We start from the raw sequence: 71,577 nt of genomic DNA, 5'->3' as shown, positions 1-71,577 counted from the left end.
CAGCGGGCTGGAGGGGCAGCGCGACCCCTGACTCCGCATGTGCCACAGGCCTGGGCTCCCTGGGTCCCGGACCTCTTCCCTCCCTCGAGCCCTCATCCCCAGGGCCGCTGGCATTTCAGGAGGCCCAGCTAGGGCAGGGGACTCGGGCTGGTGATGTTGTCTGGGGGCGCAGGGGCTCCGGGGTGGGTTTGCACCAGGTGGGGAGGATGGGAAGGACCGGTCCGGTGGCTGGCGGCGATCGCCCTAGCGCTGGGCAAGAGGCGCTGAGAACCCAGCGGGACGGGCCAGGAAGGCAAGAGCGCCTGATGCACCAAGCTCGCTCCACCCACTTCTCAGTGAGCAGCCCAGCGAGGTGTGGTGCGGGGATGCGAGCTGCCTTGCGGTGCGGTTCAGGATGGAAGCGGAGGCGGGCGTGCGGCCAAGCCGGGAGCAGCCTGCAAGAGTCCCGGGATTGGAGAACGCTGAGGCTGGCGCCACAGCGCGTTGCCAGGATCCTCTCGCCGGGCCTCTGCCACCCGCCCTGGGCCAGGGGCCTTGGCCCGCGTCGGAGGGCGGCGGGAGGCAAGCAGGCAGGCTGGCAGGTAGGCAAGCAGGCAGGCTGGCAGGCAGGCAAGCAGGCAGGCTGACAGTCAGGCAAGCAGGCAGGCGCGTGTATGGGTGAAGCGCGGCACCCGCTTGGCTTGGGACGAGTGGAGCAGGCTCTTGGAGCGCCCAGCGGCAGCCACTGGCTTGTATGGCCATACCAGCCAAAAGGCGCCTGACCCCATATTATCTGGGAAGCTAAGCAGGCTCGGGCCTGGTTAGCACTTGGATGGGAGGCAGCCTGGGAATACCGGGTGCTGTAGGCTTTTGCCTTTTAAGCCTTTGGCCTCCTTCATGTCTCCTTTGGAGCCCGTCTTCCATCCCCCACTCCCTGCCTGCGTCCCTGTCTTCCCAGGGAGCACTGCTCCTGGGGCCAAACACACCTCAGCCACTTCCCCCTCAGCCCCTCCCGGGCCAGCAAGGCGTCCGTGCCTTTCCGGCCCACCCCGCCCCCCCCCCCCCCCCCCCCCGTCCCCGCACACCCCAGGCACTTCAAAGGGGACGCTCCCCACTCTCGAACCAGGACAAAACCCACTGCAGCCACGGGAAGCCAAAGCCCAGCTTTACACCTTTCCTTACACACCACCCAAACCCGCAAGCGCTCTGAGGGTCGGGGGGGGGGGGGGGTGGGGGGTGTGCTGTGTGGGCGGAACCTTAGGCTGGCGCCTAGGGGCTGGAGGGTGGGGGCTGAGTGGGTGGATACAAGAACCCAGCAGCGGGCTGGAGGGGCAGCGCGACCCCAGACTCCGCATGTGCCACAGGCCTGGGCTCCCTGGGTCCAGGACCTCTTCCCTCCCTCGAGCCCTCATCCCCGGGACCGCTGGCATTTCAGGAGGCCCAGTTACGGCAGGGTACTCGGGCTGGTGATGTTGTCTGGGGGCGCGGGGGCTCCGGGGTGGGTTTGCACCAGGTGGGGAGAATGGGAAGGACCGGCCCGGTAGCTGGCTGCGCTCGCCCTAGCGCTGGGGAAGAGGCGCTGAGAACCCAGCGGGGCGGGCCCTGAAGGCAAGAGCGGCGTGATGCCCCAAGCTCGCTCCACCCACTTCCCAGTGAGCAGCCCAGCGCGGTGTGTTGCGGGGCTGTGAGGTGCCTTGTAGTGCGGTTCAGGATGGAAGCGGGGGCGGGCGTGCGGCCAAGCCGGGAGCAGCCTGCAAGAGTCCCAGGATTGGAGAACGCCGGGGCTGGCGCCACAGCGCGTTGCCAAGGTCCTCTTGCGGGGCCTCTGCCACCCGCCCGGGGCCCGAGACCTTGGCCCGCGTCGGAGGGCGGCGGCAGGCAAGCAGGCAGGCTGGCAGGCAGGCAAGTAGGCAGGCGCGTGCAGGGGTGAAGCGCGACACCCGCTTCCTTGGGACGTGTGGAGCAGGCTCGTGCAGAGCCCAGCGACAGCCGCTGGCCTGTATGGCCATACCAGCCAGAACGCGCCCGACCCCGTCTCCTCTGGGAAGCTAAGCAGGGTCGGGCCTGGTTAGCACTTGGATGGGAGACAGCCTGGGAATACCGGGTGCTGTAGGCTTTTACCTTTTAAGCCTTTGGCCTCCTTCACGTCTCCTTTGGAGCCCGCCGCCCATTACCCCCCTACCTGCCTGCGTCCCTGTCTCCCCAGGGAGCACGACCGCTGGGGCCAAACACACCCCAGCCACTGCCCCCTCAGCCCCTCCCGGGCCGGCAAGGCGGCCTTGCCTGGATGGCCCGCCCCGCCTCGCCCACCCCACCCCCCCGTCCCCGCACACCCCAGGGCACTTCAAAGGGGCACGCTCCCCACTCTCGGAACTAAGCCAAAACCCACTGCAGCCACGGGAAGCCAAAGCCCAGCTTTGCACCTTTCCTTACACACCACCCAAACACGCACGCGCTCCGAGGTTGGGGGGGGTGCGGTGTGGGTGGAACCTTAGGCTTGCGCCTAAGGGCTGGAGGGTGGGGGCTGGGTGGGTGGATACAAGAACCCAGCAGTGGGCTGGAGGGGCAGCGCGACCCCAGACTCCGCATGTGCCACAGGCCTGGGCTCCCTGGGTCCCGGACTTCTTCCCTCCCTCGAGCCCTCATCCCCAGGGCCCCTGGCATTTCAGGAGGCCCAGCTAGGGCAGCGGACTCGGGCTGCTGATGTTGTCTGGGGGCGCTGGGGGCTCCGGGGTGGGTTTGCACCAGGTGGAGTAGACGGGCAGGACCGGCCCGGTAGCTGGCTGCGCTCGCCCTAGCGCTGGGGAAGAGGCGCTGAGAACCCAGCGGGGCGGGCCCGGAAGGCAGGAGCGGCCTGATGCCCCAAGCTCGCTCCACCCACTTTTCAGTGAGCAGCCCAGCGCGGTGTGGTGCGGGGCTGTGAGGTGCCTTGCAGTGCGGTTCAGGATGGAAGCGGGGGCGGGCGTGCGGCCAAGCCGGGAGCAGCCTGCAAGAGTCCCGGGATTGGAGAACGCCGGGGCGGGCGCCACAGCGCGTTGCCAAGGTCCTCTCGCGTGGCCTCTGCCACCCGCCCTGGGCCAGGGGCCTTGGCCCGCGTCGGAGGGCGGCGGGAGGCAAGCAGGCAGGCTGGCAGGTAGGCAAGCAGGCAGGCTGGCAGGCAGGCAAGCAGGCAGGCGCGTGCAGGGGTGAAGCGCGGCACCCGCTTGGCTTGGGGCGTGTGGAGCAGGCTCTTGGAGCGCCCAGCGGCAGCCACTGGCCTGTATGGCCATACCAACCAGAACGCGCCCAGTAAGTTGTCCTGCCCTGCTCCGGCCTTGTCAGGCGTGGCTGGCACATCCCACCGCTAGTCAGATGGGGCATGATCCCTGGTACCCTCTCCCCTTATCAGGCCAAATCTTTCTGTTCTGGCTGGACACCACTCCCCAGCTTTGCAATTTCCCTGCACACAACCCACAGGTGCAGGGTGGAGGAAGAGAGGGCGGGGCTGGGGTCTGGGTAGGGGTTCGGATGTTGGAGGTTTGGGTTCAGGCGCGTTTATACAGGGACCCAGGAGGGGTGGGAGGCGCAGGGAGATCTCAGATATGGACTATGCCCCAGTGCTGGGCTCCCTGGGTCCTCTACCTCTGCCCTGCCTCTCAGCCCTCATCCCCAGAGCCCCTGGCAATTCACAAGGCCCATCTAAGGTATTGGGCTTGGGCTGGTGAGGTTCTCTGGGGACGCTCGGGGCTTCCGTTTGGCTTTGAGCCAGGTGGGGCAGACAGGAGAGAATGGCCAGTGTTTGGTTTGAGCTAGCCCTCTTGGTGGGGAGGAGGGGCTGAGAATCTGCTGGGTTGCAAGGCAAGGCTGGTCTTAAGCCCCTTCTTCAGCGCTCTGGTTCCAAATTAGCAGCCTTCTTTTTTTTTATGGGTTTGACAGAGGTGTGTTTCCTTCCTGGGGCAGCCAGTAAGATATGTACTTTTCAGCCCAGTGATAGAGTGTAAAGTTTCAACTTGTAATGGTTTGTTGAAACTATCGATTATTGGACTAAGTGAATTATGTCAGTCAGAAATATACAAGTACCATGTAATATTGTAATCATTCATGGGTTAGAAGTAAAGAATCACCGGAAATAAGAGAGCGAGGTCGTGAGGAAGAGACAAAGTGAGAGTGAGAGCGAGTAGAGTATCAAGTAACAGACCCTACTATGGTAATAGTTTGATAGTACTAGAGGGAAGGTGGTTGCTGGGGTAGTTTTCGCACCACGTGAAGGAGATTGAAATGTGTACCTGCAAAAATGCACACTGGGTAATATTTGGACCCTGAAACTACTTAACTCTTTGTATTAACCTTTTGAAATCAAAGAGACTACAAAACATGCAATTTGAAAAAGAAACAAAATGAAATGAGTACCTGTCCAATCGTTTAGTAGGTGAATTACATGAGATTGTAGTTATGACACCCTTGCCAGGACTGCTGTGGCTTCGGAACTACGTTGGGGGGGGGGGGCACATGGGTGGCTCAGTGAGTTGAGTGTCCGACTTGGGCTCAGATCATGATCTCGCTTTCTGTGAGTTCGAGCCCTTTGTCAGGCCTTGTGCTGATAGCTCAGAGCCTGTGTCTCCCTCTCTCTCTGCCACTTCCCTACTCATGCTGTGTCTTTCTCTGTCTCTCAAAGATGAATGAACATGAAAAACCATTTTAAAAAAAGAACTACCTTAGAAGAAGTTACAATGTCCTCTAAGTCACATTGCGTAGAGACTCCTCTCTTTCCCGTGCAGAAATAGCAGTAGTTGTGCAGGTATTGAAGAAGAATGAGGATGACAATGTCTTACAGATAGACAAAGGCAGCTTACCAACGGAAGGTTAGTGGGAAATACTCCGTGCGTGCCATCCTGGGCCTGTAGTTTTGACGCTCATGACGCAAGTCAAAAACAGGTTCATTTTGTATGAATTCCTTTAAAGGCCACCCATCCTTCCTCTGTGTCCAGCACTATATCTTCATTAGTGACCGGGACAAAATGTGATCTGTGCCCATGTGGAGATCACTGCCAATGAGGAAGACAGAGGTGAAAAGGGGGTCCATGTGGTTAGTAGGGATGGGAGACAACAGCATGGGTCATTGAGAGCAGAGATCTGCACTTCAAAGGAAACTTCCTCCGAAAGGAAAACTTGGCAGGAAGGTCTTGGAAAGGAATGAATTAGAGCTTTTGGAAAAGTGTGTTTTTATATTGAATAAAAGATGTGTTATCATCTCACCTGTGTATTTATTCCTAGAACGTAGGTTTAAAGTGGAGGGGATCGGGTATCTCTCTGGGAATTTGTCTCACCAAATTATAGCATTGTGGCAGAAATCTGCTAGGCCTCTTTAGTTTTTCCAAGGACTTCTCTATTCCTGTGACAATCAAGTCATTCTCTTTGGAAACCTCCATTGGGTCCTCTTCCTTATTGACTTTCCTTAGATTTTGAAGCAGCTTAACCAAACCAGGTTACATTTGCCGGTAGCTTTCTGTGTTCTTTGCATAGACAAAATAAGGCTGATGAAGGAAATAAGAATCCTGGCATTCAAGGGCAATCACAGCCTACACTGTTTTTCTACCTTAAGCATTATCTTCAGAGAGTGGAATCACAATGTGAGTTTGGCTTTTTTGTTGGGCAAACTGTTTTGTTTCTGTTTTTATTCTTATTTTCATTTCATCTGGGTAAACCCTACTTCGTATCTTTAAATATCCATTTTCATTGGTTTTCAATTTTTTGTTACCCTACTCCTCATAGGGAAAAAGCTTCACCTGCTGCCAGTGCCCTTAACGGTACACATCAATGGGAACAACAAGTAGCCATAGAAGGGGGAGCGCTTATTGACGTTGCTTCTTTAAAAAGTCATAACAGGGGCGCCTGGGTGGCGCGGTCGGTTAAGCGTCCGACTTCAGCCAGGTCACGATCTCGCGGTCCGTGAGTTCGAGCCCCGCGTCGGGCTCTGGGCTGACGGCTCAGAGCCTGGAGCCTGCTTCCGATTCTGTGTCTCCCTCTCTCTCTGCCCCTCCCCCGTTCATGCTCTGTCTCTCTCTGTCCCCAAAATAAATAAACGTTGAAAAAAAAATTTAAAAAGTCATAACAGGGCGGCTGCACCAGTTTGTATTGCGACCAGCAGTGCAAGAGTGTTCCCCTTTCTCCAAATCTCACCGACAACGGTTCTTTCTTGTGTGGTTCATTTTAGCCATTCTAGCAGGTGTGAGGTGGTCTCTCATCATGGTTTTGCTTTGCATTCCTTAATGCACAGTGATGTTGAGCATCTTTCCATATGTCTGTTAGCCATCTGGAAGTCTTCTTTGGGAAAGTGTCTATTCATGCCTTCTGCCCAGTTCATAACTGGGCTGTTTGGTTTTGGGTGCTGAGTTTGATAAGTTGTTTCTAGATTTTGATCCTAACCCTTTATCAGATATGTGTCTTGCAAATATCTTCTCCCATGCTGTGGGCTGCTTTTAGTTTTGTTCATTGTTTCCTCCACTGTGCAGAAGGTTTTGTCTTGATGAGAATATTACTCAGCCATCAAAAAGCGTGGAGTCTTGCCATTTGAAACTATGTGGATGGAACTAGAACGTATTGTGCTAAGCTAAATGAGTCCCTCTGAGAAAGACAAAGATACAATTTCACTAGTATGTGGAATTTAACATATGAGAAGGTGAGGACGAGAAGAGAGATAGACTTAAAAAAATTTTTTTTAATGTTTATTTATTTCTGAGACAGAGAGAGACAGAGCATGAGCGGGGGAGGGGCAGAGAGAGAGGGAGACACAGAATCCGAAGCAGGCTCCAGGCTCTGAGCTGTCAGCACAGAGCCTGACGCGGGGCTCAAACTCACAGATTGAGATCATGACCTGAGCCGAAGTCAGACACTCAACCGACTGAGCCACCCAGGTGGACCTAGAAAAGAGGTAGACTTTTAATGATAAAGAACAAACTGAGAGTTGATGGAGGGATGTGGGTGAGAGATGGGCTAGATGGGTGGTGGGTACTAAGGAGGGCACTTGTGATGAGCACTGGGTGTTGTACGTAACTGATGAATCACTGAATTCGACTTCTGAAACCTGTATGTTAACTAACTAAAATTTAAATTAAAATAAGAAGCAGAAATCTAAACAGCCCACTCCCTCGGTCATGGTCCACTAAATGGTCTTGACAACAGTGTGTGACATTCTCTCTGGCACCATCATTCTAGATGCTGTATCATGGTCCTGTAGCCAGAGGAATCGGATCCTCTCTGTCTGAGAAGGAGGTGTCCCATTCAGGGCTCTTAGAGAAAAAGCAGAGATGACACATGCCTACGTGAAAGTCTGTGCAAATCCCTAGTCACTGTCTTTGCTCTCCAGAATCAGACCCCTCCCCACCGGAATCAAAGGTGATGGCAACTGAAATCATGGCAGCAATCACCCTCCAGTAAGAGAGTCGAGGCCCCTCTCGCTACTGAAAAATGAGTGCCCTGATCTCTAATGCACAACAAGGGGTCTAGTTTCAGGAGTGTGAGGAGTTATTTTTGCTCGTTTTGTGGATGAGAAATTACACCAAACTCCTCGTCCTATGTTCACTTTTCTAATGACGAGTGAGGCTGGATGTTTACCACTTCCTGCCATTTCCAAAATGTAGCCACTGTTCTCAGTTCTGGGTGAGCCTGCTGAACACACTCTCCTGGACATCCCCCGGGGACACAGAGAGTGATCTGTGTCCAGTCAGGAAACGTCACTCCTTGTGAAACCACTAAGCTGTTAGTGAGGGGAGGTCAGTTTCCAGATTTCAGGACAGAAATTCTGTCACTTCTTACTTGCTTTGTCCCGTGTTTGTTCCATCTCTCTCTGTCTGTCTACTCCTCTTTCTTTCTCTCTCTGTATCTCTCTCTCTCTCTCTCTCTCTCTCTCTCCCTCCCCTTCCCTTTTCCCTCTCTCTCTCTGCTCTCTGTCCTCATTTGCTCCCTCTGTCCCTCTGCTAACCCTGGAAATGGGGAATCAAACACTTCAGTTAGGGAATACCATATGAGAACATGATATAGGAGAGTAAGAAGCAAGTTTCCAAGTCAAAAGATTGAAATAGGCTCTCAGTTGCAACTGAGTTCTGACACTGTCTGTGTGAGTGAGCTTGGAAGGAAAGTATCACCCTTTTGAGTCTCCGTTGAGACCACAACCCTGGCTTCATAGAGATTTACTTTGAGGCAGGGTCACACAGCTCTGCTGTGACTGGATTCCTCTCCTACAAAAATTGTGAGCTATTCAATATTTGTAGTTTTAAGGTTCTAAATATCTAGACAATTCTGTCAGAGAGGAATGGAAAGATAATAGTCTACCAGGTCCCAGCATCTGGTCTATGCTCTGGCTCCTCTCTGCCTCTCCCCTCCCAGGATCCCACAGCCACATTAGCCACCTTTCTGATGTGTCTGGACAAACTCGATTCTGTCTCCTATTCTTGGCCACAGCAATATCTTCTCCTGACACGTTGCAGACATGGGCAGGGTGGTTCCCTTTTGTTATTCTGGTCCCAGCAGATGTCAGTGACTCCCAGTGACTCCCCAGATGCCAGTGACTCCCCAGGCTGTCCTCACAGCACACTTGTTTTTTTCACTATTACAGTCCTTGAACCCCTTCCCTTTTGATTGGGACAAATCTTGTCTTTCATACCTTCGTTCATCTCCCCACCAGACTGTGGAGACCTGGCAGGCGGGGACCGCTTTGTCTTTGCCAGCCTTTCAGTTAGGCCCACCAGATCCCCTAGCACAAAGTGCGTGCTTGGAGCAGTTACTGAATGAAGAAATTGAAGGACTGTGGAGCCCTCTGTCTAGATTTAATGGGCTTGCTCTGTGGAGATAACTGCTACTCATGGGAGATTCCTGTTGTATCTGAGGCAGGGGGATTCCAGAATGGCCTCTGCACGAACTTTCCCTTGTTCTGTTCCTCCAGCAAGTCTCAGTGTGCACCACGGACACAGGAGGCTGCCTGTTCCCTGGTGCCCGGTGCTAGCACTGCAGCCACAGGCATGAAGACCACCAAACAGAATCAGCGCCCTGACCCCAGCTTAACCTAATCGGACCTAAACCTAAGCTAATGTGGCCCTCGAAGGTCCCTGAGTAAAGCTCATAAGCTACGCGCCCAAGAGCTGTGCTATGGATCTCAGGTTTCTGTCATTCCCCTTTGTCCATCCCCAGTGTATACTCGTGACTCGTGAGGCAACCTTCCTTCGGCCAGCAAAATGAACCCCCTGTTTCCCAATGAAGAGCCTGGGGACCCCGGACTGTTACTGGACTTGGGCTCTGGAGTCAGTGTACAGGGCTCTGACACGTCCTTCCCTATCCCCACCCCTTACCGCCCCAAGTCCCCAAACCTCTCTAGGCTCTAAAGGCTTCAGCAAGTATCAAGTCCTTCTCTAGTCTCTCCGAACACAGTGAGGCATTGATCGAGAACCAAGGCCAGTTGACACTTTATGATTTTACGGAACTCAGGAGAAACCCACTGGCAACACAACTGATTATGGGAGAACACCGAGGCCTTTTCTTCTTTAGCTATTGTGAAAATACTGGGAGTTAGTTCATCATAATTCCAGGTGCCCAGAGAGGCAGACTGTAGGACCCTAGTCCTTTCCTCTGGAGGCTGGGTCAAGGATGGTCCTGGGTGCAGCAGAAACCTACAAACATGAAGAATCTCTTGCCCATTTGGGGCGCCTGGGTGGTGCAGTCGGTTAAGCGTCCGACTTCAGCCAGGTCACGATCTCGCGGTCCGTGAGTTCGAGCCCCGTGTCAGGCTCTGGGCTGATGGCTCGGAGCCTGGAGCCTGTTTCCGATTCTGTGTCTCCCTCTCTCTCTGCCCCTCCCCCGTTCATGCTCTGTCTCTCTCTGTCCCAAAAATAAATAAAAACGTTGAAAAAAAATTTGTGACAAAAGAATCTCTTGCCCATCTTTGGGCCTTTGTGCATGCAGCTGTGACAATGGATGCTGCTGCCCCATGGCAGAGCTCTCTCTCACCTGTTTCTTCCTTCTGTCTTGTTATTGCCCAGTGTCCAGTCTCTCTTGAACACACCGTTCAGTGTGTGTGTGTGTGTGTGTGTGTGTGTGCCAGTGCATATGTGCGAATTAGGATAGCAAGGTGAACTCAAATGGACAGGAAATGCTGACATGATTTCTCCTAGAATATTTGTCTCTCATTTTTAGAGCAAACGTGATGGGAGAGCTTTAAGCTATTGCCAGTTGCACCAAAGATACTTTGTCAGTTACATAGAAATTACCCTAGCGGAGAGGTATAAAATCTGTACTCTGAAATCTCATGAACGAAATGCAAGAGGACACAAAGAAATGGGAAACCTCTCCATGCCCATGGTTTGGAGTACAAAATGGTTAAAAGGTCTATACTACCCCAAGCAATCGACACGTTAGCGCAATCCGTATCAAAATACCACCACCATCTTTCACAGAACAAAAGATCCTAAAATTTGTATGGAATGATAAAAGTCCCCCAATAAGCAAAGCGATGCTAAAAACCAAAGCAAAACTGGAGGCATCATTGTGGACATATTACAAAGAGGGCTGAAAACAAACAAAAGAAATAAAAACAAAACAAACAAAAAGCCTAATGATTTATTGTGACTGACTCACTTATTCCAAGAATATTTCTATTTAGGTTCTCTTTATGCTTCTACCTCAGCAGTAGTCGAATAAAATCTAATGTTTGCCACTCAGATATTTAGAATAAATGAAGGAAAATAGGACAGAAGAATGTGCTGTCATGAAGATTCAACGTTTCTTTATGTCATTTTCTACTCACGGGTGTTTCTAAATATGCGACCTCCTCATTTCTAGGTGATAGGAGAACGTGACCACATGCAGGAACCACAACTGACAGACTGTCTTTCAAGTGAATTGAGATATTTCTATATTTCTGTCAGATATCACTTTCCTGTTTGGCAATCCCACAGACGTACTCACAGCTCAACCATTGGGAGACTTTGCACTTTAGCAACATAGGTTATTGTAAAGTCTATGTGGCCGGAGACATAAAAACACACAGTGATGTGTCCCTGTGTGATGAATGCAGTCCAGAAACAGGTGTCATGCTGCAAAGCAATCAGGTTAGATGTTAAATAGAATAGAGAATATAAGACGCTAATGCAATTCAAAGCAGGTGGTGCTGGAAAGAGCCCACCTCACGTCAGGGTCAAGAAGAGACTGGGATCAGGGGCCAGATTCAGGAGCAACTGGTCTGTCCTCAGACAGTGACAAGAAGCTCTAGGCGAGCTCCCACTCGGTGGTGTGCTACCCCACAGCAATTCGTTTGACATGTTGGGGAAGAAAGAAAGGTTGTCCTTGCATTCCTAAGAAGTCAGGGCCAGGCGGGATTGTGTTGGCTCAGATGGTTACTTCCTGCTCCCTCCCAACCTCCTGGAATGCCTGTGCTTCCTAAGTTCTGAGATGCTAATGGTTTGTCCAAGCAAAGTGCATACCTTGCCTAAGGAGGTAGAAACAAGAATCTCCATAAGTAAAGATCAGAGACCATCTCCAGGGACTTGGGGGGTCAGCCAGGAGCCAGATAAGATCCTTCAAATCACCACTGCTCTATCGCTGAAGGAAAGGAATGGAAGAAAGTGATAGCCCTTTTACATACAGGGCTCCTAAGTGTAGCTACCGGAGGTTCCCCTGAGGCCTGGCCCACTGAGGTTAGTGCTGACACCAACCTGGCCCAGGAAAAAGTGCTAGTGACTTCATTGGAAGCTTTATACCATTTTCTTCAGTGAGGAAAACATCTGGCCTTCAGTGCATCCCTTCAGATTCCCTTGCTCTTTCATTAATGAGGATATCCTTATGGGACATTCACAGACATCATCTAGGAGCATTTTCTGACGGTAATCATGGAGTTGTGACCAGTTGCCAGGAATCTAGGACGGCCTGGGCAATAGGAATCCATGGGCCTCCTCTGCAAGACCTACCTTGGCCAAAGATGTCATCGGGGATCAGAACTGTTCAGCCCAAGAGGCTTGCTTTGTGCACAGGGGCAGAGGAGGTTCGGAAGGATCTGATCTCCTTTCTGGATCAAGGGCCTAGGGCCATGTTGAGGAGCTACAGGGCTGTCAGTCAGACAGTGCCCAGTCCTTCCCGGGGAGCCTGCACTCACACCGTGTGTCATCACATAGCACTTAATTTCTGATATCGAAAAGGAAAGGTTGACCTCCTGCCAGTAAGAACTCTGTGTCTGGCTGGTTTCTGTTGCCATGGGACCATTGCCCTGCTCTCTACCCACCCCTTTCAGGAAAGCCTGAGCTACCTACCCCCTGAGACACTCAGGGACCGTGCGTGTAAAGTTCATTCACCGAGCAGGTTGGGGCACAACAATACTCCAAGACTAAAATACCAGAGCCTGAATCTGAAGACTTGCCAGGAGCAAGAGCCTACCTTGTGAGGCACAAGGGCCTCTCTATCCACAGATGGGAATGGCTTGAAACCTGGCCAGAGCTTGACACTTTGCTGACCATATTGCCGTTGGGGTGCATGACGCTGCTCACGGGACTCCCTGGTACAGCTAGTGGGTGTTCCATTTCTCTTCAGGCCACAGGTCTTTTTCACTCCTTGGAACCCACACTTGCCCAGGGAGTTGTGCTAGTAACATCAGCTCCAGCTTCTTTTTGTTTTCACCTGAGATGAAGAACCTTAGCCCTCAGTGTATCTTTTCAATTTTCTTACACTTATCCTCACTGTGTGTTCATTGGGAGACATTCCGTGCTGGAGTCGGGCAGCCTTTGTCTCCAATTTTATTGGTGGAGTCTTGCCAAGTTCCCATCAGTTTGGAATTGCTTGAGGCACTGATGCTCTTCTGGTGTCTTCCAGATGTATCTTGGGAACAGGAGGTACTGGGGACATGAATGTGTGAAGCACAAGAGGCTTGCTTGTGGGTAGTGGCAGGTGATATTGGGAGACAGTTGGCCTCACTGCTGTGGCAAAATTTGATAGAGATGTGTCCTTTAGGGCCACAGTCAGAAGGAAAAAAAAACAATCACATAGATATGGCTAGCTAGTCTTCTTTTTTTTCATACTTTACTGATAAATTAGCTTCCATACAACACCCAGTGCTTATCCCAACAAGTGCCCTCCTCAATGCCCATCACCCATTTTCCCTCTCCCCCACCACCCATCCACCCTCCATTTGTTCTCTGTATTTAAGGGTATCTTATGGTTTGCCTCCAACCCTCTCTGTTTGTAACTATTTTTTTCCCCTTCCCTTCCCCTCGGTCTTCTCTTAAGCTTCTCAAGAAGCACATGTGAGTGAAAACATATGATATGTATCCTTCTCTGACTGACTTATGTCGCTCAGCATACAACCTTCCCGTTGCATCCACGTTGCTGCCAATGACATGCTTTCACTCTTTCTCATTGCAGATAGGGCCGATTAACTCCCAGTGAGCACACATGAAGGTTGTTTTCAACCCCCCGAACAACTAATTTCTGATATCAACGAAAACATGTTGTCCTCCTCAAACCGTAGGGCGTTGAAGTCTCTTGTTTGTGCAGTGACTATTACTGTGCTCTTTGCCCCCGCCATAGACTGCCTCAACATCCTGCTTTTGGAGACTTTCAGGGATCCTGCATGCCCAGTCGTTGCGCCAGCAGGTGATCGTCAAAGAAACGACTCAGAAAGAACTAAACAGAATCAGAACCCAGTCCTACACACTTGGGCATCAGCTCGTATGGAGACTCTGCCCTCCAGATCACCACTGCTTTTACCCACGGACAGGAAAAGCTGCAAAGCTGGCAAGTGCCCCAACCCCCCTACACTGTTTGATGTCAGATGTTGGGTTTCTTTTGCTACATTCAAGCTCCCAGGTGTAACTAAAATAGGTTCTATTTCTCTATAACCCACAGGTTTTCCATAGTCATAGGACACGAAGCTTCCCTGGGGAATTGTGCCGGTCACTTCCTTCACAGATTTATTTTATTATCATCTGGGACAGAGAGTCGGGACCCAACTGTATCCCTTCTGATTCCCTTGATCTCTTCCTAATCCGGTTTTCCAGTGAGGGACTTTGTTTCCTAGCCTGGAACTATGTCTCTCTGATTTTAATTGTGGAGTCCTGCTACGTTGCCCTAGATCCAGGGGAACATGGACAGTGGGTTCTCCATGGGCTCACCTGTGACACCTCTCTTGGCAAGAGAAGGCAAAAAGTCTTCTGGATTGGGGCAAGTGTTATTGGGAGGGAGCCATCTTCCCTTGTGTGCAAGGGGAGTTGGAGATCAGAGGTCGAGTCAGGAACCACGTAACTGTTACTCAGAGAGTGCCCAGCATTCACAAGCAGCTAACACATGGCGATTCCCAAGGACACATTGCCCTCCCTTACTGAGACCTGTGTGCTTGTTAGCCTGAGGGCTGTTGGTGACCCTGTTCCACGGGTCGCTGTGAGGTAACCACATGGTGAGAAGTCCAGTGTTGGAGCATGAGCATTGTTCTTCCCCAGGTGGTCAGGGCAGACAGTCCATGCAAAGACTCGGGGACCAGAGCCCAATTCCACAGACATGGCTGCCAGCCAGCACAGAGAAGCCAACACTGAGATAGATCACGAGGGCCTCTGCCCACTGGTTGTAAGTGGAAGGCAAGAGCCAGAAGCCTTCCTGCCCTACGTAGCTCAGGATGCAGTGTGCTTGTGATCGGTGCTTCCTTTCATGCCAACCCCACAGACGTTTCCTTCTTACTCTCAGGACACCTAGCTTGCCTGGAAAATAGTGCTCATGTCCGCAGTCCCATTTTAATTCCATTTTCATCTGAGCTGAACAACTTATGTCCCCAGTGTGTTTCTTCTCACTTGTTATTCTTATTTTGATTATGATGATCATCATACTCATCATTGTTATTTATTGACCAGTTCCTCCCTGTGGGGCTTTGGTGGAAGCAGTCTGGAAGGCTCCCTTCTGATTTTTCATTGTCAACTCCTTTAAAGCAGGATCCCTGGATGTGGGACAGCTTGGAAAATTAGTGCCTCATGGGCTTCCCTGGCAAACAAACACTGGCAACAGGAAGCAGGTACCCCAGTGCGTTGGAAAGCATTGAGCACAAGAGGTTTGCCTGTGGACAAAAGGCCGGGTGGAAAGCAGGCTGCCTTCCTTCTAGGGCAAAGGAAATACATCAGCAGGAAGGAGTCAGGAGCAACGCAGCTGCCACCCAGACAGCAATCTCTGGCAGCTTCTCTGACTAATTTCACTTAGCATAATATCCTCCAGTTCCATCCACCTAGTCGCAAATGGCAAGATGTCATTCATTTTGATAAGGCACAGACCTTTCTTCTGGCGGAAGGTGAGAGGCTGCTCACAGGTCTCTCTCTGAAACCCAGCGATCCACTGAGGAAATCCCAGGCATCTGGAGGCATCCGTGTGTAACACGATGAAGAGTAAAAACGTCAGGAGGACGTCTGCCGCCAGGGCAAGTCATCAGGCGTGCAGACCTTTTCAGGACTCCAGGACATCCTCCCACACTTCACACGGCTTTGTGAAGAAATCCGAAGGAGGGAAGGAGGAAGTGCATTTGACTAACCAAATAGCTCAACCGGTTTTCAGACACATTGAGAAAAAACAGAAAATGACACATTTCCAAAGATTTGTAGCTGCATAAAATTTGCTCTTCGTGCCAACAGAAATCACTGCTGCAACCTGCCAGCATACATCTCCTCATGGCCTCCAGTGTTTGTTCCTTGTAAATGATGACTTTGCTACAAGTAATAAATTCTATTACTGTGAGTTAAACACGTACTCACACATGCAAACACAACACACAAAAGAGCCACCAGGGTGGCCCACTAGGTCAAGCGTCCAACTTTCAACTCAGGTCATGATCTCGAGGTTTGTGGATTCGAGCCCTTCGTCCAGCTCTGTGCTGTAAACTGGGAGCCTGGAGCCTGCTTCTGATTCTGTCTCCCTGTCTCTCTGCTCCTCCCCTGCTCACCCTGTCTTCCTCTCTCAAAAAGGAACAAACATTAATCAATCAATCAATCAATAATTACATAACCCAAGGAAAGCTCTCTGAAGGGACCGTCTTGCAGCTGGGAGACAAACACAGCACAGGGAATGCTGTCTGCATGAGAAGCAGGGAGATTCGGGAGCAAAGGGAGAAGCCGGCTGCAATTCTAATGAACAGTAATGGTTACTGCCCAGAGATCAAGACACCAATCCGTCAAGCCACCGACTCCCCACCAACTCCCAGAAATGATACAGCAGCCTCGACAGGCACCCCACGGTTAGACATTACAGAGCAGAGAAATAAAGTGCCCTCTTTCCCTAGAAACAAGCCAGTCTCAAGCATATGCCACTTACATCCATGAGCCACTCTGTCACACACAAGAACCACAGGGTCCCCGGCATCCCATCCACACATCCATTTCGACAAGCACGTCACTGAGCCCAGCCCAGGCTCAAAGGGAGGCCTTAGACTCCACCTCTCAAAGGGAGTTGTAGTGAAGCACCTACCTCCAATCGCGACTTTGATGTCATCATAGGCCACCTCTCAGCAAGTCTACGATGTCACTGCTTGTAGGACACATCGTGATGTCACACGAATCAAAATGTGAAAGCAGGGTCAAGATGGAATCGTGACATGTAGCACTTACATGCTGATTTGTGAGAGGAGACATGTCTCCACTGCCAGTGCAGCTCAAAGTTCGAACCCGGGCTACTTTACGTTCCAAAGTGAGGGCCAGGGAGCAGTCATTCCAGGCTGAGACCATCTATCGCACGGAGGGGATCCCTAAACAACCACTAACGTTTTCTATTCTAGAAACTTCTGCACAAATGCCAAAGGAAGAGGTACAGTAAACCCTCATGAATGCATCACCCATCTTCCACCAGTATCAAACCACATGGTCACTTAATCATTGATGCATACCCTGACCTAACCCAGGGCGTCGAGTTCCCAGACGGTGGGTGAGTGCACGTGTAAATACTGGGACATACGGTGGCACCGTGAGCCCTTTGTGTTGTCCTCCTTGCAATCCACGTGGCTGAGCAATACATATCGCTTTATTACCTAGATGCCACCGGGTAAATCTGAAAGGGATTTGCCAGGGCTCACACTGGCCACAAATGAGTTTGTAGGGAAGCAAGGGGAGGAACGGTTAGAATAGTATCACATGGGGTAGGGAGGGGAGTAAAAACCAAGGTGGGGGCAGCCACAGTTTCTCTTGAAATAATGAGTGTGGTGGCACTTTGGGCAAAATGTTAAAAACGGGGGCCCCTGGGTGGCTCAGCTAGTTGAGTGTCCAACTTCGGGTCAGGTCATGATCTTATCATTGATGAGTTCAAGCCCTGCGTCAGGCTCTATACTGACAGCCCAGAGCATGGAGCCTGTTTTGGATTCTATGTCTCCCTGTATCTCTGCCCCTCCCCCAGTAGCATTCTGTGTGTGTGTCTCTCTCTCCCTCTCAAAAATAAACAAACATTAAAACATTTGAAAATACCAGGGTCACTCAGCTGCCACTCAGGGGAGTATACAACTCTTGTAGGAGGGTCATGGGTCTGTGCAGACGTTATTTAAAATCTTTAAAAAATAAATCGAAATTAGGCGCACCTGCGTGGCTCAGTCTGTTTAGCATGCGACTCTGATTTCAGCTCACATCATGATCTTTTTGTTGGTGAGAATTGTGTCCCATGTCGGGTTTGTGCTGACAGTGAGGAACCTGCTTGGGATTCTCTCTCCCTCTCCTCTGCCCCTCCTCCTCTCTCTCTCTGTCCCTCTCAAAATGAATACAATTTTTACAAAATTTAAAAGGTAACATAAATGGAAAAGAAAATAAGGTGTTGGAGACTAAGACACCCTCAACCCTCTATTTGTGCAATGTGACAATCCCTCAGTCAGTGCTTTAATTACAAGTTAAATATTTTGTTAATTTTATATTTTTTACGTTCATTTTGAGAGCAAGCACTTGTGTGAGCGGGGGAGGGGAGAGAGAGAATGCCAAGCAGGGTCCGTGCTGTCAGCGTAGAGGCCGATGGCATGCTCAAACCCCACAAACCGTGAGACTATGACCTGAGAAGAGATCAAGAGGCAGACGCTCAACCAACTGAGCCACACCGGCACCCCTAGTTAAGAATTTTTAAAGCAATTTCCATTATTTTATTCTCATTATAAGTTTAAAAATAGCTTTTACTTAATTTTCTTAGAGCATCGTGGCCTGAAAACCAGAGCCATGGCACTGAGGCCTGGAGTGTAAGCTGTGGGCCGCCCCCCAGCGCCAGGGGAGAAAGGTTCTGTTGGCCTCCTCTGAGGATGGCTGGCCGGATGCACCGAAGACACTCCAAGCCAGTGGGACGGTGGCCGCCGGTTGCGCAGGAGAGGCCGACGTACCCTCTAACTGCTGGATGTGTCCCGGTACGTGTCCCTGAAACCCTGTGGGCGGCCACCATGCCCATGGCTCACAGCGGACGGAGGCCTTGGAGGCGGCACAGTGGGACACAGGCCTCCCTGCACCTGGCCCTCACCACAGCCCAGCCTGGCTGGCATCCTGGCACCCAGGCCTGATGCTGCTTCCTCTCACGTGTGGGCAGGATGGTTTTCTCTTGCATCACTGTCTCCCCCGCACCTCCTAGTACCTGTCCAGAGTGCTTTCTGTCTCAGTAGTCCCTGAAAGTGTCTTCTACCAACGCAGAGCCCCCCCCCCCCCACACACACACACATTCGTGGCCAGGAGAGGCTCGGCACACTCGAGTGAGAAGATCAACTGGAAGTAATCCCGATGCATGCCAGAGGTCCTCTTGACCATTGTCCACTGTCTTCTGCTGTCTTCCTGGACAGTCCAGGGCCCTTCCTGTGACCAGAGAGTCCTCTTCCCTTGGGAGGGTGGGGCTCGCCCTCCCCACCCTGATGGCTCTGGGACAGGACCAGGCAAGGCAGGCCTTCTCCAGAAACAGGTGGACTGAGGAGGTGGGGTGAGCAGTGGGCCCCCTGCAGGCACATCTATGTCCAAATCTCTGGAACCTGTGCATGTGACTTTATTTGGGAAAGGGATCTTTGTAGGTGCAGCTAAGCGGAGGACCTTGACACCACCCTGCGGTCCTCGGGAGGGGAGGTGCAAGGACGGATGTTCTTACGAGAGGCGGCAGGTAAGATACACTGAGGGAGGACAGGAGAGTGGGCAGCAAGCAGCGAGGCTGGCAGGCCGCAGCCTCCCCGCCCCCCACCAGTTTCTGCCCAAGCAACGGTGGCTGAAGACACAGCGCTGGCCTAGAGGCAGGACTGGAAAAGGTGCAACAGGAAGACAAGGACAAGAAACAGCAGAATCCGGGCCACTTGTTCCCACTGAGGAGTCAAGCGACAGGAAGGTAAGAGAGAGCAGAGTTCGGAGATCTTGAGAAACACCATCAAGTGAAGCCATATCGGCAAGAAGGAGGAAACAACCCCACTTGCGCATGTGCCTGCTGCCCCTCTGCAGAGGACATGGGGACAGATCACTCCCCGGACCACGGAGCACCCTTCTGGGGGGTGCTGAGCGCTCAGCTAGCAATAGGCGAGGAAGAACACGTGAAGCCACGATTACCTTCAGATCACACGATGGGACACTGGAGACAGGACCTGAAGGGCAGCAGTGATGAGGGTTTAGTGACCTCCGGTAGGAGTTTCTAGCAGCGGGGGAGTCAAGGGTCTTCGGTGGGACCTGGTGGGACTGTGGAAAGGCCTGCAAGCCTCGGACGTTCAGTGTGGAGTGAGCACAACCAAGTATGGCTAAGGAGTGTTCTCAGAGAGGCGAAAGCTCTCGACATCTGCTCGGCGCTGGGTCTGTTTCTCAACTGACATTTGTTTTTTAGGCACAAGTGGAACCACCAAATCAAGTTTTAATAAAACATCTGCAACTTAATGTACCTGTGGTGAATTGATCTGTTTCCAGAGACTTTCAGATGCCTAAGGCTTGCCCAGCTTTGGTGGGGAAAAGCAGATTGTTACATGTAAAAAGCAAGAAAGCACTCTGTTGTTCCAAATCTCACATTTAACACTAAGGACTAGGAAGTGAAGAAAAAAAAAAATAAGAAATCAGCCAGCACAGATTCTGAACAGGAAGACAACAAGCTAACTACGCCCTAACGGAAGAAAGATGGGAAGGATTACTCCACAAAAAGGGAACACAGCATTCAGAGGAGTAGCCGATCAGTCCTGGCAGGAGAGACAGTCCAGGAAGATGAAACCCAGTGATCGTCAGCTGTGCCCACCACACACGGACCACGGGTCACGGTGTCCATCCGCCAACCCGATGGCCATGTGCTCACCGTGGCGGGGAGGGAAGGAACCGTCCCAGAGTCGCCTGAGCGACAGGGATCTTGTGCCAGAGCCTCATGAGTTGGCCTGGTGGTGGCTGCCAGCCCCCAGTGCGGGCAGACCCTCCCGCCTGCCACACCGGCTGGTGTAAGACTCAGCACTGGGTCTGAGCTTCAGGAGAAGCAGCCTAGTGGGTGCCAGGGGCTGAGACGATGGGGAAGGATGCAGCCCTGGGCACTTCTTGGGACCTTGAGAGGACAGCAGCAGGACAGGAAAGCCCACATATAGGATGGAAGAGGAGTGGAGACTGGGTGGAAAGCACGCGCCTGTACACACATGCGCACACGCACACACTCCAGTCTCCTGGGGTCCTGGAGGAAGAGCAGCCTCAGCTGGCCCTGACCGTGGAAGAGTCGCCCTGCCCTGTTGGCCTATTGCCTGGGCCCCCGGCTGCACTGATTCCGGGGCCGCCACCCTAGGGTCTGGGCACTTGGCCCTCCTGTGGAGGACACCCCTGTCCCGAACTTCCACTTCCAGCTGTGGTATTCTATCAGCTGGTTTCCACACTACTACTTCCACGTGGCACAAGTGCCTTCATGGCCCCGTGCACCAGAGAAATCCACGGCAGCCACTTCTCAAGTCAATGGCAGCTTATTCTCACTAGTCTTTATTGGCAGTGGGAAACGCTCCACTACTGCCTTGAAAGCCGGCAAATAGTTCCGTGATAAAAATAGTTCAAAGTAGACGGTACCTACTCTGTCATACAATCAGGAAGTTCACAAAAGATTAATAGAAAGACACAGGGAAACTGTCAAACGTCCAATGTAAAGAGACATGTCGTTTCTATCTCTGTACCAGCTGCATAAGAAATAAGGCACCATGATCTGAGCACATTCCTGGGTGGCTTTTTTATATGCCACCTCAAAATTATAAGTTATGTTGGCTACTTGTATAACCTGAAATGGCTGTCTCCTCAAAATCTACACATGGAGATGGGGTGCCTGGGTGGCTCAGTCACTTAAGCGTCCGACTTCAGCTCAGGTCATGATCTCACAGTTCGTGAGTTCGAGCCCCACGTCGGGCCCCGTGCTGACAGACAGCCCGGAGCCTGGAGCCTGCTTCGGATTCTCTGTCTTCTCCTGTCTCTGCAGCATCCATGCTCATGCTCTGTCTCTCTCTCTGTCTTTCAATAATAAAGCAACATAAAAAAATTAAATAAAATCCACAAATGGAAAATGAGGTCCACTCCTTAAACTTGTTTACAAACAAATCTTAACAGCTGATTTCCGTAAGAACAATAAGGCCTTTATTAGAGTTGCACTACATTGTTTCCAGGATCTTGCATCTTGCTCTGTGCTGAGCACCCAGCACCCTGGCCCGAGGTGGGAGATAAGTGCACCCTGATTGGTCCTCTGAGAGTTCCGCTGCCAGGGGTCTAAGGTTCGGGTTGGGGGGGAGAAGGGGGCGGGCAGGGTTTTGGGGAAGAGGTGGCCAGGTTGCCCCACCCAGGCTTTCTGGGGCCTCAGCTCCCAGGTTGTGCGGGTCACTCCAGGCAAACTGCCCAGGCCCCCAGGGACCAGGCTCAGAAACAGCATACCGGCCTGGGAGATTTTCACAGTGTTTCCATCAGCTTTCCACTCCAAGTTTCTTTAGCTGATAGTTAACACCAGATATTTTTACTCTGTTCACACTGCAGAAGAAAGCATTTCTTGCTAGAAAAAGTGTAGTTAAGGTGAGTCATTAAAATACAATGACAATTGCTGCAAATTAAGTCTGATTATATCAAAACCATGGGTGTAGAGCTAAGGGACATTCGTAAAGGATAATGCAGGCTGTGTCACGGTGATTTTTGCAAACGTGGTAAAATCCTTTTCTCTGTCAGGGTTTCTTAACAAACAATTAAACAATGATAATTACAATACGTGCACAGGTTATAAAAGCCCTGTATTTGTCATAGCATTTATACATACAACCATGATAGTACATACACTTGAAAGACTAAACTGAGATATAAGAACATCAATTGATTCCAAAGGATATTTATAGCCCGGATATATATGAAAGTAAGGAACTATCTATAGGGAGTGACAAATTTACAGAAATGTACGAAACATTAAATGCTAAATGAGTTTCTCGATCCTATTCACGAATTTTTCAGTAATTAAATACTGTAATAAAATATCTCAGGGTCCATATAACAAGGATTAACAGATGAAAGATCTGGTTGAAGTTTCAAATGTAGTCACTGCTGGACTCTGCGTGCTGCAAGACCATCGGTAGAAGCAGTGTGGGTAAACTGCAAGATAAAGGAAACAATCAGTCTTAAGACATCAGCCCGAAAAGCACCTTCCAGGGCCCCAGGTGGGGCCTAGCACGTGCCCCCCCTCCCCAAAGACCTTCCTGGCTGAAGAGATTTGAGAATCTAGAGAACATATGAAGCATTTTGCATTACCAATGAGAATTATTCGATTGAGTTCATACTGGCTTAAGACTGAAAGTTACCAAATTAAAAAAAAAAAACAAGATGAAGGAATCAATCAAATATTCTTTTTTTTTTCAGGATTTTAAGTAATCTCCACTCCAAAATGGGGCTCAAACTCACTACCCTAAGTTCAAGTGTCATAGGCTCCACCTGGCCTCCAGCCAGGAGCTCCCAACAATCAAACACTGTGGCTGAGACAGGAAAACAGAATGAGAGGAGAACAAAGCCCACCCCCCCCGAGGCCCTCAGATCAGGGAGAAGACGGCTGGGTTCCGGGGCCCACACCTGAAATCTCCAAGTTCAAACTCAGCCCCTCAGAGGGCAATGTGATTCCGCTTTTAAAAGCTAATCTCTCAACTGAGAGGCCACCAGCGTCACTCACGTGAGGACTAGAATCCTCTTGGGCCTGGTTCATTCACGAAGGTGTGCGTAAAACAAGCCAGCCAGGGCCTGCTGACCTAGGAGCTCCACCGGACCAGGCAAAGGCCAGTGCCACTTGCTCCCGAACGACCGGGAAGGTCAGCTCAGACCTGGAAAATCTCCTACTGCTCTGACAGCAATCCTGCCTCCCTTCCACAAAAGACATTAGCAGACACTGAAGCCAAACTTCTTTTTTTACGAAAAGAGTGGAAATACAGTTTTCTCCGGAAAAACTGAGAACACACCAACCTCTTAAGTGTAAGCACACAAACACCAGAAATCTCTTAGCAGGTGTAGAGAAGCTCATGTGTGTGTGTGTGTGTGTGTGTGTGTGCATGTGTGTGTGTGTGCGTGTGCGTGTATGTGTGTGTGAGTCTGTCTATGTGCGTCTGCGTGTCTGTGTATTTCTGAAGTCCCTAAGTGAGCCTGCTGCGGCTGTCCTGGCTCACATGGACATTGCGCAGACAGGACACAGGGTGTCCGACTGTGGCTTGCATGGACGGTGCCCTCTACTCACCAACAGGAGGTGTCGGCAGGATTAAGACATGACTGCCTGAATCTAGCCTCTGTGGTGCAGATACTATGCCTGCTCCAAGCAACACAAGGGGCAGCGTGCAAATGCAGCATGCGGTTAGTCTTGAAATAGCACATGAGGGCACAAATACAGCCACACACATTCCAAACCACAGCAGCAACCACTGAGGGCTCCCGGGGCACTTCTGAGTGGGGTTCTCTCCACCCGCAAGCAGCCGGGGGAGTCCCCGGGAGTTCACTCTCAAATAGCAATGGGGCAGTAGAGGCCATGAAAACACTTTCGCCGTGTCCATCTGCCATCTTGTGAAAGAGGGGCCAGGGCTGCCCATCACATACGTAGCTCTGCAAGTGTCGCTCTGAGGCTGGTCCAACGCTCTGAGGACACCCACGATGCCTAGTTGTAGTAGTTGAGAGAATACGCTAATATTCCATCAGATAGAAAAGTTAAAAAAATCTCTTTCACTGTGAACCTTTGATAAGCAGAAGTGAGGAGTAACCTTAGATCATTTGAGCCTGAGCATGCCATAGCATCTGAACGCCTTGTTACATATTAAGTCGGCCATTCTCCATCAGTGTTCACATTCCAACCCAAGAGCCTCCCATACCTCCGCCAAGAGGCTGGGGCAGAGCAGCACGTCACATACAGACCAGCAGCATCTTCTCTGGCTGCATAGAGGACAGAGAGGAAGTGACCCAGAAGCCTGCAGGGAGAGTCTCTGCTGACCCAGCAGGTAAGTCAACAGTGTCTTGATCTACATTGCTATCTCTAAGAAGGTGCCCTCCTGAAGCTTCTATCATCATCCTGGGAAATTACAGGACACATTGTGAAATGAAAACCAAAAATATATAGTAAGGTTACCAGCCCTTTAAAATGACCTCACTCTGCAAGTTTGTTTACAGCTGTTTACCCCCATTCCTGAGAGCCATTGGGGGCCCCCTGCCCAGACGGCTGCCCCAGGCGGTAAAGGAGGCAGGGCCATATTTGTGCCAGGACACTGACCGGGCACAAGTCAGGACAGTCCTGGGCTGACTGGACCTGCCGCACTGTCTTTGTGAAATCACCTTCCTGCTATAGAAGATACTACCTTTTTGTTTTCAAAACAGTCTTTAAGCTGTGGACAGTGCTACACGCTAGGACAGTCCCACCGCACCCTTTCACGTGTCCTATTCTCGTCACACTCGAGTGTTCTTATGGCAACGAAGACAGTCTTAAGTAGTGGTGTGGGAGTAAATCAGTCCTGGTGTTGTATAAGGAGAAATCAACACTTCGTGTCTTTGTAAATAAATGACTGTAACCTTCCCCCAGAGCACAGGGCCCTGGACTGCAGAGAGACCTCCAGCCGCCCCCAAAGGCAACTTACAGGCTCTATTGCCAGGCTGCCGTCAATGTGTTATGATGTGAAAAATATTTCTCAAGACTATCAAAAGTCAAATACCAAAAGGAAAGAAACCAAACTCCTCACCTCTGTTAAAATATTGGTTTCTCAATAGCTCGTTGGTTTGGGTGTTTTTTACGTTTTTGCAGGGACATTTATTTATTTTTGAAAGAGACACAAACAGTATGAGTTGTGGAAGGGCAGAGGGCTAGGGAGAGAGAGAATCCCAAGCAGAATCCCCATTGTCACCACTGAGCCCAACGGGAGGCCCAAACTCACGAAGTGTGAGATCATGACCTGCGCTGAAAGCAAGACTCAGATGCTTAAATGATTGAGCTACCAGGCACCCCTGTTTGTTAGATTTTCAGAGAGAGAGGGAGAGAGAGAGAGAGAACGATTGTGTGTGAGTGAGATAGGGGCAGATAGAAAGGGTGACAGGGGACCCAAAGCAGGCTCCACGCAGACAGCAGCCAGCCCAATGCTGGCCTCAGACTCACAAGCAGTGTGATCATGACCTGAGCCAAAGTCAGACACTTAACCAACTGAGCCACACAGGCGCCCCGAAGCTCATTTGCTAATAAATTAAGAGCTAAGCTTAACTTGTAAGGTAAAATTATCTCCGCATTTGGAAGAGTAGTCTGGTACATGATTCCTACAAACAGAATAATCTACGTTCCTTTTTTTTTTTTTTCTGATTTTACTTTTAGGAAATCTCTACCCCCAACACAGGGCTCAAAGTCACAACCCAGAGATTATGAGTCACGCTGTCCTCTGACTCAGCCAGCCAGGCATGCCCAAATATAATACTTAACAGTTAACGCAAATTTAGAGATCATTAGGCTGAAAACTTATTTCACCAACCCTTTGGTCAGTCCCCATGACCAAAAGGTGGTTCAGCTCCCATTCCAAGATAGTACGAGGCTGAAGTCACGAGCCAACACCCCAAAAGTTATGTCAGTCTAAAGGATGACAACATATTGCAATAGCGTCGAAACCAAGACTTCAAACTCAAAACAATACCCATTGAATCCTAATAGTGTATTTTCAATCAGAGATGTTAATGTGGAGTCCATTAATGGGCTTGATTTACTTATCTTTGAGAGGCAGAGAGACAGCATGAGCAGGGGAGGGGCAGAGAGAGATGGAGAGAGAGAATCCCAAGCAGACTCCAAGTTGTCGGCACGGAGCCCGACTTGGGGCTCGACGCCACCAACTAGGAGATCATGACCTGAGCCCAAAGCAAGGGTCGAGCGCCGAATCATCTGAGCCCCCCAGGAAGCCCACAGGAATGGGCCTTTGGGGAGAGGGGTCCATGCTCCCCGGGAAATTAGACAAGGGTGCCGTGGAGGGGGGTTTGCAGTGGGGACACTGAGGGCATTCCCAAAGGTGTACAGTGTTCTGTAGAAGGATCAAAAGATTCCTGATTCTCCACTGAGCCCATGAGTCAAACAGAATTCCACAGGGAAATCAGGAACAGAAGCCATGAAACTTCCACGTGGCACACGAAGCAAGAGTGTTTCTCTCTCCACATAAGAGCTAAACGCACGCCAGTCTCACGAGCCTGTGAGGGGAAGGGACAGGCAGAGCTCAGGCAGGAGGAGGCAGCACCGAGGACTCCGTGCCGCGCAAAACAGACCGGGTTTGGGGAGAGAGGACTAGCTGTGCGGTGAAGCTACGCGCTGCCTTGCTCCAATACAGGTTGCGGGGTCTCCAGCAGGAGAGCAGTGGGCGGGTGCAGATGGCCCGGTGTCACCTGTGTGTTCTGGGTCGGGATCTGCACCAGAAGCGCCAGGGCGGTGACATCGAAGGTCCCGTCTAAGGCCATCAACGTGCCGTGAACGCCACCGTCTACGCGATTGTTGGCCTCCTCTTTAAGGCCAATCGATAGGACCCAGCGAATCACCGGGTCCTTCCTCCAAACCAGCACCTCTGCCGACAGTAAACACCCATGGCCACGGTGGCTGCCGAAAGCTCTCTCCATCACATCCACACCCTGTGATGCAGGACAAGGATCTCCGCTCTGTGCCCCAAGCCTATGCTTCAGCTGCACACTCCGGGTGTTCTGGAAAACCTTCCTCCCGTCAGACAACACTGTTGGCCCCGAGCCTGGGCACCTTGTCACTTCAACACAAACGTCTCAGTTCTAATCGCAAAGCCCGCTTTGTGGACTCAGTTGAAAATCAGAGAAACCTGAAAAGACTCCCCAGCATATGAAGAGACTGTGACGGGACACCTCACTTTCACGCAAAGTAATAAATATTGCATCTCCTTTAGGAGACATCGAAAAATCACCAGATGATTCACTAGTTACTTCTGGTGAAAGACTGCTTCTGTCAACTGTGAAGAGATTTAAAATGAAGTACACAGTACAGGAAACACATATACCCAGTTCATTTCCAAGGTCTTTCACTAGGTAAAATAACAGTTGTTCAAACACATGGACACGCTTAAAACACTTACAGATCGTTATTACATTTCTCTGTAAGAACTCTGTAAGAACTCTGTAAGAACTCTGAGACTCATTCTCCTGAGGCGGACATTGTCAACACTAGGCACCTTTCGTGGAGCCTTATGGGCCTCTACCTCACCGCCACCTCCCTGAGAACTTCACTCCTCATAGCCCACTGTACCCAGAAGCCTTACCAGAAACAGTCGGTTAACACATATTTTATAAGTGACGTGTATATACTGTATTCCTTCATAAAACAAGGTAAATGTGATTAAGAAAACCATAAAGAGGGGAAAATACGTTTACAATACTCTACTGCATGGAAACACATAACTTGCATACAAGTGGACCTGATCTTCAAACCCTGGCTGTTCAAGGGTCAACCGTATGTTTCTGGGACAGGCCATGCATGTCCACAGAGACCACGGTATGATCCACTCTCAGACACTGCGTTATACCTATGGTAACCCAGAAGCCAAGTCAGCGATTTGAACATCTCAGCCCCGGAGAAAGTCACCTACACACACTCTGTGAAACTGAATCAAATGCTGGGGCAAACGACTCAATAAACGCTGTCCTCATATGACCAAGTACTTAAACCGTACCTCCCGAAGATGACAAAAGAAACGTAGGAAACACAGTGAAATGTTTTGGCCAATTTTGTGACCTCTGGACTTACAAGACATACACATTTCTGGGAGCAGTGGGTGTGAGAGCCAGAGGGCACTTTCACGAATCTTAATGTTTTCATTACAGAAAGTATAAGGATGTGGAAGAAAAAACACCGGCAACATCTAAGGGACCGAATTTTCCCAGCATGGTTCCAGGAGCAAAAGGCCCTGGAGGCCTTTTTATGTCCGTGGAGGACATAATACTGCTTTGCAGCTATAGAGTCTATTGAACAAACGAACAGCTACTGCTTTAAAAACAGGTACAGCTGAAAAGTGCTCAGCAAGGTGACAAGAAACACAATGCTTATTTTTTAAAGTTTTTGGTGTTTTTCAGCTTGTCCGCCCAATTTGCTGAGTCCCAGGGCACCTTGGGAAGGGTTTTCAATTCAGTGGCTCCAATCCAGTGGCTGTGGGGAAGCAGAGTGATGAAATGGGAGGTGGGGGGTGTCCACAGCCACGTGAGGTCTCCCGACACGGGGAGGGGTCTGCAGGCAGAGAGACCACGGATCTAGAGGAATGAGGCCAGTAAGACCACCCACACGTTGGAAACACACAGGGGACACCAACCTGGTCAGGCAGGCTCGTCGCTAGCGTGGCTGGGGTGGACCTTTTGTCTTCTGGTGAGCAACCAGCGGATGGATTTTGTGATGCCCTTCTTCTTGGGGGCGTTGTTCAGTGAGTCCTGGCTATTGCTAGTTTTGCTGAGGCTGCTCAAGGGGCCATCCCGAGAGCCTGGGGATCTGGGGGACGCACAGGAGAGCATCTTCCACGTGTGCTCGTCACACGACACACCGCCCCACGTGATTAGAAGCACAATCCCCCAGCTTCTAGGGAGGGCTGCGCCCTGGGAGCTGACACTCTCTCCCTCCCAAGTATATCTGGAGTCCAAGCACCTTGGGTTGAGAACGCTCGGCACCCCACCCTGGCCGTGACCCGGGAGCACGGAGGACATGCACACCTGAGCCACCCCAGGACGTGGTGCGAGGAACAGAGAGGCTGCTGGAGCTGCCTGGTGGGGGTGGGGGGAAGAGAGCATGGCTCCTGACAGCCCCACAGGGCACAGTGTGGCCCAGGGGAGGAGCCCTAGGGAGCATGTCACCCAGGATCCACCGGGAGGAAAAGGGAGGTCTCAGGACGGCTGGTGCGTAGGATCTGAGCAAACGAGGCTGCCCTACAGCCACCAGCATCACAAGACTCTGGTCTTTTCCCCCTGCCTTTTGCTCTGCTGGCCACACCCAGGGCACCCAGGCAGGTATCCCAAGAATGACGTGCACGTAAACTCAGTTCATTGGCCTCTCTTTGGAATCGCTGTTCCGACCCTTTCTCCCCCATGTAGAGATCAAAGGTTTCTCAGAGCTGAAAACCAGCGCACAGACATGTCTCCTACGATGCCTGTGCCCCTTACTTTGTGGCGTCCCTGATGTCCTCATGGCTGGCCTTGTGCAGTGCCCCTTGCTGCAGCCTGTCCAAGCTCAGGGACCTCTGGGAAGAAGGAGCTGACGGTACACATCGTGTCCTTGCCGTGCTATCTTGTGACTCTTCCTCCAAAGGCAGCAACTGTGGGGTGGAGAGGAGAGTGACATGAGTTCACCGTGCACCCAGACAGAGGAGCACACAGCCCTGAAATCACAGCCAGCAACTCATTTGAAAAGGTATGAGCTGTGCTTTGTGCAGCGTCCAAAACGACTTCCTAGGATCGGCCTAACGCCAGGCGAAAGGGTGGATTCGCGTCCGGGCAGTGGGCCCACTGAGACCCCCAGCCCATCTGCACCGAGGGGTGTACCCTCCCCAGGACCTCCCACCACCAGGAGCCCGGCCACAGAAGGTAGAGGCGGAGACCCAAACCATGTCACCATACACCACGGCCAGCTGAAAAGGAAGGTATTTGTTTCCTGACGCCATTCAGGGCAAACCCTGGTGAGCACGGAGCCCTCCCATGCACGATTGTCCAAAGCTCTTTGTTTGGGGGAAGTGGAGCGAGCTTGTGGCCTAATCCACTGTCACCTCTGGTGGCGATGCAAGGCTGGAATCTACGGGGACGTGTGTAAAGTGACAAGGCACCCAACCCCCTGACCCCACACTCGGGTCTGACTTCTGCTTCTCGGGGACATTTCGGTTGATGTTACAAACTGATGGACTCATCTGCAGCTTACAGACAGTCTGCTCGACACGGTGGAGACACAGCGTCCCTTGGCTGCCGTCACGACAAATGAACCCCTTCAGACTCCATTTTTCCTTGTGTGACAGGCTGTGGGTCTGCGGCTATGTGGCTGTGGGCCCTGGAAAGGACCGTGGGGCCATGGACCCGCCAGCGTTACGACCCTTGACAGGTCCTGGTGGTGAGGCAGGGCCGGATCTCACGAGACACACGTGTAGGACTGGTGAGACAGGCACAGCCAACTGGGTTTGTACCAGGGCCTCCGAAGCTGCATGGGGCTCGGGACACCCATGGCGGTCAGCACCAAGTGGAGCTGAGCTCAGGGAAGACACAAGCTTAACCAACAGCTCCAAAACACCTGCCTCCTCTCCTGATTTCCTGACAATCATCAGACAACAAAAGGCTACCTTAACAGGCTACAAATTATCCACATAAAACCAAACAGGGTCAGACTGGCTCAACACAAGTAGGTTTCATACCCAGGTGGAAGCAAGGATATGGAGAAAACAAACCCAAAAGGGAACAGGACAGGGAGCCACACTAGCGACCAGGCTATGAGGTGAGCAGAGACGGAGGGTTCCGGGAGCACACCCTCCCCTGTGTCACAGCGCAGTCCACACACAGGCCCCCGCCCAGCACTGGGTCCTGCCAGACTTGTGCCTATGGGCCATTTCAGTCTCAACCAAAACGGGAGGCTCCCGCCAGGCTGGGAAGTGCAACGCCCGTGCTGGCCCAGTCTGCATGGACCTGACACCCACTGCCCGTACACCTAGACTTCATCCCCCAAAACCTCCAAAGAGCCCTCCAAGTAACCATCAGTGAGCTGCGGGAGCAGGCCGTCCTGCCTGGGTGTTCATCACACGACCCTCTGTTCCTTGAGAAAGTCTTGCTACAGAAGAAAAGGCAGCACGAGCCAGCAGAATGCAGGGCGTGCTCTGTGCCCCGGCGCCGATGTGAGCTCCTGATCTCTGAGGACCGTGCACCGAGGGGCAGGGTGTGGACACCCCAAGGGCCATGAACCTTTCGCTGTCCTCCCTTACCAGGAGACCAAAGCAGGAAAAAAAGACGGTGATGAATACACCCCGGTCACAAAACAACCAGGGACCGAACTGGCACTTGAACGCAAGAATTCAACTGAACGGACACACCGTCTGTGCAGTGGGGGGGCTCCCCCAGCTGCCGCCCAGCTCTGTATCAGAGGCACGGCCCTGTCAGCGCATGGCTGGGAAGGTCTGGGATGGGGGTCCGGTCCAGGGAGCAAGGCATCCCAGTTATGAGGCGGACTCTCTGGTCGTGGGTTCCGTCCCGAGGCACGGCGGTTCCCCGTGAGAATGGGCACACCCACATCATTGTCCTCTGGACACAGGAGGTGGCCTGTCCCAGCAAGGGCACTGTAAATGGGAGAAGGGCGCCCGAGCAAAGGTGGGGTACGTGGCAGAGTGGTGTCGTGGCCAGTGTTTGCCCTGCAAAGTGTCCTCATGCACAGGACCCAGGCTCTCAGGCTCTGGTTGCACATCTGGAAATGGGTAACCACACAAGCTGTGGCTCGCGGGGATGTCTGTGAGGGCCAGGTCACAGGATCCTAAACCACTGCACACACCAGGTGGCGAACCCTAAGAGCTCTCTGAATGCTGTTGGCTACGGCTGTCAAAAGTGGTGATCTCAAAATCGAAACTCTATGCCTCTGCTTCAGTAATTTCTCTTCCTAGAAACTTCTATGTCTCATGGAACTAAGTACGCAGCGCAGCGAGCAAGACACAAACGCGAGACAACGGTGAGCTCTGGTGGCCGTCGCAGGTACCGTGGAAACCGCACGCCGCGCTCGAGCTCCCAGTGGCTCCTGTACTTCCCCGCACACGCCAGCCGCTCGTCCTTACCCAGCTGTGGTGCTCACTGTGAAGAGACGGGCACTCTCCCCCACACCACACACAAACACAGCTAGGTTGCACTACGAAACACTTTCGCTTTCTCCGATGCTTCCTTACATCACTAGGCTGACAGAGGCATGCAAAGAAAGGAAGAGAAATCAGATTTACTGCACACTTGGAAGCTACAATTTCCAAGACCAAACGAGGCAAACATATTTTAAAGAGAACAACAGGACGGATATAATCGAGAGAAGATTTAGAAACAACCACGCCTGGAAGCAGCACTTTGTTCCACCACACATCTGAATGTAATAGGTTATTCGACATTTACCAGAGACACTACCAATTATCACTCAGGGATGGAAAACTCCATTATAACATACACGACTCATTAAAACATGGCATCTTGTAGAACAAAGACATCTAACAGGTGCCTATTCGAAACTTTCCTGTAACTGTTCTCCTTGTTGAAAACCAAGTTACAGGCGCTCGCCAGCGCCATTTCCCCCGCCCATCCCCCAGCCGAAATCCCAAAGGGAACCGGTTCCTGCCAGGGAACTTGCTCGCTCCGCGCAAACACCCAACTCTGCGCTTCGGCAGAGCCAAACCTCCGGCAGCGGATCTGACTCCCTCCCGCTGCCACAGGGCCCCTCCTGAAGTGGATCACCTAAGGAGAAGCGATCTAAGCCTGCCCCTCCTGCCCCCGAGCACCTTGCCTACCCACCCCAGCTAATACGCCAGATCCCCAGCATCACAAGCCTGGCAGGGTGCAAGTAGCCCAGACGAGCCACACCACCCCACAGTGAATCCCGCCCCTAGGAGAGGGGAAGAGAAGGCACACACCAGTCTGACTGTGGCCCCAGCGGTGGGCTGGGGGCAGACATCAGGTCTGACTGCGGCCCCGCCCACCAACTCCAGGTATACACCACAGCACAGGGGAAGTGCCCTGCAGGTCCTCACCACGCCAGGGACTATCCAAAATGACCAAGCGGAAGAACTCCCCTCAGAAGAATCTCCAGGAAATAACAACAGCTAATGAGCTGATCAAAAAGGACTTAAATAACATAACAGAAAGTGAATTTAGAATAATAGTCATAAAATTAATCGCTGGGCTTGAAAACAGTATACAGGACAGCAGAGAATCTCTTGCTACAGAGATCAAGGGACTAAGGAACAGTCACGAGGAGCTGAAAAACGCTTTAAACGAAATGCATAACAAAATGGAAACCACCACGGCTCGGCTTGAAGAGGCAGAGGAGAGAATAGGTGAACTAGAAGATAAAGTTATGGAAAAAGAGGAAGCTGAGAAAAAGAGAGATAAAAAAATCCAGGAGTATGAGGGGAAAATTAGAGAATTAAGTGATACACTAAAAAGAAATAATATACGCATAATTGGTATCCCAGAGGAGGAAGAGAGAGGGAAAGGTGCTGAAGGGGTACTTGAAGAAATTATAGCTGAGAACTTCCCTGAACTGGGGAAGGAAAAAGGCATTGAAATCCAAGAGGCACAGAGAACTCCCTTCAGACGTAACTTGAATCGATCTTCTGCACGACATATCATAGTGAAACTGGCAAAATACAAGGATAAAGAGAAAATTCTGAAAGCAGCAAGGGGTAAACGTGCCCTCACATATAAAGGGAGACCTATAAGACTCGTCACTGATCTCTCTTTTGAAACTTGGCAGGCCAGAAAGAATTGGCACGAGATTTTCAGGGTGCTAGACAGAAAAAATATGCAGCCAAGAATCCTTTATCCAGCAAGTCTGTCATTTAGAATAGAAGGAGAGATAAAGGTCTTCCCAAACAAACAAAAACTGAAGGAATTTGTCACCACTAAACCAGCCCTACAAGAGATCCTAAGGGGGACCCTGTGAGACAAAGTCCCAGAGACATCACTACAAGCATAAAACATACAGACATCACAATGACTCTAAACCCGTATCTTTCTATAATAACACTGAATGTAAATGGACCAAATGCGCCAACCAAAAGACATAGGGTATCAGAATGGATAAAAAAACAAGACCCATCTATTTGCTGTCTACAAGAGACTCATTTTAGACCTGAGGACACCTTTAGATTGAGAGTGAGGGGATGGAGAACTATTTATCATGTGACTGGAAGCCAAAAGAAAGCTGGAGTAGTCATACTTATATCGGACAAACTAGACTTTAAATTAAAGGTGTAACAAGAGATGAAGAAGGACATTATATAATAGTTACAGGGTCTATCCATCAGGAAGAGCTAACAATTATAAATGTCTATGCACCGAATACCGGAGCCCCCAAATATATAAAACAATTACTCATAAACACAAGCAACCTTATTGATAAGAATGTGGTAATTGCAGGGGACTTTAATACACCACTTACAGAAATGGATAGATCATCTAGACACACGGTCAATAAAGAAACAAGGGCCCTGAATGAGACATTGGATCAGATGGACTTGACAGATATATTTAGAACTCTGCATCCCAAAGCAACAGAATATACTTTCTTCTCGAGTGCACATGGAACATTCTCCAAGATAGAGCATATACTGGGTCACAAAACAGCCCTTCATAAGTTTACAAGAATTGAAATTATACCATGCTTACTTTCAGACCACAATGCTATGAAGCTTGAAATCAACCACAGAAAAAAGTCTGGAAAACCTCCAAAAGCATGGAGGTTAAAGAACACCCTACTAAAGAATGAGTGGGTCAACCAGGCAATTAGAGAAGAAATTAAAAAATATATGGAAACAAACAAAATGAAAATACAACAATCCAAACGCTTTGGGACGCAGCAAAGGCAGTCCTGAGAGGAAAATACATTGCAATCCAGGCCTATCTCAAGAAACAAGAAAAATCCCAAATACAAAATCTAACAGCACACCTAAAGGAACTAGAAGCAGAACAGCAAAGGCAGCCTAAGCCCAGCAGAAGAAGAGAAATAATAAAGATCAGAGCAGAAATAAACAATATAGAAACTAAAAAAACTGTAGAGCAGATCAACGAAACCAAGAGTTGGTTTTTTGAAAAAATAAACAAAATTGACATACCTCTAGCCAGGCTTCTCAAAAAGAAAAGGGAGATGACCCAAATAGATAAAATCATGAATGAAAATGGAATTATTACAACCAATCCCTCAGAGATACAAACAATTCTCAGGGAATACTATGAAAACATATATGCCAACAAATTGGACAACCTGGAAGAAATGGACAAATTCCTGAACACGCACACTCTTCCAAAACTCAATCAGGAGGAAATAGAAAGCTTGAACAGACCCATCACCAGCGAAGAAATTGAATCGGTTATCAAAAATCTCCCAACAAATAAGAGTCCAGGACCAGACGGCTTCCCAGGGGAGTTCTACCAGACGTTTAAAGCAGAGATAATACCTATCCTTCTCAAGCTATTCCAAGAAATAGAAAGGGAAGGAAAACTTCCAGACTCATTCTATGAAGCCAGTATTACTTTGATTCCTAAACCAGACAGAGACCCAGTAAAAAAAGAGAACTACAGGCCAATATCCCTGATGAATATGGATGCAAAAATTCTCAATAAGATACTAGCAAATCGAATTCAATGGCATATAAAAAGAATTATTCACCATGATCAAGTGGGATTCATTCCTGGGATGCAGGGCTGGTTCAACATTCGCAAATCAATCAACGTGATACATCACATTAACAAAAAAAGAGAGAAGAACCATATGATCCTGTCAATCGATGCAGAAAAGGCCTTCGACAAAATCCAGCACCCTTTCTTAATAAAAACCCTTGAGAAAGTCGGGATAGAAGGAACATACTTAAAGATCATAAAAGCCATTTATGAAAAGCCCACAGCTAACATCATCCTCAACGGGGAAAAACTGAAAGCTTTTTCCCTGAGATCAGGAACACGACAAGGATGCCCACTCTCACCGCTGCTGTTTAACATAGTGCTGGAAGTTCTAGCATCAGCAATCAGACAACAAAAGGAAATCAAATGCATCAAAATTGGCAAAGATGAAGTCAAGCTTTCGCTTTTTGCAGATGACATGATATTATACATGGAAAATCCGATACACTCCACCAAAAGTCTGCTAGAACTGATACAGGAATTCAGCAAAGTTGCAGGATACAAAATCAATGTACAGAAATCAGTTGCATTCTTATACACTAACAATGAAGCAACAGAAAGACAAATAAAGAAACTGATCCCATTCACAATTGCACCAAGAAGCATAAAATACCTAGGAATAAATCTAACCAAAGATGTAAAGGATCTGTATGCTGAAAACTATAGAAAGCTTCTGAAGGAAATTGAAGAAGATTTAAAGAAATGGAAAGACATTCCCTGCTCATGGATTGGAAAAATAAATATTGTCAAAATGTCAATACTACCCAAAGCTATCTACACATTCAATGCAATCCCAATCAAAATTGCACCAGCATTCTTCTCGAAACTAGAACAAGCAATCCTAAAATTCATATGGAACCACAAAAGGCCCCGAATAGCCAAAGGAATTTTGAAGAAGAAGACCGAAGCAGGAGGCATCACAATCCCAGACTTTAGCCTCTACTACAAAGCTGTCATCATCAAGACAGCATGGTATTGGCACCAAAACAGACACATAGACCAATGGAATACAATAGAAACCCCAGAACTGGACCCACAAACGTATGGCCAACTCATCTTTGACAAAGCAGGAAAGAACATCCAATGGAAAAAAGACAGTCTCTTTAACAAATGGTGCTGGGAGAACTGGACAGCAACATGCAGAAGGTTGAAACTAGACCACTTTCTCACACCATTCACAAAAATAAACTCAAAATGGATAAAGGACCTAAATGTGAGACAGGAAACCATCAAAACCTTAGAGGAGAAAGCAGGAAAAGACCTCTCTGACCTCAGCCGTAGCAATCTCTTACTCGACACATCCCCAAAGGCAAGGGAATTAAAAGCAAAAGTGAATTACTGGCACCTTATGAAGATAAAAAGCTTCTGCACAGCAAAGGAAACAACCAACAAAACTAAAAGGCAACCAACGGAATGGGAAAAGATATTCGCAAATGACATATCGGACAAAGGGCTAGTATCCAAAATCTATAAAGAGCTCACCAAACTCCACACCCGAAAAACAAATAACCCAGTGAAGAAATGGGCAGAAAACATGAATAGACACTTCTCTAACGAAGACATCCAGATGGCCAACAGGCACATGAAAAGATGTTCAGCGTCGCTCCTTATCAGGGAAATACAAATCAAAACCACACTCAGGTATCACCTCACGCCAGTCAGAGTGGCCAAAATGAACAAATCAGGAGACTATAGATGCTGGAGAGGATGTGGAGAAACGGGAACCCTCTTGCACTGTTGGTGGGAATGCAAATTGGTGCAGCCGCTCTGGAAAGCAGTGTGGAGGTTCCTCAGAAAATTAAAAATAGACCTACCCTATGACCCAGCAATAACACTGCTAGGAATTTATCCAAGGGATACAGGAGCACTGATGCATAGGGCCACTTGTACCCCAATGTTCATAGCAGCACTCTCAACAATAGCCAAATTATGGAAAGAGCCTAAATGTCCATCAACTGATGAATGGATAAAGAAATTGTGGTTTATATACACAATGGAATATTACATGGCAATGAGAAAAAATGAAATATGGCCTTTTGTAGCAACGTGGATGGAACTGGAGAGTGTGATGCTAAGTGAAATAAGCCATACAGAGAAAGACAGATACCATATGGTTTCACTCTTATGTGGATCCTGAGAAACTTAACGGGAACCCATGGGGGAGGGGAAGGAAAAAAAAAAAAAAGAGGTTAGAATGGGAGAAAGCCAAAGCATAAGAGACTGTTAAAAACTGAGAACAAACTGAGGGTTGATGGGGGGTGGGAGGGAGGAGAGGGTGGGTGATGGGTATTGAGGAGGGCACCTTTTGGGATGAGCACTGGGTGTTGTATGGAAACCAATTTGTCAATAAATTTCAGAAAAAAAAAAAAAAAAAGAAAACCAAGTTACACTTTTACAGTATCACCCTAGGGGGTGCCGAAGTTCCCGCAACACCTTGGATAACACCAAACAAACCCACTCTGTTAATGCCCTGCTGGACGTGAATGTGAAATCCTGACCTAGAATTTGATTGACAACCTCTCACAAATCACTGTGCTGGTTACAGGAGGGTGTCCTGGGCAGGTACGTGATAAAAACGGGCTCAGGGGCAGGTGCCGGCTTCACGTTGTAGGAGTCCTGAGTTTCAGTGTAGAAGGCAGTACTTGTGCTCAGTAAGCCCGTGAGATTTGGAGTCCTGAACACGAGTGTCGGCACCACAAAGCGTGCTGTCTGTATCGAGCTTCCGTTCGTCTATGCTCAGTGCCTTATCTCTTTTGAAGAAACACTTCGTTTACAAATTATTATCTGGATCATACCTGTATCCACCTGTACTATACAGTGATACGCTAACGACAATTTATGACTATTGGGGCAAAACCCCACTCTCTAATGACAAATGAAGATACAGGAGAAACAACACGAGCCAGCCACGAGTGACCACAGACGCTCCAGGGCAAAACAGCAAAATGACAAAACACAAACCACAGAACTTTTACCCTGTGTCTCCTTCCAGCTAGCACTGCGTCTCTGCTCCCAACCAGAGTTCAAGTCCTCCAGAAAGCTGCCCCTACCGTGTCTAAACAGACTCTGGAACTCTGGCGAGTGGGCTTTAGCGCAAGGGCTCCTGGACCAGACCACCGTGGTCCTTGGCCTCCACCTTGCCTGGCCCCACCCAGCACGACCAGGCCACCGGGCTCCCTTTCTCTGAGCACCTGGCTCACTGAGACCAAGCTCACCGCTTGGTCTCTGCCAGTTCTGTCTCTCTCTCTCCACTGCCACACTGGGCAGTGCCCAGAGAGCCACCCTTGCACTCTGGGGCTATCCACAGGTGCCCATCTAGGGACTTGTCAATCATCTGTCAAACAGAAATAGATAACTAACACACATATCACCTTTTACTTCCCATTCGCTGCTGGTCTCCCCTCACTACACTGTGCACACATAGGGGTGCAGGCCTCTCCTCTGACTTTTTATCTATTTATTGTTTTCTTTGTTTTATTTCAAGTGGGGGAGGAGCAGAGAGAGGGAGAGAGAGAGAATCCCAAGCAGGCTCCAGGCGCGGTCAGCGCAGAGCCCCATGCGGGGCTGCGGGGCTCCGGGTCTCGATCTCACAAACCCAGAGATCGTGACATGAGCAGAAATCAGCAGTCGGACGCTTGACCGACTGAGCCACCCGGCGCCCCTCATCTGGGTTTTTCAGTCATGCTGCACCCTAGCTCTGGGACGATATCTGCACCAAACTTGTTCCATGACTACAGGTGCTCAAAACTTACACAAATATTAAAAATATACACGGCTGAAGAGACAAAGGACAAAAGTACTTAAACTCCAAAGGTGAATTCTTTGTTGTTTAAGGATGAATACACATGTTCATTTAACCTTCATTAGCGTTTCAAACCCTTACTAATTTGCATTGTGCTGTGCTTAACACTAGGTCCTATCTGAATCCACATTGCTACTTTACACAAAGAAAGAACAAAAGCTCTCAAAAGTAAATTCTAAGGCAGCAAAAGAAGAATGGGGGAAGGGGAAAAGAGAAAGCAGCCTATCAGTCCTTTAGTTCCAGAAGAGCCTCACAGACAGAGGAAAAGGCAGGTGACATTGGAGCAGGCAGGTGGGTCCCACGAGAGCCCCCAGAGGATGGAGGTCCTTGCCTTGGAAGGCTCATGTCGCAGACGGGCCACACGGCCTTTCCGGTGGCGCCGCAACACCGCGCTGCTGCTGCTGCTGCTGCTGCTGCTGGCATCCGTGGGACTGTCCGCCAGACGGAACCTGGAAGCTGGGATGCTGCTGACGTGCGTCCGCCTGAAATACGGAGGAAAACAATCAAACAAACACGCACACACACACCAAGGTTGTTATCTAAAGAAAAGTGGACTTTGTCAGCCAGGCCAGAACCCATCCATTGGGAAAATGACGTCAGAGAAAAAGGTCTCCAAGGAAGGCGTCTTTGCCCCTGGCTCCAGTGCAAGCCCGCTAGCCGGGCCCTGTGGAGACAGGGTCTCCCGGGCCCAGCAGGTGCAACGCATCCCCGCGGCCCAGACGTCCCCGAGGTGGAGCAGCGCCTGCCCCCAGTCAAGCTGTCGTCCTGCGTGTCTGCACCACCTCCTGCCCAACTGACCGGAAAGCACTCCTATACGTCCCTCTGGCCTTCACCTGCCATTGGCCCACGTGTGCCAAGGCCCTTGCTGTGATGCCAGGTGACCCCAGGTTTTCCTCCACCAGCCACTATCAGGCGCCCCAGGGGCAGTCGCAGCAGGATCCTCGGGAACCACACCTCGCAGCTCCCGTACACAGGAGGTGGCAATGCGCCCGGTGTTTCCAAGGCAAAAGCGTCTCTGGCCTCTGTGCAGTTAGACTAACAGACAAATGTCCCCCTTGGCCACAGAAGTCTCCAGAAAAGTTCCATGGATCCCTGAGCCCCTAGGGTGGAGTCACTTAATTGGGCTGTCAGCTGCTCCCCTCAGCAAAGGCTCTGGGCACGAAGCTCTGGGCAGCAGCTGTGAAGGAGCACCCGCCAGCGCACGTGCCTGGCCTCAGCCACGGGCTCACCCTCCACACTTGAACCCTACACGGGAGTCCAGTGGCTCCTTGCTCTCTGGAAAAGAAGAGAGGCTGCCTTCCATTTCACCAATCCTTATGGTCTCGGGAGACAGAACACGCCCATCTGATTCACATCAACTAGAGAGGGGGCCCCTGGCGTCACCCCTTGTGGCCTGGAGAAAGAGCCACCACGACAGGGCGTCTCCTCTGTGGTGCTTCAAGCTCTTCTCTGCAGCCTTTCAAGAAACGTCATTGACACGTGCTGCCTCAGGGTACTGATTGCTTCTAAGACAGCCAAGTCGGGACTGCCCGCTGGCCACAACCACCTTCCCCTCCTCTGGTCCCCCCATTCCCAGAACAACTGCTCACCTGAGCTCAGGGGGTCTAGCTTCACCGCTGTGCGGCCACGACACATCGCCAATCGGGGAGAGCCACACACGCCACCCCGCATGGGACCTGGCATGGTTCATGGCTCCACCGAGGTTCGTGTGTGTCCCCTGAATCTGACACCCTATCTCAGGCTCCCTGGCTCCCGACCCCACCACCCTGCACCCAGTCCTATCCCAGAGCTCTCTCCCATCTGCCCCGCCTGCGTTGGAAGTGGGTCTGACACCTTTCTTTTCCTCTGCAACCCAGACCATGTCATCTTGCTAGAGGACGACACAAACAGAAGACGTGGCTATGAGGTCGTGCCAGGAGGGCTCAGCTGTCCAGCCTGCCTGCCGCCTTCCCAGTCTCGTCCCCACAGCCTCTGGCCGCTCACGGCAACACAGCTCCCAGCAGCCTCTCTTCTGCCACCAGACGAGAGAGCACTTTGGGAGACGGCTTCAAACAGACCCTGTTCCTCAGCCGGTCTCCTGCCCGGGGTCTTCTGACCACAAGGCCACCTGTGACCGCGGCCAATGCCTCCGCAACCACGGGAGCACTGCGATCCTCTCTATCCTTCTCCTTGGCCAGCTCACCTCAGGCGGGTGACGGGCGTGGACGTCCCTCTTATGGCAACTGCCCCAGGGTGCCACCCTCCAGGGGCCTGCACAGCCCCTTCCCTTGAGAACTCCAACATGCACTCGAGTGGCCTGCACCACATCCACTGTTTGCTCCCTTGGCCTCCTCACACATACCCGTCTTCAAGCCCTGGAATGGTGACACTCAGCACACTGGTGTCTTGCTGGCGAGGATCTCCGTCAGCCAACCAAGAGGCTGCTCTGTGCCTGGATCTTCCTGGGTGCTTCTCTCTCCGGACACACATTCGCTGTGCCACCAGTAGTTCCGTGGACAGGGAGGGCCGCTTGTGACTCTACCTGCACTGACTTCTCTCTCCTACAAGCAGGCTCAACAAGGGCAGCCACAGCACACCCTCGACTCTCCCGAGAGCCCCCGACGGCAGCCGCACAGACCCCAGTGAGGCCTGAGTGGGCCTGCCTTTGGAGCAGGAGCCTCCTTCCTGCACCTAAGGGGGCCCAGTCAGCTACTCGAGGCACTGTCACACCAGAATGACTCTCACATGGTACCCATTTCCTACAAAGAAGCAAGCAAACCTTTTAATACCTCGCTGACAATTACTGTCTGCAGGACGCAGCTCACAAGCCGGCTGACCCACTCCCTCACAGGCGACTCACCAACGTCCCAACAGAGTTACAGCGATTACATGTCATTCTCCAGTCTTTTCAAACATATAAGAAACTGCGAGCACTGCGCTAACCCCACCAATGTCAAGGTGACCTTCACAACCATGGCCACGTGTGCACTCCCATGGTGACCCCACTGGCGTTGCGGAAGGGACCATAGCTTCCAGGGATGCTGGGCCGAACCTGGCACGCTGGACCCCTCCTAGCCCCACACCATCACTGCCACACTCGGTGGAGGGAGGCCGCAAAGAAACCCACCCAAACACGAACAGAACTTGCCCTAACTTCCACTCCTCCTCCCATGGCTGTGAGCTCTGTCATGCCTCCCAGTCTCCTGAGATTCCAAACCTAACCTCTGGAATGAGGTTGTACTTCTCCCTCTTGCCAACTACTAAGCTACCGTCTCCCTGAGCTACATCCAGTCACTCTGCCCATTCGGCCAGAGGATTCCTCTGGAAGATACACAGCAGGTGCCAACATAGGTGTTTGTGAGGTGGTTCATGTTAGGCACGGTGAAGGGCAGTGTCCCCCCCAGCCCCGCCCCATCATCAGTTAGCCGGTCCCTCGAAAATGGATCGCGTCAGACTACAACACACTCAGGGTTATTGTGTGTAACTCTGATCCGGTTCGGGTCATACCATAGCACACCCACGGTTCTACTTTCGAACCATGAGCTGGTTCACGTCATACTGGTGACAGAGGGAAGCCGCCCCCAGCCGCATCTCAAACAGATCTGTGAACCGGGAAGTGTCATACCCGTGGTGAAGCGAAGAGCCTCTCACTCTTGCCCGCTTTAATACGGCCCTCAGTGCTTCGAAGTTCCGTAGAAGGTGATCCTGCAAAGCAGCAAATGACAACGACGCTCACTGCAAGCAAGGTTAACTAGTCTTTGCATCAGGAGTCCGTTCAACACAGAGCACAAACTGGTAGTGGCCAGAGGAGAGTAGAGTAGGGGCGGTGGGCAAAAGAGATGATGGTGATTACGAGGCATCAGCATCCAGATATCAAATAAGGCCGTCTCAGGGATGAAAAGCACAGTACAGGGAATACAGTCTGTGATACCCTAAGGACTCTGTATGGTGACACACGGTGACCACAGTGATGGTGACGAGCAAAGAGTCACGTGTGCAATTGTTGAAACCGTATGCTGTCTACTTGAAACTGATACAACACTGTAGGTTCATTAGAAAACAAGAACAAATGGAAAACACTACTAGCATCAAGTGTGCTGAAATGCTGACCATCATAACCACGATGGGTAAATTCAGCAGTTACACACCCCAAGACCATTCTCTCCAAGAGTCCTCCAGGAAACACCCAGATCACCAAGTGAACGTCCTAAACCCTACTGAACAGTTAGGTCTCAGGCATAGCAAGGTTACAGAGGAGAAACACCGAGCCACTAGGACTTCTTCCTAATTATGTAGAGAGGAGCAGGACTTTCTGGGCGGTGGGGGAATAGCCCTTCTGTGCAATAGGCACGTGGTCCGTCGTGGACCCTCTGCAGCCCAGCCTCACGTCTGCACACGCAGCACCAGGGAGCAAACCGACGAGGAGCTTCGGTCACACAACTAGCCCGTAGGCAGTGCCGTCCCAGGCCGGAGACACCGCCGCACATGGCTAACTGAGCGCCCAAAATGGGGCTGGTCCCAACCACAGGGGATGGAACTGTGAGATGCCCCGTGGGTTGCAAGGACTGAATGTGGAAAAACATTGTAGAGTAGCTCCTTCATGTCTACACTATTTACATGATACAATAACATGTTGCTTGCATCAGGCTGCATGAAAACTAAACATCACCCATCTGTTTGACCATTGCAACGGTTTTTTTTTTTTTAATTTATTTTTGGGACAGAGAAAGACAGAGCATGAATGGGGGAGGAGCAGAGAGAGAGGGAGACACAGAATCGGAAACAGGCTCCAGGCTCTGAGCCATCAGCCCAGAGCCCGACATGGGGCTCGAACTCACAGACTGCGAGATCGTGACCTGGCTGAAGTCGGACGCTTAAGCGACTGTGCCACCCAGGCGTCCCTGTTTGACCTTTTCAAATGCAGCCTCGAGAACCCTTGGGATGACACCCGTGTCACCTGTTACCTTCCTGCTGGGCTACGCTGCACTCAACGAAAGGTTTACGTGAACATTTTAGCTTTCGAGCGAACCCCCGAAGGGACTCAGAAATCTGAACCCCATAGGCTGCTCGGCTCCAACTCCGCCACATGCGTGCCATTCAGACTTGCGAGCGTGGGGCCGCTCGAAAGCACAGTGCTGGCTCGCCTTGGAGGAAGTGTGAGCCCCAGAGGTCACCTGCTCCTTTCCAGTCTCAACCGATCACTGAATGATTGAGAGATGGAAATACCTTCTCACGTTGCGTTTCTTATAACTGTTTTTTCAGATTGCCAACTTCTCCTAACAGAGTCTTCTGAGAAAGGTACACACAGTCCTTTAGTGTTGATTCTTTCAAACGTTCCACATGCTAGAGCATGCCGACGTTTCTCTTTACCATAACGCAGCACCACAGACAAGGCATGGAGCGGATGGCCCTACCAACGAACCGGGTCACATGACCACAGAGTGAAATGCTGTCTGTGAAACTGCAGTAACAGCCTTTACTCATACTTTGTCCATGTACAATTTCTTCACGGATCACTGTCTGACTGTAAGTATGACAAGTTCCTAAGTTCACTTGCAGCAGGTACACTGGTTGGTACTAGCTTTTAGGGTCTGTGATGCCTCAGTCACTTGGGAAACCTGACCTAAGTTTCGTACATATACTTCCAATCTCACATACAACTTTCTACCGAAAGGCTGGCCCCAGTGATCAAGGTAGAACCTCACGTGGGGTATAATAACGCACCTCATAATGGGTTTTACCCAAAAAAAGTGTGTCGTGGAATTAGCATTGCTCATTGGTGTCTCCAAGTGCCAATCTTAGGGAAGATTCTGGGCTCATCTACAGGGACACAGGTGTCACCAGAACCGGTAGTATCAGGTCCGCATCCAACTGTCCCCACCAGAGCTTCTCTCACAGAGATGGTATGATACTGCTTCCCTCCCGTTACACCTCAAGTGTATCCGTTATGATGGTGTGAGAGTCCAGGCTTCGACTCTTTGCAACCCAGATGAAAAGAGGGAAGGCAGGACATGGAACAGGAGAAACTCTGTTTTCAGCTGGTTAAATGCCTGACAGAACTGCGCACTCCTACCGCTCGTTCTGGACAAAGAGGTAGAAATTAGCTCCCCAGACAAGAACCAGGCTGAAGGTTCCAGCACAGGGGTGGCAAACGAGGGCCTGCCGACCACATCCAGCCACCGCCGGGTCCTCTCAACAAAGGGTTATCGGCACACGGCCCCTCCCCTTAGTTATATACTGCCTATGGCTGGTTCTGTGCCCATCTTTGATTAGCATGAAGCTAGCTTACTCCTTACGTCTCAGTTAGGAAAAGCCTAAAATACTCACTCTCGGGCCCTCCCCAGACCACACTCCTCTTCTAGACAGTGAGACGCACCTTCCCGCACACATACGTCGGGCAGGGACAGGACACTGGGAACTTAACGTAGGCAGTGGGTAACAGCCTGCAGTTTTTCCGCGTGAAAGAATCATTTCTTCTTTCTGCAGTGGCTGTTAGCCTCTGCTCCACGCTGCTCCTCAGGATCACAACGTGAGCGTCTCCTCTGTGAGGACGGGGGCACTCAGCCACTGTCTCTCATGTCCTACCTTATCTTCCGCAGCAGCCATTCTCTCTTTTAGATGACGCTGAAGTCGCTTGTCCGATTCATACAGGAGCTTGTCAATAGTGCTGGACAGATGTTGATTAGTCTCTTCCTTTAGTTTTTCTCTCTGCCTTACCTGAAAGAGAAGACGCAGGCTTCAAGCCAAAGTGCGAACACCGGCTCAGGCGTGCGAATGACCAGCGGTGTGACCCACACGCACGCCATCCTCGGCTGCCCCTTCCCACGGCACTCTTTGGCGTGCTTGTGCGTCACTGCCAGCACCGACCTAGCGGGGCACAGAAACGCAGGAACCTGCTTCCCAGGGGTCATCACTTAGCAGGTCCCTTTGTTTCTGGGAAACAAAACACGCATGGGCCCTCACGAATGTCCTCATTATTAGCTCTCAGATGGGCTCAGGAGGCAGATGTACATGCAGGAAAGAGCATATTCTTAAGGGGATCAGCTGATCTACCCACGGGAGGAGGAATATTCCGGGGCGGACACAGAAGCTCGGATCTGGCCTCAGGGGGAAAGAAATGAATCCATTGACAAAACCCAAAGATAAAAAAAAAATCCCCTTTGGGAAAGATTCAGTGGTGAGAAAGACTTTCACCTGTTTTTCGTGAAATTCACACATCTCCTGAACGTTTTGTAATGGAAACTTGTATTTACCTCAAGTAATTTCCGAACGTAACCGCAAAGTTCACGGGTCTGTGTTTTATAGAACTCTCATCAATCGTATGGTTTAAAAACTTGTTTCTACCGCATATCCTGAATTAACCCAAAACAGAAGCGGCGAGGACAGGCCGGCAGGATTCAGGGGCTCCTGCCGGGCGCAGGGCCGTGGGGGACGGAGTACACATGTGCCCTGCAGTCGGGGGGCCCAGGGAGGAGGAAGAGCCCTCAGGACACACCCGCAGGCTAGGCAATGGACAGTCCCTCCAGCCTCGGGCTTCCTCATCTCTAAGCCACACCTGCTGGCACCTCTTTCCTTGGGAGCAGGCAACAGAAAGCACGACCACCACACCTCACACGCAGCAACGGCCATCACTTGGAAAAGACCCTGGCCACCCCACAAGAAGGGATCAGCACCCAAGTATTTTTCAAGCAAAGCAGCTTAAAAGTGTCCTTGCAATTGTCTCAGTTATAATAGAATCCTTATCTCAACACCTGTCCCTCCAAACTACCATGCAGTCCTAAAGGCAATGAAGTGCTTCTCTAAGTAGGTGAGGTCGAATTCTCGGCCCAAGAGGCTAGCGTCTGGTTGTGCTCGCTTGTGTGCATGTGTCATGGCGGGCTGGGGTCGGCCAACCCGAGCCGTCACGCTGGCATCAGAAGCTTCACTCCGCGGAAACTCATGTTTTATTCTCTGACCCTGAGGGCCAAGCACACGAGTTTCTGGTGTAAGTTAAGGGTGAGTGTTTTGGGTTTTCTGGTGAAAACAAAACCTGATGGCCTTGGACGGACGTCCCAAGTTGGGGAGGCTGCTGCCTGCTCTGTCTCCTGGGTGTTTCATGTTGACGTCCGACCAGCTCCCGCAGGGAAAAATCTCAGGGGATTCAAGGGACAGGGGCCTCCCTTTCGTCAAGGCTCGATGACGCTATTCCTCTTCTTAGGAACATCTACCCCGACCTGTGCCTTTACATCTCAAGTAGAAATTCAGGATGTGGGGACCAAGGTCAGGCCCGTGACCTGATTTCAGGACCTCAGTGTCATGTCCTAAGGAAGGAGACCCCTCCTCTAGGCTGCCCTACCCCAGGCCAGTACCTCCGCTTTGGCCAAGGGACACCCACGAGGTCCCGCGTCAACCGTGAGTAGCTGCTAATGAGCTGGTGGGCACGGTGGGCTGTGCGGGTGCCTCCACCCCGAGGCGGCACTGCCTACGGGGCCCCAGCGTCCAGAGAACATTGTCCACAGGCTAGGAGTGTTCACTAACATCCAACTTGCACAAGAGTGCACTGTACCCCTGATGGGATCGAGAAGGGGCCTGGCGTCCACGTGGGGAGAAGTGGGAAACAAGGGACCACTCCCTACCCCCACACCCCCAGCCTGCACCTCATCCTCAATCACTGCCAGGTGCGCGGCTGCTCCGCCCGGACACGTACCCGCTGCAGTTCTTGGTTCTTTTCCTCCAGCTGGGCCTCCATCTGGCGCAGCCTTTCTTCCATGTTGCCACGCCTCTGCTCGGCCTGTGGGCGACAGCGGGGTTAGAAGAGCTGGCTGCCTCACAACACACGCTGTGCCTACGCACGACATGCTGTGAGCGGCCTTCTGCCTGCTCACAGTCCCTACAGGCCTCATGCGTGCCAGTGGGAAACAGTGGGCTTCCTTGCTGGTGACCGGGGGTAGGCAACGGTCTCGTCCCCACCCCGGGTTCCGGATCCTTGGACGGTGTCTCGTCCCCTGGGAGACACGCCTGTCCACTCAGCACGGACAGGAGGAAGCAGCAAGCGGAAAGAGCAAACAGGCGTGCTGCCTTCCTAAGCTGGGAAGTTACTTCCAACAACTTAGCTTCCTCAGCAGCACAGTGTCCAAAGACAAAGGGTCGGGCTACACGGCTGACCAGGGACAGGAGACAGGACAGGCGAGAAAAGAAACGGAGACTTGGCATGCAGATCACAAAGGAGGAGAGGCTCTGTTGGAGCCTGGGCCTGTGGGCGCCCAATGCCGCCTGCCCGACTTGATGGCAGCCTTGAGGGCCATTATCCCGTGACGAACCCACCCCCCTTCCCACTGGGACCCTCGCTGCACTGGAACCGGTGACACAGAAGCACCGACAGGCTCCCTGCTACAGGTTCCCTCAGCCCAGGTTCCGGAAGGATGGACTGGCTGCCCAGTCATGTGCTCCCTCGTCCTGTGTGCATCACTCGATCCCAGCACAGACTACATCATGTCTGGAAACTACCTCTTCAACTGCTGCCTTCCTCTGTGGGTGGTGAGGGCTGTGAGAGCTGGGAGGGCAGGGAATGTGTCTGGCACGTTCCTCGACTCTATTTGTGGAACCTCCGAGTGAATTCCTTAAAGATTTATTTCTTACAGGGGTGTCTGGGTGGCTCAGTCAGTCGGGTTCTGACTCTTGGCTTCAGCTCAGGTCATGAACTCAAGGTTTGGGCGTTCGAGCCCTGGGTCAGGCTCTGTACTGATAGCATGGAGCCTACTTGGCATTCTATCTCCTTCTTTCTGCCCCTCCCCTGCTCATGTATGTGCCCATGCTCGCCCTCTCTGTCTGTGTCAAATAAATGAACATTTAAGAATTTTTTAAATAAAAACGATTGTGTTTAAAAGAGGATAGGATATTCTCATTTCTCGGAAAAATTCTATGCTTTCTTTGTTTTTTTTTTTCCTTCGGTAAGCTCTACACCCAACGGGGAGCTCAGACTCATGACCCTGAGATCAAGAGTCCCAAGCTCCACTGACTGAGCCGGCCAGGCACCCCTGTCCTTCTCTTGCCCAAGGCTACTATCTTGAGCTTTGAGTCGCTGACTTAAGTCTGAAAAGCAGTGAGTCTTAGATGCAGCCAACGGCAAACAGCACACGTCAGACAAAACCGGAGGGAACAAAACTGGGGATGATGCCTGCCGTTTGAAAAGCATTCCAATCTCAGACAAAGTAGCACCGAAAACAGATCTCAGCTGGTTCGCGGACTTTGGCACGCCGACGTTACCGGTGAGAAATGAGATACAAGAATGGACCGCCATGAAAATGACATTCCCACCATGGGACCCAGAAGGAAACGGGGGCCCCACCTTGCAGAGGGTGGCCACCCTCTGAGCCGGCTCGGCTTCCACCTCGGGCAGCGACTTGGCCTTCCTCGGGGTCTGCTGCAGCCTCCGCTCCGCCACCTCCAGGCGCTCTTGCAACTGGCGGTTTTGATCCACAGTCTAGGAAATGAAGGCAAAGCATCAAAGTGTAGCAAGTCTTCTCTCCGTTTCCATTTTTAATAAAGTGAAACAAAATATGAATGCAGAGATCTACTGTTAGTTCTGACCGAAGCCAACAGTTTGGTAGGTGCTTCAGAGTAAACCTTTCCTTTCTGCAAGGAGTCACCCACGGCCTTGGTCCTCCTTTCACTACGCAAAACATGTCTTGCCAAACTCTTTGCTCTTCTCCAGTATCTTCAAAGAAGTCTTTCCAAAGACAAAGTTCCCACACATTAAAGAAAACCCATCTTCTGGAGGAGCTTGCTCGTTCTTCCTGACCAGTTAAGGAGAGAAGGGTTCGGTCCTAACCCTTCTTAAACATACTTATACTGCGGTCCGAGGGCTAGCTACATAGGACATTCTGAGGTGGGCACATCAGCCAGCACAGAGCTTCTGAGAGCATGCCTGATGCCAGTTGAGTTCTTTTTGGAAGTGTACCATTATTCAACAAAAACACTCTCCCTCTTGACCAAAAACGTGGAAACCTTCAACGTGGAAAAGTTAGACACGAGATTTTTTGTTAAAGGACTTTTAGGGAAGCCGAGGTGGCTCAGTCGGTTAAGCGTCCACCTTCGGCTCAGGTCATGATCTCATAGCTCATGGGGTCAACCCCGCCTCGTGCTCTGTGCTGACAGCTCAGAGCCTGGAGCCTGCTTTGGATTCTGTGTCTCCCTCTCTCTCACTCTGGCTCCCTTTCTCAAAAATAAATAAGCATCAAAAATATATAAAGTCATTTTAAAAATCATGTACAAGGTGAGGTTTTTGCAAGGTTAACGTTTGTTCCCACAGACTCCTTCCATCTTCTGTGTGCATATAGCTCTGTGTGTATATACAGACCGCGTGTCATGCTTTAAAACCCTCCAAAATAAATCACATGCTGTACACATAGTATTTCGTGATCTGCCCTTTACACTCATGCTTTGGAACATGTTACGTGCTCTCAAACAGCATTCCTCGATGTCATTTTAATGGCTTCCTAGTATTTCACTTTGATTATCATGTTGGGTCGACTGACACATTTGACAAACACACCAGACAAAGCTCTCTCTGTTTCCAAGAAGCTGGATGTGGTGTTCCTGTTCAATGCCGGATGACCTGAGACAACCAAGGAAGAGACGTGCGGCTTCCCAAAGCACAGGGTCTCACATCCTCACGCCAGACTGTGCTTCTGCCCCTGCCATTCCCCCCGATCTCAGGTACTAACCAAAATGGCCAGCTGCCTACACATTCCCGGCCACTCCCTGCTCCTTTGGAAACAGTGCTAACAGGCAACAGAGTAACGTGCATGTAAGACAAGACAAAGAAGGAATCAAGGAGGGGAGCCCCATAACATGCTTCCATAAAATTCGAAAGAATTAAACCCTGGACGTTGAAGTAACCCCGCTGGTCAACACAAGATTCTAAGATCCTAAAACCTTGACATTGACACTTGGTCCTTAACTTGACTTGTAATTAATAAAAGTGGAATGAAGTTCAACGAAACCAACGACCTGTCGATGCAGAGAGTCCTTCTTTGCGATCTCGTTTTCAAGTTTATCCTTGAGGTCGTGCAGAGAGGTGGCTTTGTGCTGTGCCCTGAGGCAGCGCTTCTCAAGGGTAGTGATCCTGTCTTGCATGTCTTCCTTCTGGGCCACGGCCTACAGCAGGTATTTCAGAGGGAAAACAGGGAAAGAATTAGCGTACGACACATTAACACGCTCCAGACACAAAAACCGGGCGAAATCCTCATTTTCCAAACAAACAGAAAAGTAGCATCCTCGGGGTACCTGGGTGGCTCAGCCGGTGTCGCTTTGTGAGTTGGCGCCCGCCCCGCGTCAGGCTCTGTGCCGACAGTGCGGAGGCTGCTCAGGATTCTGACCAGTTACCCAGGCTTATTCTTTCCCATGTGTTCAAAGACAAACGGATAATAAAGTCTCCCGGAAATCACCTCGGTTGCCTCCGGACACCGTTGAGCTTTCCACAGAACAGCGACTTGCCTCTGGAGGCACACACCATGAGACAACCATCCTTTTTCCGGGGAAAAGGTGGATGAAATCTCATCCAATTACCACAGAGTTGAAGCAGCAGTGTTAACAAATGGAAGCCAAACTCCACCTTTCATATAACTGGAAGTCATCTTCTATAGCCTAACCCTGTAACAACATTGTATCCCATGGTATCGGACACTGCCAATGGAACCAGAACGTCCTGCCCTGCTTTTCTTGTCCAACACGGGAAAGATTCCTCTTCCAGCCCTCCGTGTTTACTAAGCAATTTATGTCAGCAGTCTCAAGAGTGAAAGTGATGAGTCCTAAGAAATGATTTCCTAAATTCTCTGCATCTTGAACTCTGCTGAGGGGTCTCTCCCCACCTTTGCCAAACAACAACTTCACTGAACAGGTTCTATAATTTCTGCAAATACTTTTGTTTTAAATTCTGACACGATCTCCCCCACACTAAGGTACTAAACAGACTGCTCGTGCACTTACACCCTCAAGGGCCTGACAGGGTGTTCCCGAGGTGGCATTTCCGGGCTGGGGGTGGGGTGTGCGGGGACTGTCCGCAAAGGGCAGCTCACAGTGACAGGAGGAGGCACAGAGAAACCATCCTACCCTTACTAGTTTCTGTGACAATGATCAGATTCCCATCGACGTCCACACGTGCAGAAGCGGCCGCACTCCTCCATGACCTTACACCAGAACCAGCGGGCTGCGCCTCGCTCACTCTGACCGCCACGACCAGGGGCACGGAACCCTGGGAGGAGGGCAGGGCGGCAGAGGTGGCCGTGACGGCCCCTGGCAGAGCGGCCCCCGCAAGGCCGTGCCCCCGGAAACGACCTGGCAGCACCACGCTGGTTCCTACGTGCGAGTGTGTTCCCAAAACGGACCGAGAGCATGGCAGGGGCCAAGCTCAGGTGGCCCACACTCCACACCCGAGGCCACTCTGCCGCCTGCCTGCCAGGCCTCTGCAGGGGAGAGTCCAGGGAGGACAGATTCCACCACACAGACGGGGAGGCAGCCCACCCAGGCCCCGGAGTCACGTCCCGTTCTGCTGCTACTTCTACCAAACTCCAAACGTTCAAAACCCGTGGGAGACGAAGGACACACGGGGCAAGGCCGAACCAAACACCCCACGTTAGGCTCGACGATGGCGTGGCCATTTCAACTGACACTCACTTCACGGACATCTCTTTGTAATATAGTGTTCCTTGCTTCAGAAAGGATGAGGTCTTTCCTTGAGATGTCTAGGTCCTCTTCCAGCTTGGCCACGAGAATGCACAGGGTAGTCAGGAGCTCTTTCACCTGGCTCTGCACCTTTGACACTCAGAAAGGGAAGCAACATGTGAGGGCCCCCACTGCTAGTCTTCCTATGTTGTTTTTTTTTTTTTTTCAATGTTTATTTATTTTTTGGGGGACAGAGAGAGATAGAGCATGAACGGGGGAGGGGCAGAGAGAGAGGGAAACACAGAATCGGAAACAGGCTCCAGGCTCTGAGCCATCAGCCCAGAGCCTGACGCGGGGCTCAAACTCACGGACCGCGAGATCGTGACCTGGCTGAAGTCGGACGCTTAACCGACTGCGCCACCCAGGCCCCCCGTGTTGTTTTAAAAACAATGGATAAAAAGGAAACCCCCTCCAATCAAATCCTGGGATGATGTCTGGAGCTGAACTCTGCGTGTGGCCCCTAATTCTTCTACGAAACTACACCCCTCCAGTGCCACACGTAACTGCTCTCTCACCTGGAAACAAAGGGATTGAGTTGGTACACAGAGGTGTTTCATTAGTCCTTACTCTACAGTTACCCTAAGACCCCTTCGCCTCAAATAACATGACAGAATGCTGGTAAGCTTTTTCACGGATGCTCCTGTTCACAAACTTGCTTGTTAACCGCTTTCAATTTTACATTCGAGACAAATCTTCCCCGAAATAAATTACATTATGCAATTTGTACTAGCCAATCGATACACACAACATTTCCACCAACTACTGCTTTTTAACCATACAGACCTGTCTTCTTACAAGAATTCAAGAAGATGAAAAGGAAACTCCAGTCACACAAACACACAAAGTGTGCCTAGAACACACAGCATGTGCACAAATTGAGAACCGCTGTGGCTAGGCACACCATTTCAGCCTCGGTTTTGTCCTTCTCCAATATGGAGTTGAGGACCTTGAGCACCTCCACCTCACTGGACACGCCGGCAGGAGTCTTCGCCTGTCGCCGTATGACTGTTTTTTGAAGAGCTCTCTCGTGCCTGGAGACGAGGAACTCCAAATGTTCCAGCAGCAGCTGGTGGGAGAGGCAAAAGGAAAACCGTGTTTCAAGCACACCTTCAATTCCGGGCGTCAAGTTCACCAAATGCAAAACCAAGTCTGAATCCCTTCAATTCAGATCCCAGGTAGGGAGCCACCCCCTCGAATGTGTTAAAATAGCCTCGCTCTTCCTCACGGATCAAACAAGGTTTGAGAACAATAGGTCCCAGCCAACTCCACGGGGACATGTGGACAAGGGGCGTGAATGGTGTCCTGTGTTTAAAGACACTGGCAGTGCGCCTACTGACCCTGGTGTTGTTTCTCTCCGCCTTCAGGTTGGCGATCTCCTCCTCTCTCTGCATTAGCTGCTCCCTGCAGGTGTGGAGCTCTGCAGCGAGAGCTGCACACTCCTGGGGTCGGAGAGGGGACAAAAGTGGAGAGACACAGGGGGTCTTTACCAGAGCACACCAGGCCTCCGTGGCCCTCCAGAGTCCCAGCACCCACCACCCTCAAGTAGCATCACACACACCAGTCCCCTCCTCGCCACCCACAGGAGCCCCGGGGATTTTCGGAGGGACCGACACTCAAGGGGACAGACGTTTTCAGGTGCCTGGCAGGTCTAGGACTCAGGAACTCTGCTGACTCGGGAGCAACAGGCCGAGAAGCCTCCTGCCCATCCGCAGCCTCTGGCCTCGCCTGGCAAGCAGGCTTGTGGAGCGGCAGTGAGGAAAGGCTGACGGTCCTCAAAAGCTGCTGTCTTGGCCTGAACCCCTGGCTCAATCAGACTCAACCCTACCCGATGGACTTTTCAAAAATGATGGTAGGACTCTTGACGAAAGGGCGAGTTTACGACTTCTTTCCATAGGCAAGCAGGAAATATTATGGAGGAAGGGTTTCTGAGGAGAGTGATGCCAGGGCCCACCACCCCGCGTGGGGCTTCTCTCCCGCCAATACTGAGCGCCCGCCCAGGACATGGCGTACAGGTGGGCTCCAAGGAGGTGGACGCACACTCTCCAGTCAGTCGAGCGCAGAGCCCGGTGCAGGGCTCAATCCCTGAACCATGACATCATGACCTGAGCTGAAACCAAGAGTCAGACGCTTAATGCCCTGAGACACCCAGGCGCCCCAGAGCTTTGGTCTCTGTAGGACAGACGAGGGGATAAACGTTCACTTAACAACTGACATTCCAAATAAAGAGAGTTTGTGATTTCAGCAATTCTAGAAAATCCAAGTACAAACTGGTGACATACTTCAATTTCTTTCATAAATTAACCCTTTCCAAATCAACGGGAATGTTACCACAGAACTGACCACGTTCCTTGCAATCTGACTTGACAAGGTGAACCCACAGAAGCCTATCTGATCCTTGAGGTAGGACTGTGCAGGCCCATTTCTATGTGGGGATTTTTGTTCCAATAAATACATTGGAAACTTTTCTGGAGATGTGTGACATTTGGAAAGACTGGCAGATGAGCTGAGCAGCTACGAAGTATCAAAACTAGTAAGTAAACGGGAGGCCACGAGTGCATGAAATATACGCAGATACTAGGCTATTAGAGCATTTCCTCTCCGAAAACATACACAAACCTACTCTAACAAGATAAAACGTATCCTTTTGCACACAGAAACTGACCGTACCTACATGGTGCCATTTGCAGTCAAGAGAAAGGCAAACCAATGTGGAGACGCAGGATTAAGTCCTAACCGCATAACACAAGCTGTAGCAGACGCTGTCCTCTGGGGGAAGTGTGCACCACCTCCTGTTGCTATTGAGGTCCCCTCAAGTGTTGCACGAATCCACGAATCTCCTACTCAGCTCTTGGTAAGCACTTCCTTTCTCCAGTAAATCAAGCACCACAGGAGAAGTGATTTCTCAGGGTTCCTGCATCATTTTCACCATGTTAAGGGCAATACCATGAACCTTAATTACATCCTGGGACCCATTTGAAGTGTCCCCAGGGATGCTGGACGTGCTCCCGCGATGCAGAGAAGACTCATGGTATGACAAGAAAAGGCCGAATGGCCTGACACGTCCTGAGGTCCACAGCTGCAGCTGCCAGCCGGCCAGCGTGAGGCCCATGGAGGCACAAAGAAAGGGAAATTCTCGAAGCTCTCGCTGCGGCTACCCCAGCACACGCAAAAACCTGGTGCTATTTGTGAGACATCTTTGTGTCTCGTGTGGAAGATGTGGCATCTCTGTGGATGTAGGACTGCTGTGAGACGGGCACACCTGCAGACTCAACTCAAACTGCAAGACAAGTGAAGACCTGACATCACGACGTAAGGCAGAAGGAAGGGAAGGATCGAAAACTGGCACATTTCAATGCAGGCACAGGATAGCTTGGTGATTTTAGAAAGGGGTTTGGCTTTGAAAATGGTCCAGACGATAGGAGAAGCAGCTTCCACCACGAAGAAGAAGGACACAGTTTCCCAGACGCCCGAGAGAAGATTGCAGAGAAGCAGGAACTACCATCCACCGCATGTCAACCACTCCAACACAAAAAGTGAAAACCCAAGAAAATCAGTTGAGGAGACCATGGCTGCCTGCACAGGTTTTTCATGCAGAAGGAGGTGCCCTGTCGGGGGGGGGAAATGCCACAAACGACATTTATTCACGAGAAAGACAAGTGAGCACCAAGATGTTGGGTAGGAAGGGGTGAAGCAGCTCCCGAATGAGCGGATACAGGCGGGGGTGTGAGCAGGGCGGCTGGCCCTGTGTAGGAAGCTCACCCCAGGTTCCTGAAGGCAACAAGTCCCAGTGGCCAGTGGTCTGGCTGCACAACCAGAGCCCTTGCCCTGGACCAGTTCCATCCCGGCTCTGTCCCTCAACTCAGGAAGTACGCTGAGAGCAAGGGAATGTCCTCTAAAGTTCTTCTGACATCGGACAATGTCCTGGCCACCCAGAACCCCACGGGTCACCACCAAACGTGTCTTGGTGGCTCACTCGCTCCGGAGCGCAGCGGGTCTAAGTCAGCCTGCGCACCAGGGGCCACGAGGACCTGTGAGGCTCATGACACAGGCACGTTACAAGAAGGACAGTCAATGCTGCCAAAGAGAACCGCCACAGAGGGAACATTATGAAAGTCAGGAAGATGCCAAGGGACGTTACAAAAAACTCTGGGGAAACCATCAAGCCCAACACAATCAAGAAATCCCTGCTAGAGATGACTGTCCATACGACGTGCGTGATTTCCAGGACCTATGACACAGCCAATCAGGAAACTCATGACTGAGACTGTGCATATGGCAAAAAGAAAAAAAAGAAAAAGAAAAAGAGTTGGGGGATGCAGGGATTCAAAATGCGTATCCTACAGAAGGTCACGAGCACAGAGAAAAGCCCAGAGGAGGTCACAGAAGAAGACAGCACAGAGAGGAGATCTGGCGAAGCAGACGGAGGGCGAGGAAGGCGGCATGGAAGCGGCATCGCTGGAAAGCACGGTGCCACCAGGAGTGATCCGGCAGAGTCTCGGCTCCTTTCCCACATGGACCCTTCCATGACAAGGGCGCTGGGACTAAAGCCAGCCAGCCGTCTATGGAAACATTGGCCAGGAACAGAGAGGCCCTTGTGGAAAGCTGCACAGACAGTGCCCGCCTCCACCCCCATACCGCCAGGCCCCAAGGCCCAAGACTGCCCCATCTAGCGGGTCCCCCCCACCCCATGCAGGTCTGCATATCAGCACATTTGTGAGGACCCACCCCCACTTTCCAGACAGCAAATCCTCACCAAGGTGCTCAGTGAACCACTTCGCCTGCCATGCACACGTCTGTGCGTGAAAATCGAGGGACCATGCAGCCAGGCCGCCCGGGACGCATGTGTGTCACCACCACCTAAGCGTTCATCAGGAGGAACATCGTGTGGAGACTTGTGTGCACTTGGACAGCCTATCCTCACATGGGCATAAGGGCAGTAAGATCTGACATAAAACGAATAACGTGTTGTTCCATAACCTGGCTTTCAAAAAATGACATTTCCTTCTGGCAGGCCTCTCTCGGTCCCCGCCCAGAGAAAATGCCTCTCAGCCTACTATCACAGGCTGTTTTTGTAATGTAACAATGTGTCCAGACTGTATTAGGAATATGGCTGTAAACCTGCAGGCTAGAAAAGCTTTGTAACCATGCATTCACCCGTGTATCTCCTAGGCCATGACGAAGCAATCGTACTGAGTACACCAGGCCATCATGAAGCATTCACCCTTCATTGGTAATGCATGAATTGTTACATCCGTAAATACACAGGAATCTTTCCAATTCCTCCCATTTCTGATGCATAGTGCTAAGGATACACGTAACAACAGCGTAGTGTGTCACCTGAGACAGCACTGATGTGGGTTCTGATAGACAATTCATTCTAGAAACAGATGGAGAATAAACTTAGGGAACAATACAGCGCAGAGCTGTGCACCTATTTCCCTGTGACGTAAAACTGTTTCTCTAGCTTACTTGACTCGAAGAATATAGTATATGACACATACAAGATACAGGTGCTAATGCACTGTTTTTCTTTCTACTCAGGTTACTGGACAACAAGAGAGTTTGAACAGTTAAGTGTTCTGGGGACCAAACCTTATACATGGATTTTCAATTGTGGGCAGGGTGGAACCCCGAACACCAAGTTGTTCTACGGTCAGCTCTACTCATCCTTGGGGAAGAACGAAGCAAGCACGACCTTTGTGAACAACAGAAAAGAGGAAAATAGAAATAGATTTTCTGTTTTAATTTTGTAATGTCATTCTTTATTCCTTAGAGACGGAGAGCAGCAGGGGACGGGCAGAGTGAGAGGGAGACAAGGAATTGAAAGCAGACTCCAGGCTCTGGGCTGTCAGCTCAGAGCCCGTCTCGCGGGTTCCCTCGCCAAGAAAAAGTTCATGACGGGGCCAAAGTCAGCCGCTTAACTCACTGAGCAACCTAGGAGCAGAAAAGGAGAAGTTGAGACGGTCCTTGTACACAAGGCATACGTGTTTCCCCAAAGGAGTTAGTGACCAAGTTGCTCAGGAACACCCAGCACTAAGTGCCAGCAGGCAGGACACAGATTCAGAAAGAAAGGCCGTCTTCTCAGAGAGAGAGGCGTATTGTACACGGATGGGGCAGAACGCCAGCATCTCTGCACAGCAGGAGGAGCCCCCCGCCCCACAGCCAAGCAGCTGCGAGGTGAGTGGGGCCGGCGCAGGGAAGACCGCAGGACTCGGCCCCTCCCCGAGTCCACCCGAGTGATGACAGGGTACAGATCTCCAGAGACCTCACAGATGGCCTCTGAGACAGGCAAGCTCCACGCCACAGGACCCACGGACCAGCAGGGAGAGGGAAGAGCAGGAAAGAGGCAAAGCCATCTCCCTGGCTTCTGACCACCGGACCAGGGAGCAAGCTGCTCTGTTCCCAGGAGGAGGCACAGGTGTGGGGAGGAGGGTGGTGGCCCGTGTGGAACTCAAAGAGCCCACAGTCCGCCCAGATGGACCTTCACTACGAGGTGCTTGGAAAGACGTCCGGGAGACAGAGTGGGGTGCATGAAGGAGAACACAGGGCAGCCGAACCTCCCAAGGAAAACCGCCTCCCCGAGTCTGACCCACGCCAACCCATGGGACAAAACGGCCACCCTGCAGCCGCACTGTGCACACGTTCCCCCATTCCACCGAACCACACACTCCCATGCCATTCTATTACTCTCCGTAAAACCGCATACGTCTCTGGGCGAGGTAACTGCAGCACATAGTGGTCAGCACCTAGTACCGTGCCTGCCACGCGCTCCAGAACAGGTGAATACTTTAGTGTACGCCTTGTACCCACACACGTAAATATTACACAAGCTGCTTTTAAACATTACGTAGTTCTGTATAGGATATAAAGACGCACACTGTCCTGTGCTTTATGAGATGGGTGATGTGAGGGGCTTGTACCTGTTGCCTAAAGCACGAATCTTAGAGCTCAACCCACACATTAGAAGGAGCCACTCTACCCAATGACGTCTACACTGCATCCATTCTTGTCTCCTCCCCCAACCCACTATCCACACAGAACCAGCACCAGCTTTCAAAAAATTCAACAACATCATGCCAGTCCTTCCCCCTGAGGACACAACGACCCCAGGCCCTTATCTGAAAACCCCACTCCTTACGGGGTAGGTTCTGTCCCAACACCAGCTGCCTGGTGCCTCACCTGGCTCCGCTTCCCCTTCCATCGCTCACAACAAAGCCAAGCTCCTCCTTGACCCCGGCCTTTGGCCTCGGAGTCAGACTGCTGGGAGAGTGCTCGGTCAGCCTCAGTTCCCGAGCGACGTCTCCGGAAAAGGCCTTTCCGGAACCACGGTGCACAAGTAAGCGACATTTCCTCCTAACCCCTTCACTCGTCCAGATACACTCTTCTCAGCTGTGCCTCCACCCCCGTCTCCGAGGAGCACAGCAGCCAGAGCCTGGCGACCACAATGGTGCAGAGTCACAAAAGGGCTCAACAAGGGTGGGTGGTTGTGTCTCTGCAGATGATTCGGGTGCACCAACACAGAAGCCCTTTTTGTGGGGGCTACACTGTACACATACAGACATCATAAGGACTCTAAACCCGTATCTTTCTATAATAACACGGAATGTAAATGGACCAAATGCGCTAACCAAAAGACATAGGGTATCAGAATGGATAAAAAAACAAGACCCATCTATTTGCTGTCTACAAGAGACTCATTTTAGCCCTGAGGACACCTTTAGATTGAGAGTGAGGGGATGGAGAACTATTTATCATGCTACTGGAAGCCAAAAGAAAGCTGGAGTAGCCATACTTATATCAGACAGACTAGACTTTCAATCAAAGGCTGTAACAAGAGATGAAGAAGGGCATTTCATAATAATTACAGGGCCTATCCATCAGGAAGAGCTAACAATTATAAATGTCTATGCGCCGAATACAGGAGCCCCCAAACATAGAAAACAATTCCTCATAAACATGAGCACCCTTATTGATAAGAATGTGGTCATTGCAGGGGACTTTAACACTCCACTTACAGAAATGGATAGATCATCTAGACACACGGTCAATAAAGAAACAAGGGCCCTGAAGGATACATTGGATCAGATGGACTTGACACATATATTTAGAACTCTGCATCCCAAAGCAACAGAATATACTTTCTTCTCGAGTGCACATGGAACTTTCTCCAAGATAGGTCATATACTGGGTCACAAAACAGCCCTTCATAAGTATACAAGAATTGAAATTGTACCATGCATACTTTCAGACCACAAGGCTATGAAGCTTGAAATGAACCACAGGAAAAAGTCTGGAAAACCTCCCAAAGCATGGAGGTTAAAGAACACCCTACTAAAGAATGAGTGGGTCAACCAGGCAATTAGAGAAGAAATTTAAAAATATATGGAAACCAACGAAAATGAAAATACAACAATCCAAACGCTTTGGGATGCAGCGAAGGCAGTCCTGAGAGGAAAATACATTGCAATCCAGGCCTATCTCCAGAAACAAGAGCAATCCCAAATACAAAATCTAACAGCACACCTAAAGGAAATAGAAGCAGAACAGCAAAGGCAGCCTAAACCCAGCAGAAGAGGAGAAATAAGAAAGATCAGAGCAGAAATAAACAATATAGAAACTAAAAAAAACTGTAGAGCAGATCAATGAAACCAAGAGTTGGTGTTTTGAAAAGATAAACAAAATTGACAAACCTCTAGCCAGGCTTCTCAAAAAGAAAAGGGAGATGACCCAAATAGATAAAATCATGAATGAAAATGGAATTATTACAACCAATCCCTCAGACATACAAACAATTCTCAGGGAATACTATGAAAAATTATATGCCAACCAATTGGACAACCTGGAAGAAATGGACAAATTCCTAAACACGCACACTCTTCCAAAACTCAATCAGGAGGAAAGAGAAAGCTTGAACAGACCCATCACCAGCGAAGAAATTGAATCGGTTATCAAAAATCTCCCAACAAATAAGAGTCCAGGACCAGATGGCTTCCCACGGGAGTTCTACCAGACGTTTAAAGCAGAGATAATACCTATCCTTCTGAAGCTATTCCAAGAAATAGAAAGGGAAGGAAAACTTCCAGACTCATTCTATGAAGCCAGTATTACTTTGATTCCTAAACCAGACAGAGACCCAGTAAAAAAAGAGAACTACAGGCCAATATCCCTGATGAATATAGACGCAAAAATTCTCAATACGATACGAGCAAATCGAATTCAACCGCATATAAAAAGAATAACCCACCATGATCAAGCGGGATTCATTCCTGGGATGCAGGGCTGGTTCCACATTCGCAAATCAATCAACGTGATACATCACAGTAAGAAAAGAAAAGATAAGAACCATATGAGCCTGTCAATCGATGCAGAAAAGGGCTTTGACAAAATTCAGCACCCTTTCTTAATAAAAACCCTTGAGAAAGTCGGGATAGAAGGGACATACTTAAACATCATAAAAGCCATTTATGAAAAGCCCACGGCTAACATCATCCTCAATGGGGAAAAACTGAGAGCTTTTTCCCTGAGATCAGGAACGCGACGGGGATGCCCACTCTCACCGCTGTTGTTTAACATAGTGTTGGAAGTTCTAGCATCAGCAACCAGACAACAAAAGGAAATCAAAGGCATCCAAATTGGCAAAGATGAAGTCAAGCTTTCCCTTTTTGCAGATGACGTGATACTACACATGGAAAATCTGATAGACTCCCCCAAAAGTCTGCTAGGCCTGATACATGAATTCAGCAAAGTTGCAGGATACAAAATCAAAGTACAGAAATCAGTTGCATTCTTATACACTACCAATGAAGCAACAGAAAGACAAATAAAGAAACTGATCTCATTCACAATTGCACCAAGAAGCATAAAATACCTAGGAATAACTCTAACCAAAGATGTAAAAGATCTGTATGCTGAAAAGTATAGAAAGCTTATGAAGGTAATTGAAGGAGATATGAAGAAATGGAAAGACATTCCGTGCGCATGGATTGGAAGAATAAATATTGTCAAAATGTCAATACTGCCCAAAGCTATCTACACATTCAATGCAATCCCAATCAAAATTGCACCAGCATTCCTCTCGAAACTAGAACAAGCAATCGTAAAATTCATATGGAACCACAAAAGGCCCCGAATGGCCAAAGTAATTTTGAAGAAGAAGACCAAAGCAGGAGGCATCACAATCCCAGACTTTAGCCTCAACTACAAAGCTGTCATCATGAAGACAGCATGGTATTGGCACAAACACAGACACACAGACCAATGGAATAGAATAGAAACCCCAGAACTAGCCCCACAAACGTATGGCCAACTCATCTTTGACAAAGCAGGGAAGAACATCCAGTGGAAAAAAGACAGTCTCGTTAACAAATGGTGCTGGGAGAACTGGACAGCAACATGCAGAAGGTTAAAACTAGACCACTTTCTCACACCATTCACAAAAATAAACCCAAAATGGATAAAGGACCTGAATGTGAGACAGGAAACCATCAAAACCCTAGAGAGGAAAGCAGGAAAAGACCTCTCTGACCTCAGCCGTAGCTATCTCTTACTCGACACATCCCCAAAGGCAGGGGAATTAAAAGCAAAAATGAATTACTGGAACCTTATGAAGATAAAAAGCTTCTGCACAGCAAAGGAAACAACCAATAAAACTAAAAGGCAACCAACAGAATGGGAAAAGATATTTGCAAATGACATATCGGACAAAGGGCTAGTATCCAAAATCTATAAAGCGCTCACCAAACTCCACACCCAAAAAACAAATAACCCAGTGAACAAACGGGCAGAAAACATGAATAGACACTTCTCTAAAGAAGACATCCGGATGGCCAACAGGCACATGTAAAGATGCTCAACGTCGCTCCTCATCAGGGAAATACAAATCAAAACCACACTCAGATATCACCTCACGCCAGTCAGAGTGGCCAAAATGAACAAATCAAGAGACTATAGATGCTGGAGAGGATGTGGAGAAACGGGAACTCTCTTGCACTGTTGGTGGGAATGCAAATTGGTGCAGCCACTCTGGAAAACAGTGTGGAGGTTCCTCAGAAAATTAAAAATACACCTACCCTATGACCCAGCAATAGCACTGCTAGGAATTTACCCAAGGGATACAGGAGTACTGATGCATAGGGGCACTTGTACCCCAATGTTTATAGCAGCACTCTCAACAATAGCCAAATGATGGAAAGAGCCTACATGTCCATCAACTGATGAATGGATAAAGAAATTGTGGTTTATATACACAATGGAGTACTACGTGGCAATGAGAAAGACTGCAATATGGCCCTTTGTAGCAACACGGATGGAACGGGAGAGCGTGATGCTAAGTGAAATAAGCCATACAGAGAAAGACAGATACCATATGGTTTCACTCTTAGGTGGATCCTGAGAAACTTAACAGAAACCCATGGGGGACAGGAAGAAAACAAAGGAGGTTAGAGTGGGAGAGAGCCAAAGCATAAGAGACTCTTAAAAACTGAGAACAAACGGGGTTGATGGGGGGTGGGAGGGAGGGGAGGGTGGGTGATGGGTATTGAGGAGGGCACCTTTTGGGATGAGCACTGGGTGTTGTATGGAAACCAATTTGACAATAAATTTCATATCCTGAAAAAAAATAAATAAACATAAAAAATTCGACAACATCATGCCAGTCCTTCCCCCTGAGGACACAACGACCCCAGGCCCTTATCTGAAAACCCAACTCCTTACGGGGTAGGTTCTGTCCCAACACCAGCTGCCTGGTGCCTCACCTGGCTCCGCTTCCCCTTCCATCGCTCACAACAAAGCCAAGCTCCTCCTTGACCCCGGCCTTTGGCCTCGGAGTCAGACTGCTGGGAGAGTGCTCGGTCAGCCTCAGCCCCCGAGCGACGTCTCCGGAAAAGGCCTTTCCGGAACCACGGTGCACAAGTAAGCGACATTTCCTCCTAACCCCTTCACTCGTCCAGATACACTCTTCTCAGCTGTGCCTCCACCCCCGTCTCCGAGGAGCACAGCAGCCAGAGCCTGGCGACCACAATGGTGCAGAGTCACAAAAGGGCTCAACAAGGGTGGGTGGTTGTGTCTCTGCAGATGATTCGGGTGCACCAACACAGAAGCCCTTTTTGTGGGGGCTACCCTGTACGCTTGAGGGGCATCCCGCCCCCAGCCTGCTTCAGATTCTGGGTCTCCCTCTGTCTGCCCCTCCCCTGGCCACACTCTCTGTCTCTCTAAATAGTAAATAAACATTATGAAAATTAGGAAACAAACGACACTGATCAAACACTCCCAAAATAACTGCCACTTAAGCGATCCACTTCATCTAGTTGCCCTGCCATAGCCAGCCCATCATCACAAAGCCTGCCCTGGGCAGGCACCTGACAGGGGAGGAGGGCGGCCATGGCAGTGGGGATAGGGAGCTGGGAGGCTGACACCATCACCACCCCATGGACGCTGGCTGAGCGTGGGCAAACTGGATGGCCAGTTTAGAAGAACGACGGGTACTAGGCAAGGACTACTGGGTTTTGTTTTCTCCTGTAACAAATGCTGATGACCAAAATGTTTGCTAGGACTTCTCAGTCTTCCCTGGCTTGCTCTTATACATGTGAATAGCCTGTTAATCACCACATCGTGAACTAGGAAAGATGAGTTCAATTTGAAGCATGTTTGAAGGCATCAAGGAGACCCCGAGGCAGTCACAACTGGAAGGACTGAGGCCCCAACAAAAGGGAAGCCCGCTGAGCCAACTCTAATGTTCAGAGTCCTCTCTCTCCCTCAAGACATGTGAGGATTCTGAATTTCCTCAGGGACTGGAGGCAAGATACCAACGAGCTGCAAAGGAAACCTAACAGAAAGGCAAGCACAAAGTCGCAGCTAACCGAGCTGTGGACAGCACAGGGAGGCACAGAAAATGAGCCCGGCACTCGGCAAGCACTGCCTGAGAAGCTGACCCTTCCATCGTCTCATTGTGCTGTGGAGAAAATAACTGGGCTTTGGGACCTAGCATCAAGGACGGGTCGTCGGAAATACTCCAGGCCTCCAAATGGGGACCCTGGAGGTCTACACGGGGGTGGGGGACAGCGTGAGCCCAGCTCACACTGCACCTTACAAAGACTGAGCCCCAGTCTCAACTCACTCACGCCTGAGTGGGCCCAATAACCGCCACACTCGGGGTGTATGGGATGAAATGCTGAAGGAATACAAGCACACGAAGAGCCTCTATGCTTCTCCATACAGTCCAGCACAAAAATAAAAACAAAGAAGAAATGAAAAGACAAGATAAGACAAGACAAAAAAAAGACAGAAAAGAAAAGAAAAGAAAAGAAAAAAAGAAGAAGAAAGAAAAGAAAAGAAAAGAAAAGAAAAGGAAAGGAAATGAAGGGAAAGGAAAGGCAAGGAAACGAAAGGAAAGGAAAGGAAGGGAAAGGCAAGGAAAGGAAAGGAAGGGAAAGGCAAGGCAAGGAAATGAAAGGAATGCCTGGGTAGCTCAGTCGGGGAAGCATCCCACTTTGGTTCATGTCATGATCTGACGCTTTATGGTTTGAGTCCCGCGTCGGGCTCTGTGGTGACAGTGAAGAGCCTGGAGCCTGCTTTGGATTCTGTGTCTCCCACTTTGTCTCCCCCTCCCCTCTTCAAGTTTTGTCTCTACCTCTCTCTCTCTCTCAGAAGTAAATAATCTTAAAAAAAATTCTTTTAATAAGAAAAGGAAAGAAACAAACAAGCAAACAAAAAAAAGAGAGGCACCTGGATAGCTCAGTCTACTCGTTTAAGTGACCGACACTTGGTTTCGGCTCACGTTTGTTAGTTTGAGCCCTGTGTTGGGCTCTCTACTGACAGAAAACAGCCTCTCCTCAACAGTGTCTCTCTCTCCCCCGTCCTCTACCCCCACCCCTGCTCTCACTTTCTTTCTCCCTCAAGATAAATAGATAAACATAAAAAAAAAAACAGGTTTTACATCATATCGACCCAAAGAAGAAAGAAGAGAAACAGACCAAGAGGAGACACATAGACTGGAGTTATTGGATGCAAAAGTCAACTGTCCAAAAACCATTCTTGACAAATGGGAAATTTTCAGAGACTCAAAACAGATTCTCAAACTGCAAATTATCGGAGCTAAAATTAAGATCTCCAGGTGCCTGAGTGGCTCAGTTGGTTAAGCATCTGACTTCAGCTCAGGTCATGATCTCGTGATTCGGGAGTTTGAGCCCCGCGTTGGGCTCTGTGCTGACAGTGCAGAGCCTAGAGCCTGCTTCGGCATCTGTGTCTCCCTCTCTCTCTGTTCTTCCCTTGCTCCCAGTCTGTCTAGCTCTCTAACATAATTAAAAGACTAAAAAATCTTGTTAATGGCATTAAGAACTCAGTCTGTGGGTTTCACATCAGACTAGACACAGGTGAATAGACTCAGTGAACTGAAAGATAGTTAGGTAAAAATATATCTAGACCATACACAGAGAAAACGTCCAGAAAATACAGAAGCCCAAAAGACACAGAAGATATGGTACAAAGGTCCAATAGGAACCCACAAAGTAGAGGAAACACAGAATGGGTAGTACCACTTCGCTACAAAGATAAGAATCAAAACTGATAAAAGAACCATGAGAGTGACTCCACAAAGAACACCCGAGGCAAAAAGATGTTAACAGTCATGAGAGGACAAAGATACCGCCTTCCATGGGACAACAACAACACTACCAGCTGACTCTTCAAGAAGAGCAAATGAAGCCAGATGATGGATTGGCATGTATGAAAGGTGAACTAAAATAGCCACCAACCTGGAAGTCTTTACCTAACAGAAACATTCTTCACAGTGAAGGCAAAGTAAAGATGTTTTTCAGGCAAAACAGAAGCAAAAACAAAAATAAAAACAGAAACAACAAACAAAAACAACACACACACACACACACACAAACACACACACACACACACACACACATAAACCATGACTACACATCAACTACAGACACAAACTAAAATCAATATTAAAGCAGCTTGTTGCACAAAAGAAATGTAGTCTCTGAAAGAAATATGAAAAAACAAGGCTTGCAGAACAACGTCACAACAGAAAGGGTAACTATGAGAACAAACCTTCACAAGCATTAAGTGCACGAAACAATGACAACAACGCCAAAATCCATCTAAAACTTAAAAATATTACCCCACAAAAGGCGAAGAGGAGTTCAGTGTGGTTCAAGTGTCAAAGAAAAGAGCAGGGGCGCCTGGGTAGCTCAGTCAGTTGGGTGTCCGACTTTGGCTCAGGTCACGATCTCACGGTTTGTGAGTTGGAGACCCGCGTCAGACTCTGTGCTGATGACTCAGAGCCTGGAGCCTGCTTCAGATTCTGTGTCTCCCTTTCTGCTCTGCCCCTCACCCGATTGTATTATGTCTCTCTCAAAAAACAAATAAATCTTAAAGAAAAGATAAACGGAGAGAGCAGTGTCAGGGAAGCAGTACAAGTCCTGAATCAGGCAGGGGTCAGTTGAAAATACACCTGCCTCTAGAAATAGATATATTCCAATTACCTAACAGATCAGTGTACAATTAAAAACTCCCTCCTACTTCTAAAGGAAGGCTAGAGACCAAAAGAACACAGAACAGAGGGGACAAAGAAGAAACTAATAATACGGTACGTGTAAACTAACCTATCAGTCATGACACGTGCACAAATGCTGCAAGCAAAAGGTTGACTCTCAAATTCATTAGAAGGAAACTAAGCATACGCTGGTCACAAAGCTACACCTTAAAACATAAGATCACAGACGGCTGGAAGGAAAAGATCCCCAGGCAAACCCTACCGAACAGAAAACTGATGTGGCCACTGGGACCCTCCAAGAAAGTAACCAAAATAGCAAAAAGCTCTACTAGAGACCAAGAGGAACATTTCGCGATGGAAGTTCCATCTACCAAGAGAACAAAACTTCTAAACTCGCATATACCTAATAACGCAATCTCAAAATACAGAAAAATTCACAAACAGAGAAAAGGAAAAAGAGCCACATCCATAAGCACGATGGGAGACTTGACGATACATCTCTCAGTATCTGACAGAACTGACGACAACAGAAAACTCAAGGCAGTGGGACGGGGCTGTCCAATATGCGGTCACGTGCTCTATTGCAAGTACTTGAAACGCGGCTCCTCAAAGTGCGACGTGTGGAAAGTATAAAATGCACACCACATTTTAAAGACAACGTGATAAAAGAGAATTCAAAATCATTCATAATTTTTGCTCACACCGGCTATACACTGAAATGATATTTTGGATGTGGCTCTTAGTTATATTAGGAAACTCATTCTCGCCTATTCCTTACTTGGTTTCAAGTGGTTACTAAAATCTGAATTCTGTCATTAACAAACTTCATCTAACCTATAAATAGAGACTACTGCATTCCCCCAATACACATTATTTTCACGTGCCCGAGGAACCGTTCATGAAAACGAATATATGCCAGGCCATTAGGAAAGTCAGCTCATCTCAAAGGACTGAAATACTGCAGGGCATATTTAGGGATTGCATTAGATTCACAGTTCAATTCCCCCAACAATTCATCACGCCCACAGTGATGGGATGAAGACAGGGAGACTTCCGGTGATGACCAGTCCTGGGCGGCTGAGAGAGCACTGTCACCCCTGCCACCACAGGAGGACAGGGAGAAGCAGGCTGTTGATGAACCAGGAAGCTGACTCTCACCTGACCCTGAATGTGTAGATGCCTTGATCTTGAGAACTTCCCAGTCTCCTCAACTGTAGGAAAGAAGTTTCTGTTCCTTATTAGGCAGCCAGTCAATGTATTTTCTTACAACCACCCCAAAACACTGAGACAGATACCTTCATGGAATTAAGCTAGAAATCCGCACAAAGAGAACGAGAAAATCCCCGAAACATCAAGATGTCTTCTGCTCCTAAACATTGTGATGAATTAAGAAAAAGATGCCACAATGAAAGTTAGGAAATAGTTTCACATAAAAGATAATAAACATTTGGCTTATCAAAACTTGTGAGATCGGTAAAGGTGTGCTTAAAGGGAGACTCATAGCTTTAGAATACATATATCATAGGATAGCTCAGTTGCTTGGTGACCAACTCTTGATTTTGGCTCAGGGTATGATCCCACGGCCACAAGATCAATCCCCATCCTGGCTCCACACTGAGTGAGGAGCCTGCTCGAGATTCTCTCTCTCTCTCTCTCTCTCTCTCTCTCTCTCTCTCTCCCCCTCTCCCTCTCGCTCTCCCTCTCCCTCTCGCTCTCCCTCTCCCTCTCCGTCTGACCCTCTGCCCTGCTCATGCTCTCATTCTAAAATGAATCAACACACTAATAAGCAAATAAATACAATACACATACTGGAAAGGAACAAAGGCTAAAAATCAAATGAAGGATTTAGTTCAAGAACTACAAGATGGGACAGCAAACAATCACCAAGTAGATGGAAAACAAAAGGGCAGAAATCAGTGCTGCAGGAAACAATAGTAAATGACAGAAATCAAAAAAGCCCAAGTTGGTTCTATGAAAAAGAAACAAAGCACAAAGTCCCAATATCAAGAAGTTCTAAAGCCAATATCACACCAGATGCTGCAGATAGGAGGGATATTAGAAACCAGTTGACACTTATTCCTTGGAAACTTTGGGAGGTCAGAGCAAATTCCTAGAAAACAAAATGCCTCATCTAAATAGACACAAGAAGATATGGGAAATCAGAAAAATCCTATTTCCACTTAAGAAAGGAATCTGCAATGAAAACCCTTCTCACAAGGAAAACCCTACACCAGCTGTTGGCCTAGCACTTCTTCCCAAAAGAAAAGAACACACACAAAAACTCTTCTGGGAAAGCACAAGGAGTGCTTCTTCCTACGTTGTTTTAGAAGGCCAGCACGACCTGTAACCCAAACCCAGCAAGGACAGCACAACAGGTGCAAGGGAACACCCACCTCTCTCTTGAATACACATGCAAGGATCCAAAGCACACTATTTACAAATGCAATCCAGTGAAAAGAGAATGCATAGACATCAGGTTTGATTTATTCTAGAAGGGCAAAAGTTGTTTTAAGTTAAACCACAACATTGAAACAAATCACTTGTCCCCAAAGATGCACAAAACACCTTTCAGAAATTTTAGTATTATTATTTCTTTGATGATTGTTAAAAAATCAGAGCAAACTAAAAATAGAGGAGAATTTTCATGTTTTGATACAACTATCTACCAGTAACGCAACGGCAGGTGTCACCTGTAGTGTTGAAATGCTGAACCCTTTGGAGCACCTGAGTGGCTTCTAGTCGGTGAAGCGTCTGACTCTTGATTTCAGGTCAGGCCATGATCTCACAGTTCATGAGGTCAAGCCTCGCATCAG

At 49.9% G+C, this 71,577-nt stretch overlaps 1 protein-coding gene and 1 long non-coding RNA gene across 2 annotated transcripts; one reads left to right on the top strand and one right to left on the bottom strand.

The window, feature by feature from the left end:
- Positions 1–22,328: 22,328 nt before the first annotated feature.
- LOC125147576 (liprin-alpha-3-like) lies at positions 22,329–60,785 on the bottom strand. Its single transcript, XM_047824667.1, has 13 exons — positions 60,436–60,785; positions 54,594–54,695; positions 54,118–54,322; positions 53,209–53,354; positions 51,544–51,690; positions 49,880–50,014; positions 48,239–48,322; positions 46,138–46,269; positions 43,178–43,257; positions 39,905–40,055; positions 29,541–29,692; positions 28,703–28,875; positions 22,329–22,499 (listed from the first exon to the last, which is right to left on the bottom strand). Exons 1-12 carry the CDS (start codon positions 60,601–60,603, stop codon positions 28,707–28,709), a joined length of 1,671 nt encoding a protein of 556 aa, XP_047680623.1. The 5' UTR covers positions 60,604–60,785; the 3' UTR covers positions 22,329–22,499; positions 28,703–28,706.
- LOC125147854 (uncharacterized) lies at positions 58,235–59,001 on the top strand. Its single transcript, XR_007145322.1, has 2 exons — positions 58,235–58,486; positions 58,798–59,001. It is a non-coding gene; the product is annotated as an uncharacterized LOC125147854 (long non-coding RNA).
- Positions 60,786–71,577: the final 10,792 nt, after the last annotated feature.

Source organism: Prionailurus viverrinus, chromosome D2 (assembly GCF_022837055.1).
Source record: "Prionailurus viverrinus isolate Anna chromosome D2, UM_Priviv_1.0, whole genome shotgun sequence".
Taxonomy (NCBI): Eukaryota; Metazoa; Chordata; class Mammalia; order Carnivora; family Felidae; genus Prionailurus; species Prionailurus viverrinus.
The sequence above is the reverse complement of the archived record's forward strand: the minus strand, read 5'-3'. Positions and strand labels throughout refer to the sequence as shown.

Bases quoted from the DNA above. Each gene is read 5' to 3' on its own strand.
- LOC125147576 (XM_047824667.1), bottom strand. From the start codon at position 60,603: ATGTCGCTTACTTGTGCACCGTGGTTCCGGAAAGGCCTTTTCCGGAGA. The intron at 54,696-60,435 runs GTGAGGCACCAG...CTCCGACCCCAG, and splicing joins GGAAGGGGAAGCGGAGCCAG to GAGTGTGCAGCTCTCGCTGC. The intron at 29,693-39,904 runs GCAAGGACCTCC...TCCACCCCACAG, and splicing joins TGCGACATGAGCCTTCCAAG to TTGCTGCCTTTGGAGGAAGA.